The sequence below is a fragment of the Pinus tabuliformis genome, chromosome 3_2 (genome assembly GCF_031772625.1).
Source record: "Pinus tabuliformis cultivar Carrire ecotype Pingquan chromosome 3_2, CPIR1, whole genome shotgun sequence".
NCBI lineage: Eukaryota > Viridiplantae > Streptophyta > Pinopsida > Pinales > Pinaceae > Pinus > Pinus tabuliformis.
This window is the reverse complement of record NC_142302.1, coordinates 15,281,873-15,353,961: the sequence shown is the minus strand read 5'-3', so window position 1 is coordinate 15,353,961 and position 72,089 is coordinate 15,281,873.

Here is a 72,089-nt window from a genome sequence, read left to right as displayed (position 1 = left end):
CTTCTACTGAGGATGGGTTATCTTCCTCACAAAGAATTTGCATAGCGGAATCTTCCCATAATTACTGGTAAAAGGATTCCTGAGTGAGTGGTTTATGGTAAAGTCACACTTGATGACTGTTTGCTTTGAACAAATGTCTAGATCCATCAATGGTAGTCAATGTAATGGTGTCATTGTCATGCACTTTTTGTATCTCATAAGGTCCAAGCCATCATGTCTGGAGTTTTCCTAGGAAATCCTGAAACCTGGAATCGTATAGGAGTGCCCAATCTCCTTCGTGGAAGATTTTCTTTTTGATCAGGGCATCGTGCCATTTTGCTCTCTGCTATTGAATTAATGCAGTATGTTGAAGGGCCGAGAGCCTAATTTCATCTAGCTCATTGATTTGTTGTAGTCTGTTAGTTTGGGCCTCATTTAAATTCAGACCAATCTCATGTGTTGTTCTTAATGTTTGTATTTCGAACTCTATTGGAAAGATGGGTTCTTTTCCAAATACTAGCTGATATGGTGAATAGCCAGTGGTGTTTCTCCACTTTGTTTGGTATGCCCACAAGGCTTCAGGCATTTGTGCGATGCAACTGTTTTTGTAAGTATTGCCTCTATCACCTTATTTGTGCTCTCTACTTGGCCATTTTCCCGTGGGTGATATAGAGTGGTAATTTTGTGTTGAATGTGATAATGTTTTAATGTTGTAGTGATTTTATTACCTACAAACTGCGGCCCTCCATCTGTGATTATGTCCCTCGGGAGGCCATATCGCACAAATATTTGTAACAGGAAATGAATCACAGAGTCCTCTATAGCTCTTGGAAGTGCCTCTGTTTCAACCCATTTGGTAACATACTATGTTGCTACTAGAATATATGTTTTCTGATTTGATGATGGGTTGATCAGACCAACAAAATCGAGTGCCCAACGCTCAAATGGTTTGATTACTAACTGTGGGTTTAAAGGCATTTTGTCGGACTGTCCAGGGCGTCTTGCTCTTTGGCAACTGTCATAGGCTTGAACAAATTTCTTAGCATCTTTAAAGATTGTGGGTGAGTAATAACCTATTTGCAAAACCTTGTGACCAGTCCTATGATCTGCGAAATGTCTGCCACACAATCCGTCATGATAAGCTTTCAGAATGTCAAATATTTCATCTTCACGGACGCATCTTCTGATGTGCATATCTACCCCTGTATGAAATAGGTAGCCCCTAATCCAAGAAAATCGGGTACTACGTTGCACAATATGTTTTCGTTCATTGGGGGTTATATGCTTTGGTAATTTTCCTACTGCTAAATAATTTGCAACATCAGGATACCAGGGTGTCTTGACAGTAACAGCAAACAAATGTTCATCTGGGAATTGATCTTCGATTGTTGCTGTGTCTGCTGGCTTCGGCATTCGTGAGAGAAAATCAGCTACAGGATTCTCTTTTCCAGGTCGATCTTTTATTGTGATGTCAAATTCCTGCAATAAAATCAACCATCTTGTTACTCTACCATTTGTAACAGGTTTATTTGCTAAATATTTTATGGGAGAGTGATCTATATATAAAACAACAAGATATCCAGTGATATAATGCCTAAATTTATTTACAGCTTGTATTACAGCTAAAAACTCTTTTTCGGTTACAGTGTAGTTTAGTTTAGCAGGAGATAAATTCTTGCTAATATAATATATTGCATATGGTTTTTTGTCTTCTTCCTGTCCAAGGACTGCTCCAATAGCTATGTCTGAGGCATTCGATGAAATTTGAAATGGCAGATCCAAATTTGGGCCTCTGAGCACTGGGGTTGTTGACACAAACTTTTTCAGATCCTCAAAAGCACGGTCACATTTATCTGTCCAAATAAAATCAACATTCCCAGTCAGTGCGTATAGAGGTGCAGTTATTTGAGAAAAATCCTCTATGAATCTCCTATAATAACTAGAAAATCCTAGAAAACTGTGTACCTCTGTCTATGTGGTAGGAGTAGGTATTAACAAAATTATTTGAATTTTGGCCAGATCCTGTATTCCAGCTGTTGAGATATAATGACCTAGGATGAGCCCTTCGGTCATCATCATATGGCACTTTTCATGGCTCAAGCAGAGCCTAGTGGCAATACATCGTCGTAGCACCTTTTCCAATGTGCCTAGTTCTGGCTCAAAATCATCTCCATATGGTGTGAAATCATCCATATATACTTCGAGCCCTTCATTTATTAAATCTGAAACGATGCTAAGGATGGCCCTTTGAAATGTGGCAGGGGCATTGCATAGGCCAAAGGGTAGGACTCTGTAAGCAAATGTTCCCCAAGGACAAGTAAAAGTAATTTTATCCTAGTCTTCAGGGGCAATCTGAATATGATTGTATCCATTGAAGCCATCCAAGAAAGAAAAGAATTTCTTTCTTGCTAATGTGTCTAACACCTGATCAATGAATGGAAGGGGAAAGTGGTCTTTTTGGGTTTCTTTGTTTAATTCTCTGTAGTCTACACAAATCCTCCACTTTCCATTCTTCTTTGGCACCACTACTAGTGGAGAGACCCACTTGCTATCAGATATGGGGTAAATAAAGTTTACATCCAAAAGTTTTTGTAATTCAGCTTTCACAATATCCTTAAGATGAGGGTTGAGTCTCCGTTGGGGTTGGCGAATGGGTCTAGCATCCTTTTCTGTATAAATGTGGTGTGTACATAGCTGGGGATCAATTCCTTTCATGTCTGGATAGTCCCATGCAAAAGCTTCCTTGTATTTTCTCAGTAGTTGGACCAACTTTTCTTCTTGTTCAGGAGTCAGGTTTTTGTTAATGTTCAAGGTTTTTCCTGGCTCAATCTCTATAGTTTTGTTGTTTGAAACAGAGGTAGTAGGTATTGATTGATCATGGGTGTCTTTGAGGGGATCTTCTTCTAATTCATTGTCAAATGCTGCCTCTATCATGTGACATTGGAAATGGGATCTGGTTTCTGGTTGGTTAATGAAACTGTTAATGATGTCATCCTCTGTTTGGTCTTTAAAATCGAAGGCATCTTCTATGGTTAATGGTGATCTAATGTTTTCAGTCAAGTATGATACAGGTTGTTTCTTTGTTTTGATGATTGTTAAACTTGGCTGGGCTGGAGGGTATAAGGCTAAATTCTTGATATTACTCCCTCTTGCTATGGTCATGCTGCCTTGTCGGCAGCCAATGTAAGCATCAACAGTTGCTAGCCAAGGTCTACCTAAGATTAAAGGGTGTCCATCGAGTCGGTTTTTGGGGTTGATTATCAGAAAGTCAGTAGGGTATTCCCAGGAATCTATAGATACCATTACATTGTGCAGTGTACCTTATGGCCTAACTACCAATTAGTTAGCTAGTTCCAATAAGGTGGTCGGTGGTTCCACTGATGTAATGCCAAGTTTTTGACAGGTGGTGGTTGTAAAAATATTAATTGCAGCCCCTAAATCAACTAGGGAATTTGAAAAGGTTTGTCCATTGATTTTAACCATCACTATAGGATTCCCTGGGTCCTCATATTTTATGGGTGCCTCTCTTCCTGATAGTAAGTCAGATAGGGTGCCGACTACTTGGATGGTTGGGTTAGTTGTTATTCTCCTCTTTGGCTTCTTTATACACAATTCCTTGATGGTTTTTGCGTAGATTGGGATATCTTGGATTGCCTGGAGGAGTGGGATATTTATACACAAATTTCTTAATTCCCCCAGAAGATCAAAGTCAGGATGTTCTATAGGGCATGGTATGATTAATCATTATGGGAATGGGGGAGAAGATGTGGTTGCTTGGTCGTGAGTTTGTTGTCTGACCACATCCTCTTCTTGTAGTGGTTGTTCTACAGGTAACAGATTTTCAACTTGAGCATTTTTATCTCCCTCAGTTTCTATTATGTGCCCAGACCTTAATTGAAGGTCATTGCACTCCCTTACGTTAGTTTCTAGTTTTGGTGTTTTGATTATTTGAACATATTGAACTGGTCTATTATTAGGGTTTGGGTTGGGTTGGGTTGGGCTGGGAGTTGTGGTCTTAAGTTGGACTGGGGACTCTATTGTAGTGTATATGGCACTAGCAATGTGGGTTGAGGGAGAGGGATGGTTCTAGCTAGCTGATTCATCAGTCTTTTCCAGTTTGACTACCAGGCTTGACTCTACGAAGTGGAAGGGGACCATTGTGTTGGATATGCATTGTTTTGCCAACATGGTGGAGAGTAGGGAAAGTTTGGCCAATTAGTTTGGCTTGTTTGATTTGGCCATGGTGATGAAGGAAATGGTTGTTGTGACCAGCTTGGAAAGGGTGGCTAATTTTTCCACATTGTATTATATTGTTGAGCATGATATTACGGAGGTTGGAAAGAAGAAGATGGATCGGAGGGCATACCTAGTTGTCATGGCTGCCATTGACGATGCTGATTGATTAGGTACACTGGTTCTGATTCTTCTTCCGCTTCTTTGTACACTAATTTCAGACCCGGGAGTGAGAGGCAGTTCTCTATGGAGTAGTCTTTTGTGCAAATAGCACAGACGTGAACTACATCCAATGGGCACTCTTTATGGCTGTGTTTCTTTCTGCATCTAGGGCAGAATATTGCTAAATTTTTCTCTGCTTCTTCTTGCTTTTGTTTCGCCTGCATAATGTCGAGTTGTGTTGTCAAAGTGCCTAGAATATCGATTTTAAAGTCTTCTAGTAGATTCCCAATTTCTACGCGGGTTACACCTCCACCAGAGATCTTGTTGTCCCTTGTGATTATGTCACGTTTTGCCGGTTTTAGCCTTGTACTGCCTCTCGAACTCCTGTTACATAAATCAATAATGTTAGCAAAACTTTCTTGATATATGTCACCTTTTCCCATAATGCTTAATGTTTCAACCCATTGTTCCTTCATCTCTTTAATTAATGTAGTTTTTAACACATTGTCAGGTAAGGGTAAAGATGAATAAGGAGATCTCTGAATATTGTATTGGAAGCATTCTACATATTCCTCCAATGTTTCATTAGGTCTAGCTATCATTTGAAATATTTTATCCTTTAATTCTCTGGACTTGCAATAATCCTAATATTTATTTAGAAAAGCACCTTTCATTTGATCCCAGCCATTTATAACACCTCCACCTAACCCCATAAACCATTGTAAAGCTGCTCCTTTTAATGTGGAGGGAAATAGTTTTAGCTTTTGGGGATCGGTGGTATAGTCATACACCCAGCATAATACATCGAATTCAAACAAAAATGCATCTGGATCTTCCGATATTAGGCCATGGAATGTAGGAATATGCTGGAGAGGAATGGCCTTCATAGGTGCATTAACTGCAGTATCTACAATGGGATATTGCAGTGTGGAGGTTTGAGGTGTTTGTTGGTTCTGGGCCATTTGATCAAATATGTGCCAATATCCTTCTGGGATTTCTAGGGAGTTATTCCTAGGCTGACTAGAAGGAGTAGGAATGGCCTTAACAACACTTCCTTGGTCTGGGATGATGAGAGTTCCTTGATGAACTAATATCTGGGGAGATCTTAGCTCTTTAGGTTCTTTAGCTTTGTTCTAGATGATTTTGATAGCACTTCCCTTATCTGGGCTGCTTAGTGGTTGAACTATTCCAAGAGGAGATCTTGGTTCTTCTGTTTCCCCTGTTTCTCCTCCTCCTTCATAGAGATTACTAAGGTTCCCTTCTTGTAACGATTTTGGGCTAGAATTCTCAATTTCTTAAAAATCTTGCTCCTCTATCTGGCTATGTACCTTAGTAAAGGCTACAGATGGTGATTTTTTGGCCTGAAGGAAGCTAGTAGGTTGTCTAGAAGCAACTTTTCTAGGACCTACTGATGGCAGAGATTCTACTTTTTCAATGATATCGTCTATAAAGGTCGATCGACCAAGGGTCACTGATCCCTTAGCTTTATCAGTTTTGGGTAGTGGTTTTGGATTCTTTTCAGGCTTTTTCTGCTTCATCATGCACACAAACCAAATACTTATTTCTATCCAAAATAATCAAAAAATCTGCAGGAAAGCGGGTGTGGGAGTAGGGCTATTACATGCTCCGTACAGAGGTTCTTACCTTCCATTTTTAAAACCCAACTCTCTCCTAGCAGGCACTTATCAAATGCACACTACTCTTCTTAAAAACAAATGGCTACACTCTCCCCGGCAACGGCGCCAAAATGTTGAGTGATAAAAGGTGTCTTTTTAACCCCTATTTATCCTACATTAATTATCAATCCAGGTACGATTTTTTATCTCAAGAGTGTACTCAGTCTGAGGTGGTCACTTGATTAAAGAGTAATGTCTTCTAGTTTGCAGTACAGTGCTAAATACAAGAGTAAATGGATGCTGGTAATAGAATCTACTTGTAATTAAAAGAAATGCTCTGAAACTTAAATCATTCATTCAGTAAACTACAACAATTTATCAGTCAAGGATGCAGTAGTGATAACTCTTTCCTCTGTCAACTGATATAAATGAAATCAACCATAAACAAGATCTCCAATCTAAGAACTTAGACAGCAATAGTCAATGTTCTTTACAGTTATTGATCTTTCAATCCACTCTAGAGCAAATAACTGGAAATGGTAATTCAATTGGAAATGCTTACTAAAACACACTTGCTACACTATCAATTAAAAGGTGAAAGCAAATCTTTGCAGAAAAGAAACAACGACTAAGTCTATTGGAAACCTGGACAGTAAAGCTTAATCTAACATAAATGAATTGAACAACAAAGCTTTACTCTAAATGAATTGAACAACAATCTAAAATATAACGGAATAGTAAAGCTAATTAAGTGGAAAAACACAGCGACTATGAACTAAATTGAATCAGTAATCTTAGCCTAGCATAATGAACATTAACCATAGGTATAAAGGAACGACAATTGCAGTTATAATTGAACGGTAGTTAAATGAACAACAATCGCAATTGTAAGTGAACCGTAGTTAAATGAACAACAATCACAACTATAAATGAACAACAGAATCCAAATTAGATAGTGCAGTATTGTTTCAGAATGAATAGCATGACATTTTAAGTTGTGAATAATAATCTTGCTATCCAATTACAATTTCGATATAATAGAGAAATTCAGTGAAATGTTCAGAAACAAAAGATTACTGAATAAAGTGAGTTAAGGAAATGCAAAGGAAATCAAACCACACATGACTGTAATTGTAAAATAGTGATACAAGAAGCAAGTGGATCCACTAGGGTCGGGCCCTTAGCCACCAGTGAAGCACCACTGAGTTTACTCCAGGATCAGATAATGGAACAGCAACTGAGTTATATGTTAATCATATACGACAAAGTTTACAACTATCGCTCTTCAAAGAGAGTCGATGATAAAAGTTGAGATTACAACAGTAAGTTCTACAAATTGATAATAATATATCCTAGGTTGCAAGCGTTGTCCCTTTTTATAATGGCCAAGTGGAAGTATCAAGAGTACAGATAAGTCTTGAAGCAGCGATCCCTCAGGATCAACGGATCCTAAGGGATTCGCTATATCTTTGATCTCTAGTTTATTGTTTTGTCTTCTTGTGCTAATGCCGCATTTTCTCTTCCTTTTCCTAGACCATGCGCTCTGATCTTGATCTCCTTGTCTAGATACGGCTTCCTGTCGAAGGGAAAGTAGCTGCTTCTGCTTTGCCTTTTCCTCCCGAATAGTGATTTTCTATTTCCTTCGCTTTCTATATAGAAAAAGACAATACTTAGTTATTTTTTATCAATCACAAATCTCCTTAATTCTATCATAATTCTTTAACATATTACCATCTTAGAATGTAAAGGAGTTATGATTCAAAGGAAAAGATAAAGAAATAAATGGTAAATACATACCTTTTCCATTGCTCAACACTCATCTAGTTTTTGCATGCCCCAAACATCACGGGTTTCCCACAAGTTGTCTGGTATGCCTTTATGGTAGCCAACACCTTCACAACCTATTTTTCCCAAATCAACCTAGCCTTTAGGTACTACTCAAGGTTATTTTCTTTCTCCTTGTATCTCTCCTAGTCCTTTTCAGCCCAGAACTGTTACCCTATGTCATTACCCTTATGGTCAGATACCATTGTTATTTACACCCCTAGAATTTTATTCTACACCTGTCATGGCTACATTGAGTTTGCCTAACATTACCTTGGGGATCCTAGTCTGGTACATTGATCCCCCCCCGCAAACACCCCCCCCATCAAGTCAAACCTTACATTGCTTTGACCCTAGTTCAACCTATTGCTCCTACCCCTTCCTTCACTTCAGTTACACAACAACCTCAATAGAAACCTACTTCTATTGCAAAAGCATATGGTGAGGAGGGGAAAGCCTAGAAAAATGGAACCAAAGACAAGGCACCCCAACCAAATCTATCTCTTCCAAAGCTGCCAAAGCCTATTCCTCCATGTGCTGATTTGTAATGCAAACTTGAAGGTGATGGTAAAATTGAAAGTAAATTTTTAATCTATTGTAGCAATGGATCACTTTGTAAAACACATAAAATTATGGTTTTTAAACTTATTTAACATCATAAAATAGAGACAATAGACCATATCAAAAACACATAATAGCAAAAATGATGAAGGAGTTCACCCCTTTCCTGGGCTACATCTCCTGGTCTAGCTTCCAATGGTGGATCTCTTTCATTAAGTGCTCAAATTTGTGTTTACATGGATTTAAAATGCTCAGAATGTAAATATTATGTCTCCAATGGCTTCAAAACTATCAAAAACCCCCAACTAGGCTCTTTTTGCACCTTATTTGGCCAAAAACTAAGAAAGTCATACTTCTTCCAAGTTTTTCCAATCTTTCCAGCTAACCCTCCTACAATTCACCCCAAACCTAGCTTGAGCACCCCAAACCTAGAAATGACGCATAATTTCCACCCATAGTCACATGCCAACAATGAAAATTGTCAGACACTTTAAATTACCTATAACCCCAATTTTCTGAAAATTACGGTCGTATGGGGGCACATGCTGAGGGGCTAAGGATAACCGTCAACCCCCACTAGAAAACGCCCAAATAATTTCACACCTAGACCCATTGCGGTGCATTGGAGTGAATAGAACCTGGAGCTAGGCCTAAATCCATGTGTGTGGGCCAAACTAGAGTCTACGGTTATGTGATCGACCATGTGGCCTAGGGTTGCCCTCCTCTATGCGCACCTAGGGGTTGGCCACTCCGTTACCTCTCACCATGGTTATGTTGCGTTGGGATGTGACTTGGGGTTGGGGCTAATTCCCAGCCCTTGGTGCCTCCCCATGGTTATGTGGACGCGAGGACCAGGGTTAGGGCTTAGCCCCGATCCAACTCCAAACATAAAACGTGATATATGTTAAATATAAATGGGGAGAATTATATGGTAAGTACCATGTTGTGGTAGATTAGTAATGCGCCTTGTTACTTGGTCATGGTTGTCTGTTAGACCCCAGTGTGGTCCCCTTGGCCCTTAACTAAATATTTCTATGATGTCAGGAGGCTAGGTGGCAGCTAGCCATTGGCCCACGTGGCTCTCCACCATTGGCCCGACCTTCAACCAATCACAAACCACAAAAATTTTACCAATTAGAATGAGACACTTGGTTATAAACCACTAGCCCAAAATACACAATGATCCTATCCAATCCCCTACCTAGTCCGTGTACAGACTATTGACTATGCGTATGTGCAAGCCAATTACAATTTTTTTAGTTATTAAGGAAAATAATAAGAACGTGGTATCGATAGCATATGATATCGGTTTTGAGAGATTCAAGTTGCATTTAATTCAGGTCATCGAGATATATGCATTGGTATATGTTTTGAACACTTTTGACCACTTTGAATTTTGAGCACTTTACTGATCCCTTCATTCACTCCCCACTGGAAGCTTTTGGACCTCCAAAATACTACTTTCATTCAACAAATATATGAGCGTACATTTCCCTCAGCCTTCCAACCTCAATCCATTTGGGTTTGCTTAGATTTGTGCCTTTGATACCAACATGAAGGTACTCCACATTCCCTTGTTTCGAAGTTCTTGTTCTATCAAGGATAGTATCTTGTTGCAATTCTTCAAGAAATTCTAGAGAGAAATATTTTATTGGAGGAATCTGAATGTGCTCTACTCGATCATCAATCAAAGCAGGCTCATATAGTCTCAAACTATCAACATTAACAACTACATACATTTTCATATATGGAGGAAAATTAAACCGGAAGGCATTATTACCAATCTTTTCTAGAATCTTAAAAGGTTCACACCTTATTGGTTTCAGTTTTTTACCTTCTCCTTTAAGCCTCTCCTTGCTAATGTAAAGCCAAAATTCATCTCCAACTTAAAAATTGTGGTTAACACGATACTTTTCATGCCTTGTCTTGTACTTGGCTCGGCTCTTTTCCAACCATTCTTGAACCATTTGATGCACCAATTGAACTTGTTCAATGAAAAAAGTAGCCTTATCAATGTCACTATGACCATCATTAACAACATCTTTCCCAAAGATATAATCTAAAGGAGATTTTGGTAAGTAACCAAAGCATGTCTCAAATGGAGATGTTTGACTTGATGAATGCTTTTCCCGGTTATAAGAATGTTGAATGTAGTTTGAGTGCGTGTAAGTGTTCATCCCAAACAGTAGGATGTTTGCTGCAATAACCATGAAGAAGAAGTACTACCATTTTTTTCACCACTTCTATCTTACCATCAGTTTTTGGATGGAACATTGTACTCTTTTTCAACTTGGTGTCCATGAGCCCTCATAAGCTTAAAAGTTTCCGACAAATCGAGAATATCGATCAGAAATAATAGATTTGGGCAACCTAAAATGTACCCATACATGTTCAAATAACATTTGTGTAGTTTGTTCAACTGTAACCTGCTTCTTACAAGGGGTCAAAATGCACATCTTGCTAAAACGATCCACCACAACATAAATATAATCATGATTTTTTTTAGACAAAGCCTACATTCTCCCTATAAAGTCCATAGGAACACTTTCGCAAGGACAGGAAGTTGGAAGTGGAGTATGTAATCCTAACTTTCTATTGCTAGACTTACTTGTAGCACATACAGAACATCCTCTTACATATCGTGACACACTTTCATTCATTCTATGCCAATAAAAATAATTTTGTAATTGTACCACTGTTTTTCCTACACCAAAATGGCTAACAATAAGATAAGTATGTGCTTCCCTTATGATCTTGACTCTTTCACCTTGTTGAATGCATAGCTTGCTAAGATGATACAAACTTTTATCATGCACATGGTAATCCAATTCCTCTACTTTGTTTCCTTGAAACAATGTTTCATATACATGTTTAAAGTCATCATCTAAAGCACACTGTTCAACATAGCTCTCATGCATGATAGAATTATGCTTAAGAATAACTGAAGCACTAACAATTGGTCTAGAAAGCATGTCAGAAGCTTTGTTATAGATACCTTTCTTATAAATTATCACCAAGTGGAATTTCTGCAAGAAACCCATCCATCATAAATGCCTCACTTGTTGTAGCTTAGTTTGTGATTGCAAGTGTTGCAATGGTTGATGATTAGTGCGAATGATAGTTTCCTTTCCCATCAAATAATGTTTCCACTTTTTCACACTTTACACCAATGCATACGGTTCCTTTTCATATGTAGGATAGTTAACTACTGCACCATTAAAAGTTTTAGAATGGTAACATATGGGCTTACCATGTTGAATCAAGACCACTCCCATGGTATAGTCACTTGCATCTATTTAGATCTCAAATGGTTGTCTTAAATCAGGAAGTGCAAGAACTAGAGCTATGCAGATTCTCTCCTTCAATGCATCAAAGGCTTTTCATTGCTTACCTTCCCATTGAAAAACTTGCTTTATACTTGTCAAGGCATGCATTAGAGATGCAATTGAAGAAAGGTTACAAATGAAATTTCTCCATTATTGGGCTACTCCCAAAAAGCTTCTAATCTTAGTTACATTATTGGGCTTGGGCCAATGTACAATGACTTTGACCTTTGAGGGATATATCTTCAATTCACCACCTCCAACAATATGTCCCAAATACACTAATGGGGTCTTTCCAAACCCATATTTCGACATCTTTAAAAACAACTTTTCTTTCTTCAAGAGATCTAAGACTTGCATAACATGATGACATGTATTTCATAGGTTTTACTGAATATCAATATGTCATCTAAGTAGACAATTACAAAATCATCAAGAAAAGGACTTAATACGTCATCATAACTCTCATGAATGTTGCAAGACAATTACAAAGCCCAAAAGGCATAACTAACCATTCAAACAAACCTTGCTTTGTTTTGAAGGTTTTCTTCCATATGTCTCCTTCAACAATCCTAATATGATGATAGCCACTTCTCAAGTCCAACTTAGTGAAATACAAAACATCTTTCAAATGATCAAGCAAATCATCAATTCGGGGATGAGGGTAACTATTATTTAACGTAATCTTGTTCAAGGCTCTGAAATCTACACACATGTGCCATGTACCATCGTTCTTTGGTACTAAAACAATTGGTGACCCGAATGGCGATGTGCTTGGTCTGATGACTCCTTTATCAAGCAAATCTTGGATTTGTTTCTTGATTTATACATTCTCCATAACTGACATTCTGTACATGCCAATCTTTGGAAGAGGAAAATCTTATTGTAATTGGATCTCATGTTAGATTCCTCTTTTAGGAGGAAATCCTTTGTGTTCTTGAAACATCTCATCATTGGTGTTACAACCTCATAGAAATTAGATTTTAAATTTGCATCACATCCTTGGAAGGCTTCATTTTCAACATTCTCTTTTGGTTTTATCATCAAGAGTACAAAGTTCTTTCTAGCATTAGCAAGCCTATTCATTTGTCCAGCATTCACAAGTGATTAATTTAAATTCTTTTTATGTTCTCTAACAATGTACTCAACCCCATCTTTAAACAAGTGATATTTGTTCTCATGGCGATGAAAGATGACTCTCCTATCATCTAGATATGGGGTTCCTAAAAAAATACCACAAATGTAAAGTGAAATGACATCAAGCTCTGCCTCATCTATAAAATTTGCAGTGATGGAAAATCTCAATTTACACCTTTTTGTCACATGCAATTTTTCATTGTCACATATCCAACATAAAGGATACTGTTTAGGATGTGGAGTGGTTTCTAAATTCAATTTATTAACAATGTCTTCTAAGATAAGGTTTTCTTGTGATCCACTATCAAATAATGTATCTATCTTTGTATGTTCTGAAATGAATCTAATGTTGAAAACCTCTATTCTCTCTTGTTCATGTTGAGTTTCATTGAGGCTACTTGAAGAACTAGTACTTGCAATAGAGTCCTCACCTTTAAATCCCATGGTTGTGATCCTTGTTTCATCCCCGAAATTGGATCCTAAATCATGTTGTGCAGTTGCAAAAGACTTTTGTTTTCCTTTGTTGTTAAACGTTTTAGGTCTCATTTCATGATGAAGTTTCCAACAATGGTATTCATCATGGCCTTCTTTTGAATAATGTTTACATGTGAGTTTTTCTCCCTCCTTTTTGACTAAAGCATTCTTTCTTCCTTTTCCTTTGAATTTCCCCTTTCCTTTGTCTCCACTCTTAAACGGATTTTTTTTGCCCTCTTTAGGAACATTCTTTCCTCTTTCTTCTAAATGAGTTACCTATACAAAAACTTTATCTAGTTTTGTAGGGTTAAACATGAGAATTGTGTGTCTCAAATAACTATGCAATCCTCCAATGTATTTGAGTAGAGTGTCTTGAGAAGATAATCTATACCCAAAATCAAATCTCTCTTTCTAAATTATTGAGTATATATTTTCACATTTTGACCTTTAGCTTTCCTAAAGTTTTTCCAATCCATAATAGATCTTTGCATGTAGGCTAATGGATAAAATTATCTTCTTATTGCAACAAAAAAATCATTCCAATAGGATAAAACCTTACAATGTTTCCTCTTGTCCTCTTGTTTTTTTTCCTCCCACCGAATAAGTGTTGCACCTTCCAATCTAAGAGAAGCAAGCTGAATTTTGGTGTCATCATCCTTGATTCTTTGTATCTTGCAATAAACTTCAATCTGACAAACCCAATTATCTAATTTCTCAGCATTTACCTCTCCATTGTACATAGGCAATTCAAACTTTATATCAAGCTTTAGAAAAGGAGTTTTACCATTTCCCTTTAGAAACTTTGGAGGAGTTCGTGAAAGGGATGAAGAAGTAGGAGAAGATGAGGATGAGGATGAAGGTCAAGGTAGTGGTTTGTCACCATTCCTTCCATTTCCTTTTGGAGTTTTTAATCTCTCTCCATACAACCTTTAACTACTCTCTTCATAAATAACATTTACCATTTCAGACATCTCAAAGAAATATTTTTTGAAAGTTCTTTCATCTTTAGACATCCCTTAAGGACCTTCTTCATGTGCCATGACTATTGAATCTTGAGGTGTGTTTGTTATCGTTGAAATAATTTGAGATATTAGCTCCAAAAGTTTTACTTCTACAATTTTAAGCTTCAACCTTGTAAGAATTAGGAAAACACTTGCAAAAAAAACAAACCTTCACAATAACCTTGAGCTCTGATACCAAAATGATCTGTAATGCAAACTTGAAGGTGATCGTAAAATTACAAGTAAATGTTTTATGTATTGTAGGTAATGGATCACTTTGAAAACCACATAAAATTATTTTTTCTAAACTTAGTTAAAATAATAAAACAAATACAATATACCATATTAGAAACACATAACAAAAAAAATGATAAAGGAGTTCACCCCTCTCGTGTGCTACATCTCCTCGTCCAGCTTCCAATGGTTGTCCTCTTTCATTAAGTGATCAAATTTGTGTTTAAATATATTTAAAGTAATAAGAATGTAAATATTATGTCTCCAATGGCTTCAGAACTATCAAAAACCCCCATCCAGGCTCTTTTTGCACTTCATTCGGCTAAATACTGAGAAAGTTATGCTTCTTCCACGTTTTTCCAATTTTTCCAACTAACCCTCCTACAATTCACCCCAAACCTAGCTTGAGTGCCCCAAAACTAGAACCGATGATCTAGGTGGATATTGGTGGCCACCCACCTATTCCACCTAGACCCTCTAGTTAGTTTCATATGTTTCCTTGCTTATTTCAGCATTTAGTATTTTTAGCAGTTTTTCAGGTCCTGAACTTTCAGAGTTGTTTTGAACCCCTAAACGACGTTTTTTTTTAGGTTTGTTGCATGTCGACGACCATAGGAAAAGGATTGAAGTGAAACCTATAGTAATTAGAGAGACCTTTCCAACAATGTATCATACGTGCCAAACAAAGATAGTATGACAAAGTTATGACCCCGAGAAGTTGGCTGCCCAACTAACCCCAACGGGGTCCACAAACTATTGGGGTTACATCTCCTTGGGTTAGGGTTTTATCATGTTTTTCAATAATAAATAAACCCTTGAGCCTCATTGTAACAGAGTTCAGAGCCATGTAGCCACCACATCTCTTCTCAAAGATAAGCTACCATCATTCGAGCTATCTTATTTCCATTATGTTTGTAAGCATAATTCAATATTTTTCTATTAATGAAGTGAAGTGTTTTTCTACTGCATCTTTGTATTTATGATTATATATGTAATTTGTCACATTCCCATTTAATTTTGGATCAATTGTATTAGAGAAGTCTATTCTTTCTCTATTTTTTTGTGCATGTCACCAACGAGGTCAGGGTATAAGGAGTTAGGGCTTGATCTGTTTGAACCACTGCAAGATCAGACTCACAAACCCTAATGACTTCTCATGGCAGAAGAAAAGAAAGACAAGGGGGCAGGAGATCCTTTAAAAATGTTGCTCGAGGAAGCCCTCAAGTGTCAGAGGAATGTGATTATGGATAAATTTTCCTAGATCCTTCAACAGCTACCCACATGCAATGCATCTTCATCCACCAACCACTCTGGAGGTGCCACTCCTTTTAAGGCACAAGTTAACTTCGATATTCCCATATTTGAGGGCCTGATAGATGTATACACCGTAGATAAATGGTTAAATCTATTGGAAGGATATTTTTCAGTTCATGGCTTTTCCAATTAGAAAAATATTACTTTTGCACTTCTCAAATCCGCCCCACACATCAAGGACTTGTGGGAAACCTACTGTGAACAAAAATATGAGAGTAAACCCTCGTTGTTTTCAGCCAAACCCACTTGGGATTCTTTCTGAGATGCCATCAAGGGATAATATTACCCTATCAGGAGCTATGAAGATAACTACATAAAGTAGACCATGCTACAGTAAGGAAGGGACCAAGATGTGCCGAAGTTCACAAATAATTTCCATACCCTTTGCACAAAGTTAAGTATCAAGGATACTAAGTGGCATTTTGTACTCAAGTACTACGGCTGTCTACAAAAGTAAATCTAGGACGAGATGGAGTACCTGGAAATTTCCTTACTCGGCATGATGTACTGATATGCTGTCAAGATTGAGTAGAAGTTTAAACTGAAGAAGTGGGACTTTCGATCTATGAATCCAAAGCAAGGAAAAGGTTCCCCCAAACCACAAGGAAAAGGACAGAGCCAAGGCGGGTGATGAGCCCAAAATTTAGTAACATTTTTTGGCTCATTTGGCCTAACTACCCTTGCTCAATCCTTCATTTTTCATAACTTAGGCATCATTTTTTAGTATGTTTATGTCATTTGTACGAATAAGGGTAGTCATTATTCCTAGGTGGCTAACACGTGCTCATTTCAGGTTTTTTGACACATGATGGAGCAAAACCGAGCAGACAAGGGCTAGGAGATAGCCAAGATGGGGTTGAGGATTCGTAGGGGGGTTGTCCACGGCATTAAATAGCCTTCCTCGGGATCTTCAACCCCAACTCCGAGCTCCAAAAGCCACCAAAACCGGATCTAGAAGGCAGCCAAACAGATTTTGTGGAAGCAGTTGTTCACTCCCAGTTTGGTCAGCCAAGTCCCATAGATTTAGGAGGCTAGCTTGGGGCCTCGTGATGTATAAATGATAAGGCTTCAGCCTTCGAAAAGGACTTTTTGAAAAACTGTTGCACATTCTGCACTACGAGCTGCCAGCTCTGTTTTGCTCTTTTGTAGCCATCATTGGCATACCTTTTGACTTATGATTATTATTTTTTTAATGAGAAGCAGTCAGATTTAATCTCAGCTCTGAGTTTCTAGAGGAGCCATAGCTCTCGGGGTTGGGCCCAACCTGAGAGCCTAGGGCCTCCTTCTTTGTATTGATATCTTTCCTTTCAGCATTATGATTTTCTTTACATGCATTTGAAACGCAGTTTGTTGAGTTAGATTTCGTTGCGTGGTTAAGTAGGTCATTTTTGAAAGATAGAGTTGCTTCAGATGTCTAGAATAGAGTAGTGAGATAAGAACTGATAAGAGTTCCAGAAAAGGGTTGCTTGCACTCTCATTTTCACCTCTTTCTAGGGGCTGGAATTGCAGACAGTGCTACCCAACAAAAACACTAGTTTGCTTACTCATGCAATCTTTGGTGCAATGTTTTCATTTGTAAGAGTTATTCATGCGTTCAGACCTCTTGGAATGTTTCTTTGCTTCAGTACTATACATGGTTCTCTTTAGAAATAACGTTGCTGTTCATTGGTTTCATTAACAGTTAGGATAGATTAGTTAATATTTTGATTATGTGCAGGACGTGGATGATTTGGTTAAGTTTACACTGTGCGGTGCATCTTCATCACTCTCTCGCCCATCTAAGCTTCGTCCAGGCCAACTTCTCATCCCCAAATTAGATCCCTCATCTCACAACTACTCTTTTGGCCACGTCACCCTACCTTCTTGGCCTTCCATTTCCTCTGCCCTCTTTAAGACAAGCTAGCTTTCCACACCCTCTCATCACCTCATCTCTCTGTCACTAAGTCATTACAAACCCCTATCCTACCTCCCTATCCATCCATGCATCCTCTTCCACTCACCCATCATCCAAAATCCAATCGTAGAACATCCTGTAGGAATTGCTGAACATCCTGTAGAAATTCTGAAACATCTTGTAGAACCCCTGCAGACTTCCTGTAGAAGCTCACAAATGAGGTTTCTTGATATCCAAACTTTGTGAAACTCTCTGGAAGGGTGTCAGGGACTCTTTAGACCCCCTCTGAACCTTCCCAACCTTTTCCAAGCCTTTTTCCTCCTTGATCCACCTCTGCACAGTCAAAAATAGTTAAAAGCACATGCATGATAATCCCAACAACTTAATCAAAAATACAAAAAGACATTTTCTTCAGATAGAGGTAGCCTAGACACATGTATCTTACCTTCATAGAAGTAATGACATCTCTTTCAGTAGTTTGCATGCTCTCCTTTGCGTCAGTAGGACTAGCTGGTAGAATTAGGGTTTGCTAGGGTTTGCGTTTCCTTTTGACTTTCAGTTTCCTTTTTGCAATTAGATTAGCTTCCTTCGAGTTAGCTTTCATCCATCAATTAAAAAGCTTCTTCTAGAGCTCATAGAAGTTGGCTTAAGCTCCTAGTGGACTTGTGCCAGCTGACCAAGTGACCGCTGCGGCAAGAGCTAGTACTTGTGCATACAGCACCGTCGCTTCCAAGTTTGTTACGAACTACCGGGTTGATAAGATTAAAGACAGGAGTCCCAGGAGTTGTAGCATTATTGCTACAATACTGGAGCCCACCAGCGGGGCTACCTAAGATAGCCCACCAATGTCGCAAGAAAATAACAATACCACGAAGACAAAGAAGGACACAAGAAAATGGAGTGAGTTCCATAAGAGCTCCACTTGCAACACAAGTGAGTGTTAGGCCAAGTAGTCATTGGTGGCTAAGATGAAGGCCTCTGAATCAGATGCATGTTCCAACTTTGAATCAGAGCCCGATGAGGCGAATGAAAAATGGATTCAAATCATTGATGCAAAGCCCAGTGCTACTGTGACCACCACCACAATACAAAAGATTGAGATTGAAGATGCAGAGGAGGGGGACTGCCTCTTCCACTCATATACGTGGGTGAATGGTTCTCCACTGCAATTTATTATTGACAACAAGAGATAAAAGAACCTCATTTCAGGAGAGGTCACGAAGCGGCTGGGCCTAAAGACTACAACGCATCCACAACCATACACCATCAGGTGGCTTCACCAAGGATGAGATCTCCACATTAGCCAGTAGTGTCACCTGCCCTACAACATCAAGCCCTTCATGAATGAGGTACTGTGTGATGTTTCTCCTCTTGAAGTTTGTGATGTATTGGTAGGACAACCATATTTGTGGAAGAGACATTCTGTATATGAGTCTAGACCTCGCTCTATGATTATTACTTTGGAAAATAAGTTGTACAAGATACCAGAAGTAACCTTGCCTAATGCCATCTCTTTTATCACTGCAAAACAATGTAGTAAGATCATTTCCCAGACTAGGAAATTTTCTTTCCTTATGATTTGCCCTAAGGGCAAGAAGAAGGTTGTGGCCACCATTTACAGGAATGGCTCCTATACATAGTAGCAGCAGATGGACAAGGTCGTGGAGGAGTACAGGGATATTTTCAACTCACCTATAGGGGTACCTCTCACTGTCAAGTCAAGCACTCCATCGATCTGACCCCGAGCATGCCACTATCGAATGGACTGATCTATCGATGCTATGTTATAGAGAACGATGAGATCAAAAGGTAGATAAAGGAACTATTTTAGAAAGGGCACACGAGGCCAATATTATCACCAAGTGGGAGCTCGATTGTACTGGTACAGAAGAATAATGGGACCTGGAGACTCTGGATTGACTATCAGGAGCTAAACAAGATCACTGTCCAGAATAGGTACCCAATCCCGTCGATTGATGACCTTGTAGACCAACTCAAGGAGGCCAAATATTTCAGCAAGATTGACTTGAAGGCAGGTTATCACCAGGTGCCTATCGAACCCTCCGATGTGTGAAAGGCTACCTTCAAATCCAACGAGGGCCCTTTCGAATGGTTGGTCATGTCATTCAGATTGACGAATGCCCCTACAACCTTCATGAGAATAATGGATGACATCTTGCAACCCTTCAACAATGAATTCATGGTGGTGTATTTAGATGATTTCTTGATGTTCAACGAGACTTGGGAAGAGCACCTCCACCAGATTCGACAAGTCCTTCAAACCCTGCGCCAACACAAGTTCTGTGCTAACTTGGAGAAATGCACTGTTGGATTGACCAAAGTTCAATATCTGGGATACATCATTGATGAGAAGAGTGTACATGTGGACCCAACCAAGATACAAGTCATTCAGGATTGTTTCACCTCGACCACTCTAACAGAGATTCACAACCTTTTGGGTCTTGTCAATTTGTACCACAGGTTCATGTTGGGGTTCTCTCATATCACTTGGCCTTTAAGTGAAGTCACTAAGGGAAAAGCTAAAGAATAGTTTTTTTGTTATGAAACCCAACAACATGCTTTTTCTGAGTTGAAGCATTGCCTCTACTTTGCACTAGTGCTCACATTACCAGACCTACAACAACCATTTGAGATTGAGACAAGCACCTCTGACTATGCTATTGGTGCAGTTCTTACTCAGCATGGGCATCCAGTGGCTTACCACAGTGAGACACTTTCAGAGACAGTCCGAAAGTATCCCACTTAGGACAAAGAAATGTATTCCATTGTGTAGGCTTTCCATCAATGGAAGAATTACATTCTGGGGAAGGAAATTATTATCCACACAGACCATCGACCCCTGCAGTTCATATAGACACAAGGGAAGTTGCAGAATGATCGCCATAAGAAATGGTCCACCTAACTGAAACAGTTCCATTTGAACATTAAGTATACGAAGGGTAGCACCAATAACATTTATGATTGCCTCATTTCACCACTAGTCATGGTGTTGATCACTGTGTTCAACTCCTGTGGGCATGAGACTTCGGGGTGGCTACATCCTTACAAGAGAGATCCAGAATTCGGTAGCCCATACCAGACATTCCTAGAGGGGAAGCAAGTTCCAAATTTTCACCTTCAAGATGTGTTTTTATGCCGCTTAGGACACATATGTGTTCCTTCAAGTGAGTGTGCTAAGATGATTTGGGAGGCACACTATAGTCGGGTCGCTGGGGATTTTGGAGAAGAGAAACTAGTGGTCGTATTATAGAAGTATTTTTATTGCATGAAACTTTGTTAGGATGTTGGGAAGTACATTAGATCTTGCACCGCCCATGCCATTTGCCAAACCAACCATGAAGAAGCAAGGTCTGTATACTCCTCTACCTACTCCTAGTCAGCCTTAGGAATTTATCTCCATGGATTACATGTCAGGCCTTCCTTCTACTAAGCACGACAATGATTGTGTTTTCATAGTTATCAACATATTCTCTATGATGGCCATCTTGGTAGCTTGCAAGAAGAGTATTACAACAAAGGCCACTTCTAAGCTCTTCTTTGAGAAAGTGTGTACACTTTGGGATCCCATAGTCCATTGTATCAGATTGGGACAGTAAATTCCTAATTGCATTTTGGTCTAGTCTCTTGTCAATGCTCAATACAAAACTTACTAAGTCCATGATTTTCCATCCCCAAACTGATGGCCAAATAGAGGTTGTCAATAGGATGATCACACACATTCTATGCAGGTACAACTTGAAGCATCCATGCACATGGGATGAAAGTCTCCCTTATGTCCAACACAACTACAACAGAGCTCTCCACAACTCAACATGCCACAACCCCTTTCAGGTAGGGCTGGGATTTTAGCCATTATGTCCCATTGATGTGGCGATACGATTTGTAGCCACTCAGGCAGTTTCGACTCACGTATAGTTTGAAGACGGAAGGGCTAACAACTTAATTGATCACATTCATCACATTCATCACATCTGACAATAGGTGCATGATATATTGGATAGAGCCAATGCTAAGGACATGCAGCTCCATGATTAACATCGAGTGTCACACAAGTTCTAGGTGGGCGCCAAGGTTTGGCTACATTTACAGAAGGAGCACCTCTCTGGACCCCACCACAATCTTTGCCCGCTTCGATATGGGTCATGCCACCGTTCCTTTGTCTGCACACAGTGTTCAATGTAGACTGCCTTCGGCCATACTTTCCACCATTGTTGGACACATCCTACATTGTAGAACATCTCACACCAATAGAGCTCAACTTGGAAAGCATGGAACATGAAACAACTAATTATATCATGGATACATTGATCAAGAAAACTCCCCAATATAGGATACAACTATATCGAGTTGTCAAAGTAGGCCAACTGCTTCACCAAGGCAGGTGGTTCACCAAGGACCAGGTTCAACATAAATTATGTCACCTCAAGGAGGCTCTGCAAGCAATGGGGACACTTGCTTCCTAAGGGGGGAGGAATGATCCAGGTGGATATTTGCGGCTACCCACCTATTCCACCTAGACTCTCCAGTTGGTTTCATATGTTTTCTTGTTTATTTCAACATTTATTATTTTTAGCAGTTTTTCGGGTCCTGAAATTTTGGAGCAATTCTGATGTCCTAAATTACATTTTTTGAGGTCCACTATCGGCCCCTATCCCCCAACCATAGGCAGGGGCCTATGAAAAATCCTGTAGTACTTAAAGAGACCTTTCCAACAAGGTATTGTACGCACCAAACGAAGATAATATGACCAAGTTACGACCCCGGGAAGTTGGCTACCCAAATAACCCCAACGAGGGCCAAAAACTCTTAGTGTTACATCTCCTGGGGTTAGGTTTTTGGTCGTTTAGGGTTTTCTAATGTCTTTCAATAACAAATAGGCCCTTGAGCCTCATTGTAACATAATTCAGAGGCATGTAACTACCACATCTCTTCTCAGAGATAGGCTACCATCACCCGAGCTATCTTATTTCCATTTTGTTTGTAAGCATGGTTCAATATTTTTCTATTAATTAAATGAAGTGTTTCATTGTTGCATCTCTATATTTATGATTATATTCATGATTTGTTGCATCCTTGTTTACGTTTGGATCAACTGATGCACAATGTATTCCCATAATCACGCCCGACGATGCAAATTGTCGAACACTTTAAATGCCTTATAACCCCAATTTTCCAAATTTCGCGGTCTTATGGGGGGATGTACCCAGGGATTGGGGTTAACCACCCACCCTTATCAACCAAGCCCCAACAGATTGGCACCTAGATTCATTGTGGCACATTGGAGTGCATAGAACTCAAAGCTAGGCCTAAATCCACGTGCGCATGCTAAACTGGAGTTTGTGGTCGTGTGATCATCCATGTGGCTTGGGGCTAACCCCCTTGCACACCTAGTGTATGGCCCCTCTGTTACCTCCTATCGTGGTTATGTTGCATTGGGCTGTGACTTTGGGTTGGGGTTAATGCTTAGCCCTTGGTCCCACCCCATAGTTATATGGGCACATGGACCAGGGCCGGGGCTTAGCCCCAACCCAACTACAAACATAAAATGTGTTATATGTTAAATATAGATGAGGATAATTTTATGGTAGGTCCTATGCTATGGTAGATTGGTAATGTGTCTTACTACTTAGTCATAGGTCATGTGTTTGACCTCGGTGTAGTCCCCTCGGCTTTTAACTAATTTTTTTGATGATGTAAGGAGGTCACGTGGCAGCCAGCCATTGGCCCACGTGGCTCTCCACCGTTGGATCATCCTTCAACCAATCACAAACCGCTAAAATTCGACCAACTAGAATGAGACACATGGTTATAAACCATTGGCCCAAAATACACAATCAACCTATCCAGTCACCTGCCTAATCAACATACAGAGTGTTGACAATGCGTACTTGCAAGCCAACTGAAAAAATTTTAACTGTTTAGGAAAACGATTAGAACGTGATATCGAGAGCATACAATATCAATTTTGAGTGATTCAAGTTGCTTTGGATTCAGGTCGTCAATATGTATGCATTGGTATAGGTTTCAAACACTATTGAACACTTTGAATTTTGAGCACTTTAGTGATCCCTTGGGTCATGTGCTTTGTGTGATGTTGTTGGTCATGCCAAAATTTTTTTTCCTAAACTCCCTCATATCAAGAATGTAGTGTCTCATACCTTTCATGATTCTAACATTCCTGAGGTCTGTTTTATCCTCCTCAAGTCAGCTAAGAAGACTAAATCATTATGCATGAATCACCCCTGTGCTTTCTGTGATAATTATGGCCATTATTCTCGTCACTGTCCCCATCTTGAAGACTTTCGTTATACACTTAAAGTGCTTCACTAATTAGAGGTCGCTCATAGTGATTCCACCTCTCCTCTACCTGCAGGTTCTGGTCCCACTCCTATTCCAAAGCAGGAGGTCTCTCAACCACCCATTGTGATCCATCCCTCTAATTTCAAGATGACAGAGAGTACCACTCCTATTCTCTGCCTGACATCATACAGGAGATTGATATATTGGGACTCCCTTGACATCTCATATTTTGATTCTTTTGAACCTTCTTCAACAAACACTTCGGTCTCAACATCGGGAGATGTCACATCTACTAGCCATCTATCTCCCAACATTTATGAAGTGTATGTGAACCTTGTCTCTCATGAAGATGCCTCGGGTAGCTCCTCTTCATCATGTTGTCTCTCTTCCTCTAGTCCCCCCATATTCCATTCTGATCAAGACATCATGGAAGCCATGACCACCCCTGATTATCCTTGGGATGATATGCACCATCGTGTGTACTTCCTTCCACAACAAACCCATGCTCAATGTGTTGTGGAGTCCAAAGACACCATCCATGGTGAGGTCGATTGGTTCATTAACCCCTTACTTCGAACCCATGAATTCAAACCACATACACCTTGTGGCCATTACATTTCCACCCAATATTTGGGTAAGGGGATATCCATTTCTAAGGCTCTGGGAGAACCAATTCTCCCTAACCCTCCTAGTGCACCTGGTATTGTTGGCTCTAGTACAAATATTCTTCCCCATGACAAAGAGCCTCTAGAGTCCCACATTACTCCATATCACCATGGGGATAGTACAATTAATCATTCCTACATTTTACATCAACAATCTAGTCCCTTAGACATTATTGTTGGTCTAACAAAATGTCATTTAGGTGAGAATTAGTTAATTATATCTTAAGCCACTCTTTGGCATAGTGGCACCATGTATGCGAACCCAAAAATTCAGTCCATTTGACTCCTATATGGAGTGCCAAATGAGATTGGTAATCCACCATTTCCTTTATTTAACTATATCTATCCACTCTTCCCATAAGAAGACATCCATAACATAAATGAATGGCGAATCAAATCATCAAAATATGTTTGGAGTCCACTACTCTAAATACATCCGGTATGCCCATATCATACTACATCTATCCATACAAAGCTGGGGGGCACATATGCCCCTACATCTCCTCATGATCCTCTATAGGATCTTGTGCTAGTAGGGTCGAATGCTTTAATCCATTATTTGAGCACTTGGAGCACAATGACACTCCAAAAACTCATCCATCTAGGGGGAATCATTCTCACCTCATCATTCCCACCACCATCACATGTTGGGGAAGTATCTCATGCGTGGGTTCATGATGGCCTCTGGATACCTTCTCACTTGATTAACATAAGTCTTGGCTTAGACCCCAATGATCTAGGTATGGTTGATTATCCTCTTATTCCTTGGATATTTTGTGCTACGATCTTGTCTGACGAGCCATATACACATCACATATTATAGATCATTGATACCACATATTCAAACATTCTACTCTATGTTATCCTAAACATACCACCCGGTCCCCATGTTTGACTTGGTGGGTGCGGATGACCCTTGTTACCGGGAAAAGTGTCTATTTAGAACTTCTCTATCCCACTAAGGTGTGACAGCTGACTTAGAAACAAACAGAGAAAACTACTTTTGTATTTCCTTTATGAATTAAAGATAGAGGGAGATAGAAAGAACCGACCTGTGTCTTGCGCTAATTCTTCGATCCAATCCCTCTCTTCTTTGACAGCTTCCAGCTACCTACTCCCTTACTCGCCCAGCTTCACCAAGTACCTGTAAGATCACAGAAGAAGAAAACTATACAAAGACATGGATCTATATTCATAAACAGCTTAGGATCAGATTTAAGCTAACCATACAAATGTAACAAGCATCAATGATACACAAGAATGGAGGAAAAACTCAAATAGTTTTATTGATATAATAAGAAGATCCAAGGAGGAGTTACAACCGATGATTCCTGACCCAGCATCAACCTCCCAGCAAAGAATCCCCTCTTCACCTCCAACAAAGCATAAATCACCCAATACTCTGATCTCTATCTCAAAACCAACAGTAATTCCTTACAATGTGAAAAATTCCAGCCTCTGGATCTCTGGGATGAGGGATCCATATATAGATGTATGCAAGGAGGATGAGTTAGCCTGTGATTTGATTAGTGTCTTCTCTCTGTCAGTTCTTGCTTCCACTTGGAGACTGAAAGCCTCTTACTCATCCTTGGTCGAATTCAGTGAGGCAAGTGTCATAGGAGAAGATTCTGGAAGCTTCCATTGTCTTTCCACCTCGCGGAATGGCACTGCCATTTGTCATTTCCCACTCAACGCACCCTCATAGTGCATTTAGGTGCGTTGCAACGCACCTAGCTAGTGTGTTTAGGTGCTATGCAACACAGCTAGCCAATGGAGTAGCTGAAATGATCCTGTTTTGACTTATTCTGAGCAGTTTCTGGTGGAGAACTTCTGGGAGAAGCTGTAATTTGTTGACCTTGTTCCTTTAGGGGTTGGAACAACACTTTTAGGGACTTAGGAGGCCTTGGTTTATGGACATTTCATGCTTGGAGCTGCAAGGCACAAAAATGTCTATAACAGTTGCCCCCTAAAGTATGAGGCTGTTAATCGGGTGAAATGCTTTATTATGAGGATCCGAAGTTCTTTCAATGCTAGGAGGAGACCTGTAATAAGATACAATACAATACATTATCTTCATACTGTTTTTCATGATCTAGCTGAGGTGGGCATTCCCATGCTCAGATTTATAAATTCATTTTCATGTACATAGGACAGACAATCGTCTGAGTGTACACTGATGATTCTGATAGAGCCATCATCCTTTTGGTAGGATGATCATCTGTGCTGCAATGCTGTACATTTAATGTCTTTATTTCCCTGAATATATATCGCAACCCGGATGGATGAAACTAGATCGGGGTCTTCAATCTCGTCCGATCTTCACTCGAAGTACAAGTCGATCCATGTGAGAAATGTTTTGAAGTCGAACATGGAAAGACATCGCTTGATTACCAGTCAATGATGTAAACTGTTAACAAGCGCGAGAGGAATCACCGATAATGATAATGACCCTCAAGGTACTACAGTACAATTCACGTGGTGTGAATAGAGGACTTGGCGTCGAACACCACGCAAAATCTTTCGGTCGAAGGCCATTGATGTAAACCTATCGCTGGAAGTGAGAAACTTGCCATTAAGGCATGCAAGCTTCAAAGTACTGAATGGGGTGTTCCTAGACCAACTTCTTGGATAATGAGTTGATGTCGACAAGAAGTGATCCGTCAAAGGAGGGCCTTAATGAATCCCACATCAATGACACGGAACGGAGCAAATGATTTTGATGGAGGTGAAAACAATCTGATGATATACGGTTCAGGGTGGCGATCATGAAAATATGGAGTATAATGTATGGTAGTGGGTGGGACACAGGTGACTTCTCTGGATGACTTCTCTTGAACATGTCGGCGACACTGATGTGATGGATTGGTAGCATTAACCCCAAATGTGGATGGTATGGCGTGACCATGGTGATGTGACCGGTGAATGAAACAACCCAACCCGACTCGGACATGGAGTGGAAGTGTCATGTTCAAGAGCGACTTGCTACCAATAAAGATTCTTTGAGTTTTCTTCCTAATTTTTCCCCAGTCATTGCTGACCAGTACCTCTTTATTTTTGTCAAGCTTGAGGAGGATAACATATGCTTGTTCTATAATTTTCCCTTCGGGCAAACCCATCGCTATGTTTTAACGAGCCTAGTGATAGTGAAACTCGGTCTCGTCTAAAGACAAGTTTGTCGCTATTAATCTTTTAAATGAGTTTAACGAAAAAGATAACTCGGTCCTTTTCATTTTTAGAGAGTCTGAAAAGGTACGTAAAGATAACTCCAAAATTCCTTTTTTGTCATCTAATCCCTTAAGTCCGAAAAAGTATAAAACAATACAGAAGGGATGAATTTTTGATAGTTTTAACGATCCGAACAAAACAAGCGCTCGATCTTTTTGTGCAATAATCCCTCAGGTCCAAAAAGATTAAAATCTAGATGAGGGATAGCACTTCCTGTCCCTTTAACGACCTGGAGAGGCCAATGGCTCGGCAATCTTTTCATATTTTACGAGTCAGTTGAAAAGAGCTTAAAGGAGACTCGTCTTTTGAGGAACGAGTGATAAAATGGGTAGCAGCTGATTCCAGGTAAGGTTTGGAATTTTCCAATCACGGCAGTGTCACAAGGATGGCTAGTGAAATCACTCTTCGCAGCTGTTCCTCAAAATGGGTAAACAATCAAATGGAGGTGAATGATCGGCCAATGAAAAAGTGGAGGTGACGGCGCAAACACGACCAAGGTTTTAATGGCTCAAGTACTACATTCACGGTGGTTATTTACCGGGGAATAGTTCATTTTTTAACAAGCTTAAACGCGGGTGGAAACACTTGCTCAGTCCGGGTTTATTTTTTTAACGAGCTTCAACCTCGCGGTAACACTGCTTGATTAGATGGTGTCGTGGCGGAAAAAGTCGTTTGTGCGGACACAACTGACCTCCCTAGGAGTCTAAACTCTCTAGCGACAAACAAGACAAAATGGAGTGATCTTTCTCTAAATATACCTTTTAAAACATGAAAACTACAAGTGTTTAGGCTTACCTTATTCCAAAACGCGGTTGTTGTAGTCCGTCCTTGCCGATCCGGATGAGCTCCTCCTTCAAGTCAATTCCTGCAACCACAAACAATCAAACAATTACCAAGCACTTGCATTTCATATAATAAAACATATATTCAACATGCAGACCAAGGAACACATGAAATAACTCATTAACACAAGCTATTGAGAAAAATAAACCAGTTTGTATTAATAACGAAACAAAGAAACTCTTACAACCTGGCCTTGGTGTTGTGCAAGTTCCTCCCAGGGTCCATCAAGGGTTTTCCTCTACTTTGACAAAGCTCACCCACTTCCAAGTAGAATCAAGCAAAGACAATCTCTCCTCACAAGGTTCTAAATGGGAGTCCTAATTCCTGCAGCATTTACCCAAAGAAAATGTATAGCTCCAACCTCCCCTTCCTCTGGCTCAATGTCTTTATTTATAGTGCTGTAAAGAGGTTATTCAGGTCCACCATCAATGGGATAATCCCCCTCTTTGGGTGGGATAGCTCCCTTATTGATGGGATAAGTTCCTCCTTAATAGAGATACATGAACCAACTGGAGGCGCATCCAATTCATCAAACCGACCTCTAGAAAGTTCTAGAAGTAACCACAAGTAACTTTTTTAAGATGAAACTCGCGCATTTTGCCTTTTACAGAAGGACGCACCTGTCCCTTAACATACAGAGCGTCCAAGGACGCACCTTTTGTGAACATTGTGAGCGTCCCCGCAGGTAAGGCTAGAGAGAACCTGCGACCCCAGAGATAAACATATTTTTGACAAGACTTTCTCTCTTCTTTGAGTTTGAGATGGATAGCAGAGGCATAAGACTTGCCTAAGAGGGTAGCATGACTGTTGATTTGAGCCATACTAACTGTAAGTGGTCATGGTGACATTTTTTAGTGTAACAGATTGCCCCCTAAAGTGCGAAGCCTGGAATAGATTTAGGGTTTTGTAATTCTAGGAAGGGTGAAGCGCTTTATCATTTCAAGGATTGTCTTGTGGATGACCTGGTTGGAACCTGCAATTTTCAACACAAAATACATGTATAAGATTATATCATCACTGAGGTAGGCATTCCCATACTCAGATTCAAAACTTTAACTAATGGACTAACTATTCTGATACAGGAATGATCTTGCAGTACATCATTTTTATAGACTTTTGTAGACACAGTATGGACGCAGCCATCTGTTTATGATTAGTCTACATAGATAATGAATACAAAACTCCTCGCAGCCTGGATGGTAGAAACTAGATCCAGGGTCTTCACTTCTACTTCCCGAATTGGTACGATTCTAGCCATGTGATTAAATGATTCGATGTCGAACATGTTAGAAACCACTTGATTACCAGTCGATGATGTAAACTGTTAACAAGCGTGAGAGAAACCACCAGTAATGTCAATGGTTCTCAAAGTACCAAGCACAACCCGTGAAATGTGAATAGATGTTTTGATGTCGAACACTTCACGGAATCCTTTGATCGAAAGTCAATGATGTAAACTGACGTCAAAGGCGAGAAACCTGCCATTGATGCATGCAGACTTCAAGGTGCTGTCGATTCCTAAGTCATCTTTCTAGATAATGTGTCGATGTCGATAGAAAGCGACCCGTTGCAGGCAAGCCCGCAACACGAAATCATTGTTCAAGTTGAAGAAATGTTGCTGTAAGGACTGACTCAGGGATGGTCAAATGGATGACAAGTATTTTGCAGATGAAAGTTTTTGCTTGCAGACCTCTTGAACACATAACGACACGACAGATGGCTTGGTGACGAATAACTCAAAGTTAATCCCCGGAACCCGGTTAAAGACTTTCAAAGTGGTTTGGTCAACTGTGAGGTAAAAGATTTCCCAACCCAGGTGAATGAAAAGTGTCGTGTTCAAGAGTGGTAATAAAGTTTCTTTTGAGACAAAAGGTAACAAACAGGTTCATTCTTCTCTCTTTTCCCCCACCATTTCTGGCAAGTACCTCTTTATTTTTAACAAGCTTGAGGAGGATAACATATGCTTGATTATAAGCTCATCCTTCGGACGAGTCCAACCTAGTTTAAATTCGAACCCTAGGAAGGAGTGGTTCGTTCCTGTTTGTAATTGAACAGGTCCTTTACTGTAAAAGTTTAACGAGCCCAGTATAGGAGAAACTCGGCGTTTTTCATTTTTAGAGAGTCTGAAAAAACAAAAGGAGACTCCACGTTGAACTTTTTCGTATATTTGTGTCCCTCAAGCCCGAAAAAGTATAAAATAATACCTGGGGGAACCGCTTGATCTTGCGACCAAGGAGTACTTTCATAATAGTGTCGTTGACCTGAAAAGTAAAAAGCGATCAAGGACACGTCGTTTTATTTCCTTATCGAGTTCGAAACGACAAAAACCCGGCAATCTTTTCCTGATTTTGCGGTCAGAAAAGAGCTAAAAGGGGACCGTCTTTTAATTCCGTTTTAACGAGTGTAAAAGAAACGCTCGGCGATCTTTTCATGTTTTAGGAGTCAGAAAAGGGCTTAAAAGATGACTCTGATATTTTTGTTTGTGAAAAATTACAATTTCCCTCGAAATCCCTTTGTCCTGCACAAAAGCAACACATTACTCATACCTGTTTAAAATAGGCAAAAATACATCGAAAAACATCTTTTCATGGTAAAAAATGAACTAATTCATCCAAAAAACCTATAAAAAGACCTTTTACCATGTCATTTTTACCGTTTCACTGTTGAGGTTGAAAAAGGAGCTTTTGACAAGAAACTTCCCGTGGTCGCTGCGGAAAATCCGACCGTCGGAATCGAACGCCGTCTTATCCAGGTATTTTACACATCCTACTCTGCATTTCTATCCGTTTAGAATCAATTTTTAGGTCTTAGTTTCATTTTTTGGGGGGTTTTGGTTTTGGAATGCGCCTCTCGGCGGACGCGGGTGCCCTTCGGGTGACCCGCGTCCCCCGACTTTTTCTCATACGGGAAAAAGGTCGGAAGACGCAGCCCGCCTTCAGGCCAGCTGCGTCCGGGCGCCCTGTGCTACAAAGCCGGGGTGCGTCTTCCGAGAAGTGCGCATTTCAAAACCCCAACTCCCTCAAAAAACCACCAAAAATTCCCAAATCAATTTCTAATTGCTATTTTTGATGTGCAGGGCATTAACCATGTTAGATTGGAGAGAAAGAGAGCATGTAGAGGATGATGAAGCTGCAATAAATCATCAACCTTCCCTGGATGCCCTAAGAGCATGCGGATTATACAAATATTGGACCATACCGGGCATGAGGGGCCAGGTAAGATTCTTGGAATGGCTGGTTGAGCGATGGAACGTTCAAGAACAATGCTTTTACATAGGAGGGCACCAGCTCGAGATAGAGCCCTCGGATGTATACTTTCTCACTGGCTTGCCAAACAGAGGTGAGCAACTCAGTCTTGCGGGGACTAGGCCGGGTGGCCAATCCCTTGATAGTCTCCGCGACGAGTGGTGCACACCTGGGGCTCACCATTCAAAAGGCATAGAGATAAAACACATCACTCTGCCGGAACTCAAAGTCATAGCGTTCACGGTTACCAGAATTTGCGGCGCGGCCGCTTTACACATTGCTTCCGGATCCCAAATGCGGATGGCAATTGACTGTTACCAAGGCACCATTTTCAACTGGTGTGAAGCTGTGTCGGCTCATATGAAGAGCCAACTGACCAAGGCAAAGAACGGACGACTAAAGACTTTTGGATATGGGCCTCTAGTCGTGAGCTTTGCCTTGGAGAGAGTTCCAATGCTGATCCCTCAGCAACTCACTGTTGATATCTTGGGTCCTCGGGAGCCAAAGCTGATACGATGGGTTGCGGTGATGGCCCGGCATCCTGACGAGGGTGCGACAGTGGTTCGATTCTCAGATAGTTATTTTCACTGGTTAGAGGACCAGGTTTTTTCGATACAGGACTTTCCGTATGCCGGAGTGGATTTTAGAGGTGATCCGGACATGGTTCTTCCACAGGGAGAACAATGGGATGACAGAGGTACTTTTATTTTCACAAGTTTTCTAATTATGTATTTTTTATTTTTCATATATATCGTCTCAAAACTAACAGTAAAATTTTCAAAATGCAGATGTTGGTCCACAGCGTCCAGCCAACCTCCGGCCTTTTGATAGACTACATCCAGCTGCACCGGTACCGGCCCCACAGGACGCGGCTGCAGAAGTACTAGCTGAGTTGGAGCATGATCTAGAGCGTCTCACGGCAGATATACCTGAGACTACTATGGATGACATTCCTATCAGGCTTCAGCGCTTCGTAGTCGCGGTCCCTGGACCGTTTAGGAGATTTTTGCGTAAGGTAGCCCGCGCAGTGGTGTCATACAGAGAGCACCACCAGTGATTGACTAGTCACTTTTGTAGTCACATGTGACATTTTGACTTTTTGTACTATCATTTTGCCGATCATAAGGTGTTTTCAACCTATGATCGAAGACGATGTATATATTTTTTGACACACTTCTATCTATATATATCACTATTACCGGCTTATCTTGTTTAACATATGTGATGAAATGTTTTTAAATTTACTTGCATGATTATCGTAAATGTCTGTCCAACATTCGAGAAGCAATTGCATCTGCTAATGTATTCAAAGACCTTGGAATATGTTGATATTCAATGTAATCAAATTCACGTTCCAAGAGACGCACTCTCAAAAACAACCTTAATAACACAGGATTCCTAATGGCATAAACTCTATTAAGCTGTAATACAACAAGTTCAGAATCTAACCTCACTATCAAACGTCGAATTCCAAATGAAATAGATTCGGATAATAATTCAATCACTGCACTGTATTCTGCAATGTTGTTCGTTGTTTGACCGAGGCTTACCCCATGCATAGAAACTAACTCGTCAGAGGGCGAATAGATAACCCAAGCTGCGGAAGAGATATTCCGTGTACTACGACAAGCACCATCAGCAAATCCAATGTATGTTTGGAGAGGCGTCGACATCTGCAATATCAAGAGTAAAACCAAGATAAGCCAGAATAACGACGAAAAACCACACTCTCTAAGCTAAGCACACTGACTAAACTAACACACTTGCTAGCTAGAAAGAAAATCTAACCTATCTAAAAATTTCTCCATTCCCATCATTTAAGCATAATACCTCTTTAGGTAAAGTCCATTTCTGGGTTTACCCAAAGAGTCCCCATCAAAGTCAACTAGCTCATAAGCCCCTTTTGCTAGCTTTCGCTTTACAATGTAGGGCCCATGCCACATGGGAACGAATTTTCCGGCACCTAGCTTATCGTTAGCTTGATCATATAATAGTACTAGGTCTCCTTCCGAAAAACTTCGAGGGGTTACATTTCTATCATACTGAGCTTTCATTCGTTTCGCGTGAGTCTCGATTGCCAATGTAGCGTCACGTCGAGTCTCATCTAATTTAGCCAAGTACAATAAACGTTTCTCCTCTTCGGAAGTAGCTGGAAGTAATTCGACAGCCATTTGAAGTGATGGGATTTCGCATTCAATGGGTAACACAGCTTCTAAGCCATAAACTAGCTGGAAAGGAGTGAACCCTGTTGAATTTTTCACTGAGGTTCGGTATGCCCATAGCGCTGAAAATAACATGTTGTGCCAATTCGACCGATGAACACCAATGGTTCGTCGGATCATGATAACTAGAACTTTGTTGATAGACTCAACCAAACCGTTGGCTTGCGGATAATAAGGAGTAGAGCTATCGTGGCGCAAACCAAGCTGGCTTGTAAGCTCAGTCATCATGACATTTCGAAAATGGCTCCCATGGTCAGTAATGATTGCTTGTGGGACACCAAACCTAGTTATGATATGATTGAATACGAAAACTGCAGCTGTTTTGCCGCTTGCGTCGAATGTAGGCATCGCCTCGGCCCACTTAGTAAAATAATCAACCGCAAGGATGATATACGCATGCCCCCCGGCCGAGTGAGGGTTACAAGTAATAAAGTCGATACCCCATTTGGCGAATGGACCAACGGCAATTATAGGGTGGAGAGGAGCAGGTGGAGCGCGCATCTTGCGATCAAACACTTGACAGTTGTGGCACTTCCTGACTGCAATGATACAATCTTTAAACATAGACGGCCAGAAATAGCCAGCGCGCAACACCTTCTGAGCTGTGGCATACCCAGACATATGACCGCCACATGCTCCAGAGTGACAATCATTCAAAACCCTCTCAGCCTCTTCGTGAGTTAAACAACGTCGAAAAACTAAGTCTGCCCCCCGGCGATAAAGTGTATCTCCAATAATTTTGTATGGCTGGGATTGAAACCGAATTTTTCGACGTTCCGCTTTGGAAGCTTCAGGCCGAAAGGTTTGGGTTTGGAGATAAATGATTATATCCCCGTACCACGGATCTACAGTACTGATAAGAAACAAAGATTCGTCCGCAATGGACTCCTCTGCCACAGTCTCTGTGTCAGCACTCGGGAAATCACACATCAATTCCGCAAAAACTAAGGATTTCTTAGACTTGGACTTCTCGAACTCCAAGTCGAACTCTTGCAGGATAACAATCCATTTAGAGTACTTGCCCCCTAGCAGTTGTTTTGTCAAAATATAAATCATAGGGTTGCAATCCGAAATAACTGTAGTTTTGCGGAGAAGAATGTAGTGACGGAAACGCTGGACAGCTTGAACGGCTGCCAGGGCCAATTTCTCCACATGCGAATATTTTAGCTCAGTTGGATTCAAGGTCCTACTAAGATAATATATCACATGCTCCGCTCCGAATTCATCTTCTTGAACTAACACCATTCCAATGGTGGAATGCGAAGCTGCGAGGTATAAGAAGTAGTCTTGGTTGTAGTTGGGAGGATGCAATAACGGTGCATGGGTCAACGCGTGTTTAAGTGCATCAAAAGATTGTTGGGCAATCTCGTCCCAAAAGAATTGTGCGTTCTGTTTCAACAACCGTGTAAAACCTTTAGTGACCTCGGCGTAGTTTGGGATGAATCGGCGTAAAAAGTTCGCTTTCCCTTGCAAACTTTGGAGTTGGCGCAAACTCGAAGGAGGAGGCAATTTGATGATAGCCTCGACTTTCGAGGGATCGACGCGAATGCCGGCTTTTGAAACAACAAATCCCAGCAATCGACCTGTTTCTATACAGAAAACACACTTGTGGGGATTCAACCGAATTCGATAATGCCTACACCTCATAAAGATTGCTCGTAGGTGGACAAGGTGATCAGCTCGATGTAAAGAATGAGCAGGCAAATCATCGAGATAGGGTTGCACAATGTGCTTGATGTCATGAAATGCATAAGACATCGCCCGTTGAAAAGTGGCCCCGGCATTCTTAAGCCCAAAAGGTAATTTGCAATAAGCAAATGTCCCCCATGGACAAATGAATGCCGTTTTTGGTTGGTCGGCAGGTAGAATATTGATTTGATTATAGCCCGAAAAACCATCCATGAAGGAAAACATTTCACTTCCGGCACAATCATCAATAATTTGATCGATATAAGGCGTAGGATAGTTGTCTTTTGGACAAGCTCGATTTATATCCCTATAGTCGATACAGATTCTTATTGTTCCTTGTTTCTTGTTGACCGGAACAATATTCGATACCCAATCCGTTAACGGGATCGGATAAATGAAACCTGCTTTCAACAGCTTTTCGACTTCTGCTTTAATCGCAGCCGCTTTTCGAGGGTGAATTTGACGCAACCGTTGCCGGACGGGTTTAGCATCCGGGTAGGTCTTTATTTCATGAACAACAATGGCAGGATCAATTCCCGGCATTTCCTCGTAAGACCAGGCAAACACGTCGCGGAATTCTTGGAATAGGGCCTTGTAAGTTTGGATTTCTTCTTCAGTACATGCGGCACCTATATGAATGTTTTCCTCGATTCCGGGCTTCACTGAAATATCAATGGGAATAGTACGAGAAATATTCCCTAAATTCAACTCTGAATCAGAATGTTTCGTTGGATCCTGAGCGTCTTTGACATATTCAGCGGTAAAGATAGATGAAAAATCATTTTCAAATGCATCATCCTTAGGTAAAAACGAAGATCTGTGATGGAGATCTTCCCATGGTAGATCGTCTACACTTAGGATTTCGCGAAGTTGTTCGTCAGATGACACGACTTCGGGAAACGTTATCCGTTCTAAGGGTGAGGTGAAAAGTGACTCTTCACTGACCACATTCATTTGGTCGACTTCGGTTGAATGAAAGTCGGTAAAAGACATGAGAGCTTCATAAGCAATTTCATATGGACTCAAAGGCATAACATTACCGAGTGAGTCTATCTCAGAGTCAGATGGGACGAACCAAGGATCATCATAAATAATGTTTTCTGATGTAATCATATGAATTGTTGCAAACGAAGGATCTGCGCTGAGTGGAGGGAGAGGAAAAGTTCCCAGTAAACCGGAATCCTTAACTAAACCTACACCAACGTCCCTATAAGGGATTGTCGTTTTACCAACATGCTGGATACTCTCTGAAGAGGCTGGGTCGGATGAAAAGTATGTCAGCTGATCAATAGTCACGATCTTACCGTTATGTGGAAACTTAATTACTCTGAAGACCGATGAAACGACCGCTGTCATAGCATATGACCAACTTCGACCCAAAAGAAGGTTGTAGTCTAGAGGGGCATCAACCACTTCCACATCCAGACTAACGGTTTTACCTTCAACCCCTATAGGCAATTCTTGTAGAATACCAAACGGACGGAACCCACGGCCATCAAAGGCCTTAAGGATGGTGGGGGATTGGTTCAACGAAGGAGAACCAAGCGATCTCCAACATTGAATCGACATAATACACGTAGAAGCTCCCTCATCAATCACAGTCCGATGAATAGGCCTGTTTTTGACTATCACTGGAATTTGGAAAGCCATTTGATGGGGGAGACGTGGTGTACTATTTTCTAGATCAAAGATCATTAGGTTCGGGTCCTGAACATCGACAGCTCCGATAGCCGACAAAAGCAATTTCCGTTGTGCTGGGCATGATTGCAGCACTTCGAGTGCCGACATTGCTGAAGGTGAAACAGCTAAGTCCTCAACAATGTTGTAATTCTGGGCTGCTCTCGCATGTGGATTGAAAGCAGACCTTCGAAGTACACCCTTGGCGGGCGGCTTAATCACTAAGTCTGGGTTAGGTTTTTCGATCTGTAGTGGATCGGAACCAGGAGCTGAGGTTGATGGGTTAGAGTGAGAAGATTCTGCTTCCTTGCCATCAACAGGAGCCTTACTACCATAATCTTGCGATCGAGTCGCAATCCTCACATGAGACATCATCAAAATGGGTTCTTCACTGGCATTCGAAGAAGAACCTATCATCTTATTCTCCTGCTCTGGAAATGGATTCTTTAACACAGCAGGAGTGGGAGAACCTTTGACTATTTTTACAACCTCGGCCCGATGAGGGCAATCTCTCGTAAAATGATCCTCTTCACAAATAAGACAAGGATATCGAGGTTTGCGTTTTTCGTCATTGGTTTCCGACTTTTCAGTTTTCTCCTTTGGAGCCTTGTCTGCTTTAGCCTTCTTCTTTCCTTTCTTCTTTCCACCGTTTTTTGATTTGGCCGTAGATGACTCTACAGCGTGAATGTCGGCGGTAAGTTCAGGAGAAGACTCTCCTGTCGGAGAATCAGGCAAAGTGATAATTGGAGTAGTTGAAGCCTTGGAAGACTTCTTCTTGCTCTTCGTAGTCACGATACCAATCATACCATCAGCGGCATGAGATCCCGAAGGAGCAGCAGCGATTTGATTCGACTTTGGAAGATCCGGAATTTTCTCGTGTAACGTACCCGACTGAGTGTAAACTAAGTCAAGGTATTGTGCCTGAGCAATGACTTGCTCCTCAGTAACTACTCCGGCCTTAGCTACATCTTCAGTAATCTTCGGTAATAATGATTTGACAAACCATTCAGCTAAGATTTGGTCCGGGATAAAAACTTTCACTAATCTCCTTCGACGTCTCCACTCATGAATGTGATCAGAAATATACGTGGACGTCGATTGTTTTAGTGAAGTTAATAACTCCGTGCCGTTATCGTATCTGACCGGCAACTGAAAGTGAGTTAAGAACGAGGTAGCTAACTGGCTAAAGTTGTAAAAAGAGGCCCGTGGTAACTCAATGTACCACTTGGCCGCGAGACCAATGAGTGTACGCTGGAAAAGACGTAAGCGGATGGAATCATCTGAGATAGAATTCGAAGCACACCAGAGGTGGTAAGTCATCACATGATTGGACGGATCCTCTCCAGACTTACCTTCGAACTTGGGTATATCACTGGGCAACTTATTTGGCATTGGCGGCCAGAACTGAAGATATTGAATTGGATCGTTCGTTAGGCGCGTCAAGTCGGGTAAATCCAAAGTTGCAATAAACGGTAACTGCCGGTTAGGATCTCTAAAACTCTGGGTCACAATACCAGCCCCAGGAGGAGGATATCCAGGATAACTAGGAACAGGAGTCGCATTTGGGATATTATATCCTCCTGGAAAACCAGGATTAACCGGACCGTACTGGGGTTGTTGAGGTTGTTGATAAGTGTACCCAGGATACGGTTGATACTGGTAAACCGGTTGTTGGACAGCTTGCCCAGGTTGGTACTGTCCCTGGTACGGAGGTTGAACAAATTGAGGTTGAGTAGTCACAACCGTACTTATACCAGGCTGACCTACAGGCATCTGGACCGTGGTTTGAATCGTAGATCCAGACAACGGTAAAGATGTCTGAGGTGTGGTAACAGGGACAGTAGAAACTGGAGCCGTCGATACTCCAGAAGTAAGTATGGTAGATGTAGCGGTAGTTGCAGCAGCCGTTTGAGATGGAGTACTAGGTGCAATTGACGGCTGAGTAACTACCGAAGCTACAGAAGTTTGAACATTTGGCTGGACAGGTTGCGGTTGCTGGGTTGGACCAGAAACTACGGGTTGTCCAGCTTGAGGAACCATCTGTACACTTGGCTGCAACACCTGTTGACCCTGTGAGGGATCCCACACTAACATTCCAGGGTACTGACCCGTAACAGGTTGAGGATACTGAGATCCATAACCAGATTGAGGGTAGGATTGATAATTGTAAGGTGCAGTTCCCATACTTGGAACATATGACTGACCTTGAGGCGGTTGATAACCTTGACTTGAGTATTGACCTTGAGGTTGATAACCTTGAGGTAAATACTGATACTGGGGTTGACCTTGACCTTGAGGTTGGTACCCTTGAGGTTGATAACTTTGGGGTTGATACCCTTGAGGTTGCCATCCTTGAGGTTGATATTGATACTGAGGTTGACCTTGGGGTACATATTGAGGCTGAGGTTGACCTTGAGGCAAGTATTGCACCATAGGTACATACTGACTTTGAGGTTGCCCCCCAGACACGATTTGTGTACCTTGAGGTTGCCCCCCAGGCGTTAACTGCGGTTGCCCCCCAGGCGGTAATTGGCCACCTTGAGGTTGGGAAACGGGAACTGAACCTGACATCATGTAAATGTCTCCTACACCCAATGGTATATTACCACTGTTTCCAGCAAATAACCCATGATCAATGGGTTGAGGAGATGCCCCCGCAAAGGTACCAGAAAGTGACTGATACCCAGTGGGAACAGAAGGACCGCCGTGTAAAAAAGATTCAGGACTTTGTGTAAACACGGACGACTGACCAGACATATTTACAGGAGTATGAATACCTCCAGGTGGAAAAGGAGTACGAGGTGTAGAAAAACCGACTGAGTTGTCTAAAAAATTGGTTAACGCAAGGTACCAAGAAGTACTTCTAGGAGGACTGTAAAAGATGGATTCACGCTCCCTTAGATCAATAGTAAGTTGACCTTCAAGGTGAGAGACACCTATATCTTCTTCTGGAGCAAGTTCTTCTATAGCAATCAAACCAGAAGGTAGATTTTCGGTGATAATTCTTTCTATTCTCGGTGAATCAGGGACACTAGAAGTTGGAGTAACAGGTTCGGAAATTTCAGGTTCTTCGCCTGTTTCACTGGCAGATGAAAAACTACCAGCAAGCTCGGAAACTGTAACAGTTTCGGGATTGTAACCTGTTTCTAAACTTTGGTAATCTGGATGGACTACCAAGGAAGATTCTCCTTCTTCAGGTGAACCTACTCTACTGTCACTAGGAGGAGTTACAAGGACCTTTAACCCTTCTAAATTACCCGGGTCGTCTCGAGGAGGGGATCCCCTAAGTCTACGGGATCTTCTCAACAATTCGGCCACAGAAACAACTTCAGGAGACTGGCCCCGAAGTCTACGGGACTGTCTCGGTAATTCCGCCACAATTAAAGATTTTTAACTACAACACACGAAAACAAAGTAAAAATTTCAAATCAAACCACCTAAAGTCTTCTAAAGAAGCAAACAAATTTGAAGCACACGCCTAAATAATCTAGAGCGTCAAACCACACACAAACAGTAGTCTTCCGGACCAAAAGCGCTAGTTGGTGATTAGGCCCAACCTCGCAGGATTCAGTACAGAAATGGCGGGTGGAACAGTTACCCCGGCAACCTGCTTAATGAATAGACCGGCACAAGTTCCTCCACTTTAACCGTCTCGAAGTGAAGTGAACCCCCCGGAAAATCCAAGTGAGTATAACCGACGTCTGCTCCAGGTACAGTGGGACCTTCCCTCCACCGTCACCTCGGTAGAACCCTAAAGATTATGGTCACTAAAGTTACCAATCACAACAATTACACCTGGGGGAACAGTCTAAACTCCGACAGCACGCAAGGGCAGAGTAACAAGCTCAATCCCCTTACCGGCTCCTTGACAATAATCCAAGGTTTACCGATAAGTGACCCCTGGCTCCTCGACAATGGTTAATCCGAGGTTTACCGTTTGTAATACGTACTGTCTGGCGTCGTTCCCAACGAGGGAGGAATGATCCCCTCACTGGTTCGGACACGAGCTCGTGCTTCTCCTTTAAGAGGAGCTTTCCCAGAGTATAACTGAAACAATTGGATTTAATCTACTCAAGATAAACTATCTGTTTGGTTTTGTAGTCTTGGAGAGTTAAGTACTCACCTACTCCAAGACCCTAGCCTAAGCTATGTTGGTGTTTCAGAGCCCTAGAAAAATAAAAATTACTAGATTGATTTTAATTTAAGCGTTACTTTTAAGGTTGTTTCTTAAGTCAAAAGGTGATGGAAGTGAAACCAGTGGTGTGTTGACTCGACTCGAAACCACTACAAAATGCACCTAGGATGATTTACCCACTACTTTACTTTTTCGATGAATTGCTTAACTAAAAAGTTGAGAGAATGCAATCTTTATAAAAGCAACTTCTTAATTGAAGACAATCAAAGAAACAATTCGTTTGTCTTTTCCAAGCATAAAAAACATGACCGCTCTTTACATGCACGAAAAAACTCTTTTTCTCTTTCAAAAACAAAAAGCTACTTGAAACAAGACTTTTAAAGAAGATGTTTTTGTATTTTTCTTTTAATAAAGCAAATAAATCTAATATAACCAAAAATCAATCTTAACAACTATTAAAATCTATGAAAATGCACTCATAAGCAAACTAAAAGGTAAATTTACTCTAAGCAATCTTAACGAGGCCAAAACCAACAATGATTATTCTAAGGTGTTTTACTTGATCACAATCAAATCAAGGACTAGCTTATTGCAGAACCAAAAACTAGTCAAAACAAAACTCTAATCTTTTTGTTCTTTTGTAAAATGGAAATCAACACTTTATAAACAAGTAATTCGAAATTTGACCCAAAACAACTTAAATGGCAAGCTGCTCACACAAGGAGACTTTACGACAGGCCCGACTTCTAAGAAGGCTGACTAACCAGAGAGATCTAAGGCTGGACAACTTTCTACCGTCAAAGTCACTACAGGACCTATTGAAAAATCAAACCCTAGGCCTAAACTTCGTTGAAATCCACTAAAACACTCAAAGCTCACAAAACAAGTTCAGGTGAAAATTCTTGACAGGGTACTAAAGGATCTGGGTAGAAAACACTAAGAAAAATCAAAATCTAAAAGCAATTAAAGCAAAAAATGGAATTTTCCTAAATTTTACAGGAAGACGCAGGCAACCCGTTATAACAGGTGCGGGCCCGCTCTGTGCAAACGGCAACAGCGCGTCCAAAGACGCACTGTGCAGTACTCAGAGGGTGCGTCCTTCTGGAAAAGTTGAGAAAAACCAAATCTAACTAAATCTAAAGCTAAGCCACCCAAATACTAATTCTCACAGTCAAAAACCAGAAAATAAAAGTGATTTTCACAGAGCAAAGTTCACACAAAGGAAAAGACTCTCTCATTAATGGATTCCCCAGCGGAGTCGCCAATTTGTCGTGGCGGAAAAAGTCGTTTGTGCGGACACAACTGACCTCCCTAGGAGTCTAAACTCTCTAGCGACAAACAAGACAAAATGGAGTGATCTTTCTCTAAATATACCTTTTAAAACATGAAAACTACAAGTGTTTAGGCTTACCTTATTCCAAAACGCGGTTGTTGTAGTCCGTCCTTGCCGATCCGGATGAGCTCCTCCTTCAAGTCAATTCCTGCAACCACAAACAATCAAACAATTACCAAGCACTTGCATTTCATATAATAAAACATATATTCAACATGCAGACCAAGGAACACATGAAATAACTCATTAACACAAGCTATTGAGAAAAATAAACCAGTTTGTATTAATAACGAAACAAAGAAACTCTTACAACCTGGCCTTGGTGTTGTGCAAGTTCCTCCCAGGGTCCATCAAGGGTTTTCCTCTACTTTGACAAAGCTCACCCACTTCCAAGTAGAATCAAGCAAAGACAATCTCTCCTCACAAGGTTCTAAATGGGAGTCCTAATTCCTGCAGCATTTACCCAAAGAAAATGTATAGCTCCAACCTCCCCTCCCTCTGGCTCAATGTCTTTATTTATAGTGCTGTAAAGAGGTTATTCAGGTCCACCATCAATGGGATAATCCCCCTCTTTGGGTGGGATAGCTCCCTTATTGATGGGATAAGTTCCTCCTTAATAGAGATACATGAACCAACTGGAGGCGCATCCAATTCATCAAACCGACCTCTAGAAAGTTCTAGAAGTAACCACAAGTAACTTTTTTAAGATGAAACTCGCGCATTTTGCCTTTTACAGAAGGACGCACCTGTCCCTTAACATACAGAGCGTCCAAGGACGCACCTTTTGTGAACATTGTGAGCGTCCCCGCAGGTAAGGCTAGAGAGAACCTGCGACCCCAGAGATAAACATATTTTTGACAAGACTTTCTCTCTTCTTTGAGTTTGAGATGGATAGCAGAGGCATAAGACTTGCCTAAGAGGGTAGCATGACTATTGATTTGAACCATACTAACTGTAAGTGGTCATGGTGACATTTTTTAGTGTAACAGATGGTCTTGTTTTGATTTTACCATAAATAGCTTTGTCCTTTCAAAGATCGTACTGTATTTTCAACTTCTTCATCAAACTAGTCAGAAATGAACAATATTTGCTTGAAAATGAGTTTAAAACGCTAATATTTACTTTGAACTATGTAAAAGTAATGAAAAAGTGTTTTTTACCTCTCATTTTACCATTTCATTTGAACTTGGTTTGTTGGAGCTTTGGAGGTGCTTTCCCCCCTCAATTTTCATCAGTTGATTTCGGGAGATTCTGTGGACGATTCTCGGCGCCGTCTGGACCAGGTAGGAGCTAAACCTGAGCTCTTTCATTTCATGGTTTCCATTTTGCATTTTGAGCTTGATTCCTAGCTTTTCTGAGCCCCTGGGGTTTAAGGAACTCGTTCTGCCATCAACGCACCCTCAGTGTATCGAAACCTGCGCTGAATGTTGGCCTGTCTAAAGGATATCTGACATTCAACGCACCTAGAACACTGTTGCAGGTGCGTTGGGTGCAAAAAGGGAATTTGATGCACAATTTTTGATGGAATTTTTGCCTGTTTCTCACCAAAATCAGGACCTAACTCCTCTCTTGTTTGTTTTTCAGAGGTCTTTGGAGTAAGATGACCATTACATGGCAAGAACGTGAGCATGAAGAAGAGGACCTGCTTGCCCTACATGATCCAGTTACAATGAACGCACTGCGGAACTGTGGCTTGCTGAAGTTCTTCCGCATTTCTAGCATGAGACAGCAGATCAACTTACTACAGTATTTGCTCGATGCTTGGGATCCTACCAATCAGGTTTTCTAGATCAGGGGAAAATCTATCCCCTTGACTGCAGTAGACATTTATTTCTTGACTGGCTTGTCGAGGCGGGGTGCCCCCATCTCTTTGTCAGGTTTGGCCCGAGGAGGCGATTCTGTGAGAGATTACGTCCACCGGTACTGTAGAGAAGGACCTCAGCCGAGTAAAGACGGAAAGATCATCATCTGTGATGTCACTGACAGGTCCCTTAGGACTATTCTGTTTACTTTTGGTAGGATGGCCGGTAGTGCGTCTCTTCATGTAGCCAATCGATCTTATATGCAGCATGCCTTGGAATGCCTCCAACCGAAGGTGTTCAACTGGTGCGACGTAGTACTTCTTGTGATGAAAGAACAGTTGACCAAGATAAAGAACGGGAGGTTGAAGAACTTTGGGTATGGTTCTATTTTGACCGCCTTTGCCTTGGAGAAGATACCACTGATGCAGCCGCAGTATATTGCACTCGATTTACCTTCTCCTACTGAACCACGTATGCAGAGATGGGTTGACCATATGTCTAGGCATGCTGGCCAGTCTCAGATTTCATTTTCTGATACCTTCTTCAGGTGGTTGGATCGTCAGGAGATGGTTTATTCTGAGTATCCATACGTTGGCATGGACTTCCAGGGTGATCCAGATTTAATACTGCCGGATGGCGAGCAGTGGGGTGCCATTGGTAAAATCTTTGACCATATCGCTGTCTATTGTTTTTGCTTATAATGTCCTTGTGCTTTATTCTATCAAGACTTTAATCAAACTCATGTGTACATGCAGATGTTGGTCCCATTCGTCCAGTAGTTCGCCTGAGAGTACCAGCTGCTACCCCAGTAGGAGAGGCCGTCGGAAGAGCTGTTCTTCGTGACCTCGATGTGGCCAAGACTCTCACAGCTTTGCAGGAGCAGGTTGAGGACCTCACTCTTGGTATTCCGGATGCGAGGAACGACGAGCTACCTTTGTGGTTACAGCGGCATACTACTGGTGTGCCCAGACGATGGACTTGTCTCTTACGCATGATCGCACAGGCTGTGACTTGCTATCATGAGCATCATTAGACTAGGGTGCCCCCTAGAATTTTGAGTTTTTGGGTCATTTGACCGATTTTGTCTTGGTTACAGAACATTATGTGTAAACCATAAATAGTTATATATATTTTTTATTTTCGGAGTTTTATTTTGGTTGAGTTATATGATCCACATGTGAAACATTGATGACGTGTTTCTTTTTTATAAATGTTGTGAATGTCTATCTAACACATAGTTTGCTAATGAGTCAGTTAATGTGTTTAAGTTTCTGGAAATATGTTGATATTGAATAAGATCAAATTGTCTTTCCAAAATCTTAACCCTTAGGAACATGCGATAAATAGCTGGGTTTCGGACGGAATATATACCATTGAGTTGTAGTATTACGAGTTGTGAGTCTAGCCTGACAATTAGTTGGCGTATACCATGAGTGATGGCATCAGAGAGAAGCTCTATCAACGCGCTATACTCAGCGATTTTATTCGTTGATCGACCAATACATACACCTCTGAAACTTACTAACTCGCCGCTTGGATCAAAAATGGCCCAGGCTGCAGAGGACAGGTTCCGCGAACTACGACTCGCTCCGTCGGCATATCCAACACATGGCTCCAATAGGTTTGACATCTGCAATAAATGTAAAAAGTGGATTACTTGACCAAAACAAACACTTTAGCGAAAACAAAAACATAACAAAAGCATGCTAGTTACCATTACACATAGTAACGCTTGAGGAACAACCCATTACAGGGTTGCGCCAGTGGAATTCCGTCATAATCCATTAACTCGTAGGCTCCCTTTGCTAACACTCATTTAGCAATGTAGGGGCCCATCCATAAAGACTTAAATTTACCTGCTCCCAATTTATCGGATTCTTGGTCATAAAGCAAGACTAAGTCACCTTCTGAGAAGACACGGGGTTTGACATTTTTGTCGAACTGCGCCTTGACTCGTTTCTTATGGGCTTCGTTAGCCAAAGCGGCGTCACGACGAGTTTCATCCAATTGGATTAATTCCAAGAAACGAGCCTCTTCTTCTGAAGTTCCGGGGAGGAGATCAATTGCGAGTTTGAGAGACGAGATTTCACGCTGGATTGGTAAGACTGCTTCCAGGCCATATACTAGTTGGAAAGGTGTGAACCCGGTTGCATTCCTTACCGACGTTCGGTAAGCCCACAAGGTTGAGTACAGGATTAGGTGCCATCTTCTTTTGTGAACTCCGATCATCCTTTATAGCATGCGTTTCAGGACCTTGTTGATCGCTTCAACTTGTCCGTTGGCTTGCGGATAATACGGAGTAGAGCTGTCGTGAGACAACCCTAGTTTGGCAGCTAATTCGACCATCATATGATTGCGAAAAATGTGATCCATGATCTGTGACTATAGCCTGCGGTACGCTGAATCTGACGATTACATGATTGAAAAAGAAGAGGGTAGTTGTTTCACCAGTATTATCTAATGTAGGCATCGCCTCGGCCCATTTGGTAAAATAGTCAACCGCGACTATGATATACCCATGCCCCCTGGTCGAGGTGGGGTTACATGTCATGAAATCGATGCCCCATTTGGCGAATGGCCCAACATCAACTATTGGCTGTAGAGGTGCGGGTGGTCTTCTGGTTTTGCTATCAAAAATTTGACAAGCATGGTAACTTCTGACTGCGGTTATGCAATCTTTGAACATTGTTGGCCAGAAGTATCCTGCTCGTAAAAAAATTTGTGCTGTAGCATATCCAGATTGATGCCCCCCACATGCGCCTGAATGACACTCATTCAGGACTTTTTCGGCCTCCTCATGGGTGAGGCACCTTCTCAGAACTGTATCTATACCACGACGGTAAAGCGTATCACCGACGATCATGTAGTCTTTTGCTTGGTATCGAATACGTTTTTGTTCAGAGTGGGAGGTGTTTGGCCTAAATTTTTGGGTTTGGAGATAAATGATTATATCTCTATACCACTCATTTCTTGTAGATATCAGAAACAAATTCTCATCCACGATTGATTCTTCGGATGTTTCATCGTTGGACGACGATGGGAGATCGCATAATATTTCTGCGAAAACTAGAGCTTTCTTTGACTTGGATTTTACAAATTCCAGGTCAAACTCTTGTAGGATTGCTATCCATTTTGAGTATTTGCCCCCTAGTAACTGTCGCGACAATATATAAGTCATGGGGTTGTAATCTGACAGAATGGTAGTTTTCCGAAAGAGGACATAGTGTCGAAATCTTTGTATCGCTTGAACAGCTGCAAGTGCTAGCTTTTCAACGTAAGAATATTTGCTTTCTGTATCATTTAAGTTTTTACTTAAATAATATATAGGATGCTCAATTCCATCGACTTCTTGAACTAAAACCATTGCGATGGTCGTATTTGCTGCAGCCAGATACAGGTTAAAGTCTCTTTGATAATCAGGGGCGTACATTAATGATGCTTTCATCAGGGAATCTTTCAAAGCATCAAAGGAAGCTTGCGCAACCTGATCCCAGACAAAGGGTACCTCCTTTTTCAAAAGACGTGTATAACCCTTAGCAAGTTCTGTGTAATTTGGAATGAACCTGCTCAGAAAGTTTGCTTTCCCTTGGAGTTTCTGAATCTGAAGCAAATTCGAAGGTGGAGGCAAATTTATGATTGCCTGGACCTTACAGGGGTCGAGACGAATCCCATCCTTGGAGACTACAAAGCCAAGTAAACGACCAGAACTGACGCAAAACACACATTTGTGCAGATTGAGTCGTATCTTGTAGTGTCGGCAACGTAGAAATATCGCTCTTAAATGCTGCGGATGATCAGTCCGCTTTCGCGAATGAGCCGGAAGGTCATCGAGGTATGGTTGAACGATGTTTTTGATGTCATGGAAGGCATAATTCATTGCCCTCTGAAACATCGCCCCTGCGTTCTTTAAACCAAAGGGTAATTTTCGGTATGCGAATGTGCCCCACGGACAAATAAATGCAGTCTTTGACTGGTCCTGTGGGCGGATATTTATTTGATTATACCCAAAGAATCCATCCATGAATGAAAAGATTTCGCATCCGGCGCATTCATCAATTATCTGGTCGATGAAGGGTGTAGGGTAGTTGTCTTTTGGACAAGCTTGATTTACATCCCTATAATCGACGCACACTCTAATTGTCCCTTGTTTTTTCATAACAGGGACAATATTCGATACCCAATCGGTTAGAGGAACCGGGTAGATGAAACCAGCATGTAGAATTTTTTCAACTTCTGCCTTAATGGCAGCGGCTTTCTTGGGGTGCCCCTGCCTTAGCCGTTGTCGTACTGGTTTGACATCTGGATACATCTTAATTTCGTGTTCAACAATACTCGATTCAATACCTGGAATTTCACTATATGACCAAGCAAAGACATCTCTGAATTCGCAAAAAAGAGCGTTATATATTTCCAGTTCTGAAGGAGAACAACAATTGCCAACATAAATATTCTCTACAACATCTGTTTTGGTCGAGATATTTATGGCTATAGTCTCTTCAATGTTGGATAAGTTTCGCTCAGAATCCACCGTATTTACAGTATTTGACAGAAAATCAAAGACTGAAGGATGACAAAGGTCATTTTGAGTATCTTCTCCACAATCCAGAAGAAGAGAACGATGGTGGGAATCATTCCATGGTGCTCCCTCAATTACCATTGATTGGACAATTCCTTCGTCGGTGACATGCACTCGCGACCAAGGATCTGAAGGAGTACCATATTCTCTAGACCTGTCTATCCAAACGCTTGATGAGCGTTGATTTGGGTTTGCCTCCCATGCTAGGAACATTGATCGCTATAATATTTCCGTTGGGCTTGGGGGCAAAACCACTGCATGATCCATGTCGATATCATTTTCTGAGATCTTTGTAGAAGATATCATGTTGCAGGTTCCTATCGTCGCTACTTCTGCCAGATTGATTGGAGGTCGAAGAGCGAAAGTTCCCATTAGTATAGGATATTTTAGTAGGCCTACTCCGATATTCTGAAGCGAATGAGGGCTTCCATGGATCATGGGAATGCTTCCAGTAACTTGAGAACCATTGGGGAGGAAGTTTTGTTGATCGACGATTGTAATCCCTCCTTGAAAGGGAAATGAAATCTTTCTAAAATATGTCGACACAACCGCTGCCATGGCATAAATCCATGGTCTTCCTAGTAGAATGTTGTAATCAAGATTCCCATCGATGACTTCAACATCTATTTCTACCGTTTTCCCTCCTAGTTCAACTTTCAAGTTATTTAGGATACCATATGGGGTATATGTCCTTCCGTCGAATGCTTTTAATGTCGTCGAAGATCGCGACAAGGTTGGAGATCCTAAAGTTTTCCAGCAACTCATCGACATAATGCATGTAGATACCACCTCATCAATAATTGTTCGATGAACAGTTTTGTTGAGGGCTTTCACTTGAATAAGGAAAGCTAGTTGAGTTGGTAACTGAGGATCGTATCCTTTATGATCGAAGGATACAAGATTGGAATCCTTTGGGTCAATCCCACCAATGGCTGATAATAAAGCCTGCCTTTGGGATGGGCAATTTTGTAGTACTTCAAGAGTCGACATAGCGGATGGCGATTGGGCCAAATCTTCCACTATGTTATAATGTTGTGCCGCTCTAGCGTGGGGATTAAATGTCGACTTGTGTACTACTCCCTTTGGCGGTTTTATCGTTAATTTAGGAATGGTGGGTGGCACAACTTCTGTCGAAGTTGCTGTCGAACTACTTGGTTGATCTTTATCCTTGTTGTTTGACAGCTGTGGATTCCCATAATCTTTGTTCCTTGTCGATATCAAAGCATCATTTTTCTGTTTTGAAACCGACAACATTAGCACTTGAGACGGGGAAGCATTTCCACTTTCAACCAGATTTGTTCCTGGATTTGGAAACGGATCAGTTAACACTGTGGAGGTTTTTGAATTCTTGAAGAATTTTTTAATCTCAGCTCTGTGTGGACAATCTGTGGTCCGATGATCCTCATCGCATATAAAGCATGGATTTTTTGGTTTCCTATTTCTAGGAGGGTTTGAAGAAGATTTTTCAGGGGATGATTCCTCCTGTTTCTTCTTCTTCCCTTTGCCTTTCTTCTTGCTTCCTGGTTGTTTGGTTTCTTTGCCTTTATCTGTCGGTACGGCATTTACTTCTGAAGCAAGAAGTTCGTCTTTTGCATTTTGACCTGAAATCTTACGGGCCTTTTTGGATGTAGCCTTTGTCGATTTCGTGTCTGTCGTGTCAATCACGCCATCGCCGGCATGAGAGTCATTGTTTGATTTAGGAGGAGGAGGAATTGAGAATTCCGGTCTAGGGGTGTCAAGTATTTTGTCGTAGAGCATGCCGGACTGAGTGTAAATCAAGTCCAGATATTGTGCACGAGCGATAACTTGCTCTTCTATTACGACTCCCCCCTTTGCCACATCTTCCGTGATGGAAGGCAGTAATGACTTGATAAACCATTCAGCTAAAAGCTGATCGGGGACGTACGTTTTTACCATCCTACGACGATGTCACCACTCATGTATATGATCAGATATGTGAGTGGCCGTTGTCTGTTTGAAGTTGGTAAGAAGTTATGTTCCTGTTTCGTACCTTATTGGTAATTGAAAATGGGTTAAAAAGGTTGTGGCTAAGGCACTGAAGTTGTCGAACGAAGCTCTAGGCAATTCAATGTACCATTTTGCCACTGGACCCGTTGACGTCCTCTGAAAGAGGCGAAGTCTTATCGAATCATCATTTAGGGTTTTTGATGAACACCATAGATGAAATGTCATCACGTGATTCGATGGATCTTCACTCAGATTTCCATTAAATTTAGGAATATCTGATGGAAGTTTATGCGGAATCGCTAGCCACCAAGGGGCGTAAGCAATTGGATCATTCGTTAACCGATTTAAATCAGGTAACTCTAAGGTTGCCACAAAGGGTAACTGTTGATTCAGGTTAGGTGAAGCATACCTAGGATAAGATGGGATTGCCTGAGCAGTTAGTCTTTGCATACCAGCATAATGCATTTGATGCTGGTATGTTTGGTAAGGTTGGTGGACATGACCATTGTAAAATGGTTGATTTTGACCACTTTGAATGTACGGTTGTCCACTGTTCGCAAAGATTTGCTGCTCAGAACCTTGGTATACTTGTTGGAATTGCGGTTGTTGGTATTGCACCAGCCATGGTTGTGAAGCCATGTGCTGTTGCGCTATACTAACCGTTTGACCAAGGTGAGGGGTAATTGTACCCGTCTGGGCCTGTGTCGCCCCACTAGTCGGCGATTGTGGTTTAGTCGCAGGGTCAAGGGGCTGTTGCATTACAACCTGAGAAACCTAAGGTTGGCATACAACATGCATCATTTGAACTTGTGACACCATCACAATAGCTGGCGTAGTCGGGATATTTGACATAGGTACGCATTGTTGCATCGAATACACAACTCTTGGTTGTTGAGGTAGTATAGGTACCCAACCACTTGAGGTAATTCCAGTGTAACCTGAATGTTGATGTGAACTCCCGTATGGATATCCTCCCGGAGGGGATAATGAAAGGGCATACTGCCCCCCATAAGGTGGTAATCCGGAACTCAAGGGAATTTTTTGCCCTTGGGGACCGGACTGCCCAAATTGACCTCCAAATGGATCAATTTGTTGAGACTCAACATAAGAGTTTCCGGATATTATTCCGGATGAACAAACAGGAACGGACCATACTGTCATAATAGCCCCTGAGTGGGCTCCTTCTAGCCGTTGAGAGCTAGTCAAGATAGATGGTACGCTGGCGAACATTGTAGGAGTGATAGCAAGGAGTTCTTCCGTCGCTGTGTCAGCTGAAACAGTCCTAGATGTTGACGGTTGTTCAGACATTTGTAGTCTATCCAAGAGATTACTTAGTGATTCTACAGGAGCTTCTGCTGGTGGTAGACTAACTTCTGATGAAGAAGGATATAGAGTGATCCCGACTCCAAAGTGCGTTGGAGTACTTGTTTGAGGATCTTCTACAATTTCTTCAATGGCAATCAGACCAGGTGGGAGGGGAAGAGCGTCAGGTCCGTAAAATATTTTTGGTGCCGAAGAAGGTGTGAAATCGACAGCGACAGATGTTTGAAGAGCAAGACTCTCTGAACCGGTTGTAGATGGAACTGGTTCGGTAACACAAGTGTTTACTCTCAGACTAGGATCAGTATCACTATCCCTCTGTGGCTGTTGAACTTCTTCTGTAGAGGCAGGGATTCCAGAAATGTTTGGAGTAACTGGAGTCTCTGATGTCGTTGGAACACTTGTTCTAACTTTAATAGGAGATTTGGAACCGGTTAAACAAGTTCGCTTTGTTCGTACTGGTTTTGATTCTGGAGACAAAGACGGTTGACTCGTAAGCCTCCGCGAACGACGGGGTTTCAATTGAATTTCTTCCATGATTGCGGATTACTCGATCAACTAAAATAAAAAGGGGAAGTATGTTTCCGAATTAAATGAATTTTAGACACTTTTGACACAACTTGTTTTTTCAGTTTTTAAGAGTCGAGAAAAAATAAAAGATGACTCTAGTCTCCTTCGATTTTTAATGAGCCTAAAGTGACAAGTGCTCAGATGGACCTTTTCCGTTAAGGAGTCTGAAAAGGAACGAAAGGGACTGCTATGGAGATCTAGGTAGAGGGAGTACCAAACCAATCACAAAACTGCAGAATACTTTTTACGGTACGGCAGTCAATCTTCCCGAATGTTGTGTTCAGTGCATTGCGATCGATAGGGCGGCAGACATGGCTTCCTATGGATAAAGGATTTAAGCCTATAGGGGTCTCCCAAAATATACTCGACGGTACGTGGGAGCACAAGTCCGTACTGGAACTTATCGTCTCAAAGTGGAGGAATCACCCAACCATCAATGAGGACAACAGTTACCAGGCTTTACGACGCCGGAATACGTCTCTAGCCTAGACCTCTAAATGTTGTGTGTTAAGTTCCAAAGCGTTGTTAGATTCATTGAATTTATTTTAAGTTGATTTTTCTTATGAAGTTTGCCTTTTGGGTTCACCATGAGATGTAGATGTAATTCCTAAAATGAAATCTAAAGATGATAAGCAAACTTTTATCTCTTTTCTGCAATGAAAATCCTAGCTACTAGGGGAAAAGAAAGACACAATCTTTTCACAAAGAGCAAAGAGCACACTGTAAATGCACTTTCCTAAATCAAGCCAAACAGACCGTCAATATGAAAATGCACATGTGCATGTATTTGTTTTCGACTTTCTTAATATTGATGCTAAAAAGAAAGTTGATGTACAAATTTGAATTTGCTTTCAAGCGACAAACACAAACAAGCTTCTTTTCGAAATCAAAAGATAAAGACGATTACGACACTTTAAGATTTTGAAATAAATACTCGTTTTTGACACTAGAAAGTCACAAATTCAGACCAAAGGCAATAGTACAAGTATAATCGACCATCAACAGTAATCAAACTTTCTCCTATGATCGAAATCGACACTTGCGACAGATTTAAATCAAAGGATGACGGTACGACTATTCTACTTTTGCAATGGAAAACTGTAAACGACGCAACAAACACACAAAAACATCTACAGTTCTTTTGTACAAAGGAGGTGGAATAACAGCAAGGAAAAGGGGTTTTTAAACAGGCATATACTGATCACAGGCTGCAAAAATCAGAGACAAAACTGGAAAGAATGAAACACAAAAACCTCAGCTGCACAGGGCTAGTCTGATCAGCGCACCTGCAACACAGAGAAACTGGATTGCAGCGCAGGTTGCCCTTTCGGGAAGTGCACTGAAATGCAGGAACTCTTAACAGTACCTGCGCTGGGCCAGAAACGAGAATCTGTCCGGGTTCTGGGTCACGGTTTGCAGTTTAGTCTTTGGTTTTTGGCCGAGTAAAAGCAATCAGTAATGCACAATCAGGGGTAGATCTATGGAGGGTCTAAGAGCTATCACAGAGGGCAATCAGATCATTTGTGAATCAGCTGTTCAAATCATAAACAGATCCAGTGAATGGATTGAAGCAGAAGATGTCTACTTTGCATTTGTTATGGCAAATGCAATTCGAATGCTACTTATAAGTTTATGAAACAAACAACAAAAAGATACACAAACAAACTAATTAGACAATCGTCCCTAGTGGAGTCGCCATTTTGTTACCGGGAAAAGTGTCTATTTAGAACTGCTCTATCCCACTAAGGTGTGATAGCTGCCTTAGAAACAAACATAGAAAACTACTTTTGTATTTCCTTTATGAATTAAAGATAGAGGGAGATAGAAAGAACTGACCTGTGTCTTGCGCTAATTCTTCGATCCAATCCCTCTCTTCTTTGACAGCTTCCAGCTACCTACTCCCTTACTCGCCCAGCTTCACCAAGTACCTGTAAGATCACAGAAGAAGAAAACTATACAAAGACATGGATCTATATTCATAAACATCTTAGGATCAGATTTAAGCTAACCATACAAATGTAACAAGCATCAATGATACACAAGAATGGAGGAAAAACTCAAATAGTTTTATTGATATAACAAGAAGATCCAGGAGGAGTTACAACCGTTGATTCCTAACCCAGCATCAACCTCCCAGCAAAGAATCCCCTCTTCACCTCCAACAAAGCATAAATCACCCAATCCTCTAATCTCTATCTCAAAACCAACAGCAATTCCTTACAATGTGAAAAATTCCAGCCTCTGGATCTCTGGGATGAGGGATCCATATATAGATGTATGCAAGGAGGATGATTCAACCTGTGATTTGATTAGTGTCTTCTCTCTGTCAGTTCTTGCTTCCACTTGGAGATTGAAAGCCTCTTACTCATCCTTGGTCGAATTCAGTGAGGCAAGTGTCATAGGAGAAGATTCTGGAAGCTTCCATTGTCTTTCCACCTTGCGGAATGGCACTGCCATTTGTCATTTCCCGCTCAACGCACCCTCATAGTGCATTTAGGTGCGTTGCAACGCACCTAGCTAGTGTGTTTAGGTGCTATGCAACGTAGCTAGCCAGTGGAGCAGCTGAAATGATCATGTTTTGACTTATTCTGAGCAGTTTCTGGTGGAGAACTTCTGGGAGAAGTTGTAATTTGTTGACCTTGTTCCTTTAGGGGTTGGAACAACACTTTTAGGGACTTAGGAGCCCTTGGTTTATGGAAATTTAATGCTTGGAGCTGCAAGGGACAAAAATGTCTATAACAACCCTAGACCTTCCCCAGTAGTTCATTCTTGTTTTCTCTCTTCCCTTAATTCTTCATTAGGAACCATCCTTCGAAGAAGAATTAAGGCCATTTTTAGATAAGTAAGGAAAATTACCTGAATGTCTTAGATCCTGATTCCAATGGTCGGTTTTTCTACTATGATATCCACAATATTTAGGGCCTTTTTCTCCTCTCCAAATTCTCCAACAACTCGCTATGAAAATGAATTGGATTTTGGGGCAAGAAGCCTTTTACAAGAAAAACCCTAGTCTTTTCATCACCCATTGCGACCAAATCATAATTCGGTTTGACGAACCGTCAGCACCATTGGAAATCTCTCACCAAGTTTTGTAATGGGTCTCCCTTCATTTTTGGTAATGTGAAACTTCACTAGGAAGCCATTTTTTCTATGAGGTCTCACTTTGCCGCCTATTAAAACCAAATTTCTTCACTTGAGAAAAATATACTCTGGTAACAATTTACCCATGTATTGGTTTATGAACGTGTCGATTTTCGACATGAGTAACCATCATTTACTTATGTTTTTATGGTCCCCTCTGGGCCTCCCCCATGTCGCAACCTTATTAAGTCACCCTTGTTCATAGCATCTAAGATGAGTCACCATTACACCTGTGGAGTCTTTTTCGAGTCCCCTTGAGTCTAGTTACATTGTTCCATACATCTTTGTGTCACATTCATCCCATCGTGTTCATATTTGACCTCCAACTTTATTGATCCATCTTTGAAGAGCCCTTGTCTAATTAATTGACCATCCCCTCTCGAATCGAGTCAGTCGCTGCTAGGTCAACCATAAATATTATTCTCTGACAAGCGAATTCGTCCATCTACCACTCATCTTGTTTCCTTCCATCATAATCCTCGGTGTCAGTCCATCAATCACTCTACTATGATACCTCATGCCCTTGTTAAGGATTCCTCATTTTCTTAATCCTGGCGGGCCCTCTTCTGTCGACTTCAGTACATTTATTCCATAAGAGTGGTCTAGAGGGTAGCGTACCTTGGTTCCAACCTTCATATTTGTTCAGTGCCTCGGATCAAGCAAAGGGAATCATCATTTCCCTTTGTCTTGGTTTTTTCTCACATGCTCGACACTAGCTCATTATCACAGGATTGAGAATCATACACTTGATGGTTCGGTAATTCAAATGATTGTCACGATGATTCCCAGATGTGTGTGAGATGTTTCAGAACTCATGAGGAGGTGGCCCTTCAAGTAGACCCCCACATGCCCGAATGTTCACAGATGTTGATCCAAACTTAGATGTAGTTCCATAGATGTGATGGGTTTGGTTTCCTCCATTTGCATTACTCACAGCATGCATGTCTCCTTCAGATGATCCATTCAAATCTTCAATGCCCTTTCCTGTTCAGCAGGGATTCTTTGGTATGATCCCCCCTCACTGTATCAGCTTAAGGGGCATTATGTCTCAAGTAATCAACTTTTATTGTATGTAGTCCTGGCCTATGTCCTTCTAGGGACATTAGATATATAGGATTCATTGTATTATTTCCTGGCCCATTGATGCCAGCATATCATGTATCATGTAATTTTTAGCTTAGTCCCACATTTCTGAGCTCAACATTATTCTTTGTACTCAGTTATCTCAATGATTATGGGTATGCCTACCCCACCTCATTTGAGATCATGTACTCCAAAATAAAAGGAGACTTATATCAGTTTAGAAGGTCTCGCCCATCCATTTTTGTCCTTCCTTGCATTGCTTCAGATGTATCTCTCTCTCTCTCTGAATCCCCTTTGGTGTCTCAAGGAAGTGTAACCTACAATGTATTTCAGTCATACGATTTTCTCCTAATACTCATACGTTGTGGGGCAATACGTTATCACCAAAAATGATCACCTAGCCATTTATAACTAGGCACATCAAAATACATCATGTAGGATTAATTTTACCATAAAAAAATTGCTTTCACCACGGGAAATAATTTAGCAAACCAATTTTATTAAATTATTCCTTATTAAAATTAAAAACCCCCATGAAAATAATTGAATAATTCATTATTTATTTAAGTTTCTTTAGGAATAACTATTAAATCATTATTTGATAATTATTTCTTGTCATATTTGACTAAATCGCCTAGGAATAATTAAATAAATCACTATTTATTTAGCATTCCTTAATTCTATTATTGGAATAATTGTTAAATCACTATTTAATAATTATTTCAATTTCATACCATTCTTAATCCTTGCAAATAATTAATAAATCATTTTATTTTTAATTATTTCTAAATAAAGATGTTTAACCATTTTGAATATTTTCCCCTCTCCAAAAAATATAATAAAGTATTCCTAACAGTTAGATCTTGATTTGGTCAATATTATTTTATTATTTTCCATTTTCAAGATCAACCCAATACCTTTTTTATAAATAAAAGGGTTTTCCATTCATTCTTCACCACGATCATTATCATCGTCACCACTATTGTATTCTTGCATTTGAGATCCCACTTGAGTTCTACAGATTGTTTTGGGTTTTTCATATCTTCATAGAGAGAATCAATTATTAAAGCATCAAGGACATCAAAGGATCCGTCCCACAGAGGGGGATTTATAGACCCTTTTTGTATATCTCCTTCACTAGGTGTTATAAATTAATATTATTATTCATTCAAAAGTCTTTCCATATTGGGTTATTACATTGGATAAATATTGTTGTTTGTTGTTTTGGATCGCATATGTATTTTTGTTGCAGGTTTTTCTCATTTTATTATTGTAGATCTAAAGCGCGAGAAACCACATATTGTTGTTAGGGTCACTTGTAACCAGTGAATTAAGTGAGATGTTTTTGGCACACCTGCCAATAATTTTCACAATCACATTAGTAGCATCAAGATCTATAAAAATTACAAAACGTACACCATTTATGTTACTTGTATTCTTCATAATAATGGATTAGTGCATAGATGATGGTTATTTATCATCCTATGTGTCAAATAAGAATTGCCTAGGTACCCAATTATATTCAATTGTTGTTACAGGTTATACTTACCTGATCAATTAGGGAATTCCATTTCATATTTTGGACCTCCACAAGACCAACACACCCTCTTAGGATCTAGCTCCCACTACTGGCTAAATCAAAATGTGATCTAGAAATCTAGTTGTATGAACTAGACCGTCATGCCGTTATATCATTATTCAACACTCTTGTAGTTATGATTCTCTTAGGCAATAGCCTTGTGAATCCCTTATAAAAGTGCGTGTACATGTGAGTACCATAATACCAAACCTGTGTATATAATTTAAAATATGAAAAAAAAATCCTATTTCTCGGATGAGGTTTACGGGTTTTACCAAAAGGCCACCTATAGGAGCTCATGGCCTAACTGAATCAACTGATTTCTAGAGGTATTTATACAACTCATGGGAAGGCCTAAAACATAGTAGGACATATGATGTCGAAATTATAGTCCTTTTGTCCCTAGATCAAGTCTGATTTTCCTTGTGCCTCCTGCACTCCCAGTCATAGGAAACCCTTATTTCCTTACAAAGATGTTCATATTCCATTAGATGACATCCTTTTACACATATTGAGAGGTGATCTTTGAGGCTTCGGCTGGATAGGTCCAGAGGAAGGTTCATTGTTTTCGTCGTTAGATCAAGTTGTATTCTTCCACTCCTATTTGCTAATATCAATAAAGAAGCTTTGTCTTGTTCCTGAAATGTTGTGGTCTCATGTTTACATAATTCATGTCTAATATATCATGCTTTATATATTTATACTCGATGATATAACATGTTTAATATGCACATTCTTTGAACTACTTGCTATGTATATGCTTCTCTAGTTTGTGTTGCAGGTCTGAACGCATTGGAGGAGGCAGAGGGCTTGGACCCTATGGAACCAACATCAAACATAGGACCTCCGGGTATTCTTCACAAACCGGACTTTAGTAGTTTTCATAGTTTTTTTGCTTGAATGAATGCTTGTTGTTGTTAGTCTACCTTTCATTTGTTAAGGTTGTCAACCCTTACTTATGGGGTGTTTCTCCTGCCAATAGAATTGGTGACTCTACTAGGGAATATAATCTTGGATTTCCTAGAAGGGTTGTTTTATTCTTGATTTGGGCTCTCTTATCTTGTTTCTTTATTTTTTCAGTCTTATTGATTCATTTGTAGTCTGGTTAGTGAGTTTGATATTTTGGATCAGGCCTATACTTTTTATTTTTCCCTATTTTTCTACATATACATGTTTTTCTTTGTACACAGTCACATACAAACGTGGTTTATTCTAAAGAAATCCATGTGTGTTTCTTCAGACACAGTTGTGTATACACGTGAATTTCCTGATACACAGTCACGTATATCTGGAAAAATTTGAATTTTTAAAATTTTTCCTCCAATTTTAGGAAGTAGCCTAGATCTCTTGCTCTTTTAAAGTCATTTGCAGTCTAGAATGATTTCATTTATTTCTAGTGTTAGTTTCTTTGTCTCTTTTTGTAAAAATATTTTCTCAACCTAGGGTTTTCTATTTTGTGAAGTTTTGTGCTTTTGAGTTTGGATTTCAGACCTTTTCTTAAAGTGTCTAACCGTTCTATAAATCTGGAACAAAGAGTTTTTTTTCAACTTTCCTTAAGATCCAATAGTTTCATTGCTTCATTTGCATTCTTGAAGTTGCTTCTTTTTGTTTCTTCTTGTTGGTTTGATAAAGATTTGCAATTTTGGTTCAGTGAAATATTTTGGTTTTCTGAGATCTTTTCTTTGCTAAATCTTTTGTGTGTCCTTTAGATCAGGTCACTCAAGTGCTTTTTACTTTTTTTGGTCTTATAATTTCGACGATTGATTATGGTCGGTGAACTTTGGTCTCTTTTCACTTGATTTTGATCTTGGGGTAATTAGTTGTTTTTCTTATTGAATCTTTTATTCAAATCACTAAAAAGGAAAAAGTGAAAAAACATTTGTTTTTTGCCTTTATTTTCATTGATTTGATATTTTGTTTATCAGCAAGTGTGTGAATCTTTGTTTGAAGTTGGAATTTTTTTTGCTTGAGAGATCTTTTTCTTGGATGTTTCTTTCTCATTGTTTATTCAAATTTTTACTTTAGGATATTAAACGAGTGCATTTGTTTGTTTAGAGAATTTTATAGAATCTTGCACTTAGGAATTCTAGTATGCATTAAGCAATTTGCATTTAAGGAATTTATTTTTTTAGTCTCTTTAGATCGATGATGAATGTGTGAGCATGTTTAAAAAAGAAAAATAGTTTTTTCTTTCATAAGTTTCTCATAGAACCCCATAGAGATCACTTTTCATTGAAGAAAAAGAAGTTTCATTTTGCATGTAGCCTAGTTTTCTATTGATTTATTTTTATGTTAGAACATCATAAGTTTCACTCCCGCTACCCCTCTCTTAAAAAACCACCAATAAAATCAAGCGCTTAATTTAAAATGAACTATATTTTCCTTTTTGTCATAGATAAATCAACTAATATAGGGAATTTAGGGCCTTGGAATATGTTTATGGAGAGTAAACTCTCCAAGGCCACTCTAAACTAAAACATAGAAGTTGATTAAAGAGTGCAAAAACAAGTCTCATTAAGCTATCCAGGAAAGCTCTTCTAACACATGAATTAAGCATGAGGATGAGTGAAGATAGGGAAAGAGAGATACCCCCTCTCCTACTTGTTGGATCCCGTGCCCATGATTGTTCTGCCCAGCTTCTGATTACGAAATAGTGACCTTAGTTGCCTATCCTAGGGACCACATAGGTGACTGTGGGGGATAATAGCCATGGTACTTGAGACATACTTTGTATCACTTTCGTAGTTCTTTTGGAGGGTGACCTTTCAAATCTTGGGTACTTGCACCAGAAAAGGATATTGTCTAGAGGTTAGTGTAGTTGTTTCTAATACCTTCACTAGTAGGCTTGGGCTGTAATTATCCCAAACTATCTTCGGAAGGTCCTTATCTTTGATTTCTTATATTTTGGTGTCCGATCCTAATCACGCAGAGTGGAAATACCTGGAAGTCGCTTATTTGGTTATATCTTTAGTGATATTTTTAGTGAGTGCTCTCTACTCCTAGATTGTCATAAACTTTTATTTTTTGTTTCTTTAAAAAGTTCTCTTAACATTTAAAATTGGATGATCGACAGGTTTGTCAGTCTAGGAGGCTTAATGGGCTTTCACCTACGAGTGTCGAACCTTCATCTAGAAGACGTAGGAGTAATTCTACTAGTGATTTTCAACTAGTAGTAGCTAACACATCAGAGATTAATCCATCCTTAGGGCTCTTATTTCACAGGGTGAACCTAGTGTAGTTCATAATTTGGATAGAAACGTTATGATCCTTGCTAAGGTGCTATTGCAATCAAAAGATGAGATTGATATTGAAGACACTCTTGAGTCCCCCATGAGTCCTTCGACACCCCTTCATTCTCATCTTCCATACGTTGAATTGTACGTGGGCACCCCGACTCACAGGTTGGAAATCCCTATTCACTCTCATTTTTTCCAGATGGCCAATGTTAGTGGTGTAACCATGGCTACGGATACTTCTAGTGTGTAGACCCCTCTTTCAGTTGCAGGAGGGGGTACTATTGTTATCTCTACTATTACACCTAGTACAATAATTGTTGACTCTAATTCCATTCCAATTCCAAGTGGAGGGACCCAACCTTTCGCTTCTTTCACTGGTACCTATCCTTTTGGGATGCCACCTAGTGGGATTGCCCTAGTTTCCTCAATCTTTCCATATGTTGTTTCCACATCTATGACTTCTATGCTAAGTGGTTCAACATCCTTTCAAGGTTTTGCTTTTAGAAACGGTCATATCCCTCCTTCTAATCCATTATTGAACTTAAGATAGGCTTATAATGTTAATCCTTTCCAACGAGGTCAAGGATGGCCAAATCCTTCTATTAGTGAGTTAGGGTCTGGGAATTCATCCCATTTATTTGGTCAACAGGGGGGTATGCCCTTACCCTCTGTCGGGTCCTCACGAGTCTTTCCTCCGCTAGTTGGTGCATGGAATCCTTATCATGGGTTATCCCCTTCTTTCAATGTTTTGCTAGGAGGAAACTATCCTATGTATGGTAACCCTATGGTAGGAGGTGGGTACCCTTCGAATACTTCCAGGCCATAAGGATATCCTTATGCTTCAGCTTCATCTTTGAGCAATCCATGACAACTTGGTGCCTTTCAAAATTGAGGATACTCTTTTCATAATATCAGAAATTCTGCTCTTAGTGGGTGGAATTCTTTGGCTCCTCCACACTTACCATTCCTAACAACTTTAAACTTGCCACATATTTCAAAGTTGATGAATGTTCTGATATGATACAATTTGGCTTGGCCTTCGGTTTCCACTAAAATTGTGCTTGATATTCTTAAATTTGAAGGGAAGTCTGGGGAGGATCTGGCTGATCATATAACCACGTTCCACTTATGGTGCTCATCGAACTACTTGGTTGATGATTCGATCAGGTTGAGATTATTCCAACGCACCATAACTGGAAACACTGCAAAATGGTATATTGAGCTAAAAGGGGGTACATTTTCTATGTTTGGCATGTTGGATACTATGTTTATAAACCATTTTTAGTTTCCTATCCGATGTGATGCTAGAACTGAGCTTTTAGCAAGTTTCCAACTATTTTCTTGGTTTGGGATGACCTAGGTTCAATCTATATTGCACACCAACAAAAACCTCAATTACTAGCCCTTTCAGTAATGGCCTGGAAGTAGATCACAGTCTCACCAAAAGTGACTATGGGAGGATGCAGAACCAGGTTTCTGTAGCCTTGAAGGATTAGGAGATGTGGTATTATTATGTTATCTTATTCTTAGTACTTATAAATCACTTCATTACATTAGATAAATCACTTAAACATGTCATATAAAACCATAAATCATCACTGTCCTGAAATAAAATGCAACTGTAATAACTACCACTCTACAATAGATAATAATAAAATATGCACATCAAAACACCAATGTACCATGGTTCACTCCAGTGTAGGGTTACGTCCACAAGAATTGTTTCTTAATGTAATAAATCTTGTAACAACAAATAGTTCTTGGCCTACGCACTAAGCTGCAGAGCCTCGCCTTCTCTACCAAATTACATATCAAATTTTTTCTCCCATAACATTGATCTGGCTCAAAAGATTGATGATTATTTTCTTATTATATTACCTTGTATATATTGTTACATCAAAGGGTTATATCATCAAAATACCATGGTCCAAATACCATGGATTCCCTAAAACAAGAAACTATGGTCCCAAAACCATTGATCCCTTACAAAATCATGTGATTTTACAAAAGGAAGGGGCTTCGACCCACCCCGAAGCCCTTACGACACCACAGGGTATATTAAAAATTCATCACTACACAATCCACTTCATGCTCCATTGCGCCCTCCGCCCCAGAAAATGCAACCTTTTCCAAAATCTAGACAAGTTGGGCTACACTCAACACCAAAAAGAGAAAGAAACACATATTTATGACCATATCCAAGAGTGGCGCAGAAGGAAGAGGCTCATTAAGGCATATATCCCTAATTATTTCCTTCTCGAATGGTTTTTGGAATCTTTACAACCATAAATTTCTAAGGATGTGTCATTCTCTGGAGTGTTCACTGCAGAACACACCATCTTTAGAGCTCAACAGTTAGAGCTTATATATTCTCAATCCAAAGTTCTCTATAATATTTTTCTTGATGCTCCTCGATGGAAGATCGATCTAGCCAAACCCAAGTTGGGACCCCATGCCGACAAATTTGTAGGATCGATTGATAGCAGCACGACTAACCTGCTAAATCAATTGTAATAATTGTCTTTACAATTTGCTTCTCCAGTGCAGGCTTCATCGTCAGTGCCTATGCCTTCCAAACCTTAAGTAATTAATACTATCCAATATTTGAACCCTAAAGGAGACCAATAATCTGATGGGAAGAAGAAGGGATGTGGTAAGAAGAAGGATAAGGCTGGGAAAGGGAATTCAAATAGATCTAGTAATGATACTAGAGAGGGAAAGAAGGAATACGAAAGGAAAGTAAAGTTCCCATGCAAGTTATTCAATGGGATCATCTTACCCATCTTTTCCCTAAGATTCAGGATGCCCAACGTCTGTTAGCTCAACAGGGTTAATCAAGTTCCCAAGCTATGTTGAATAACCCTTTTCCCCAAGGGAAACAAATGTTTGCTGGCGATAATGTTGGTAGTGGAACCCCCATAGGGGGAAACTAAGAAGCAAAATCTACATCGAATTTCTATATGGTAACATCCCATGTTGATGTTGCTACAAGAGCACATGATTATGTTGAATTGGAACCTTCTAAGGCTAAGACTGCCTATGTTATTCCAGTGCCATTCCATATTGAGAGGCCCATAATTGAGCCTATAACTCAGATAGTGAAAGGATATAAAAAACATTTGACTATTAATCCCAATGTTAGGGCTACCCATAACTACTCTATTTTGAAGATCTAGAGTGTGATGCCTGGAGGTACTCTAATCATGTCCCATACAAATGAGTTCATGGTCGCTGTTAGGTTCCTATACCAATAGGTTTCATTTTTCATGATTGACAGTGGAAGTGCCAAATATGTTCATCTTTTCATACTGCAAGGTTCCATATTTTGTAAGAGCATTAGAAGAAAATAAAAAAATGTAAAGAGGGTATGCCCTAAAAGAAAAATCAAAGGGCAAGAAAAATCAACTAGTCAGAAAAAATAATAGAAATGAACCCCAAAGAAAGACCAGGAAAGTGGCTAGCCAAAATGCCACTGCTAGCTTGATGGATGGCCCAACAGTTCAATCTGGACCATGCCATGTTTAAATTGTTGTTGTAGAATAGAGAAAGAATGTCTGTCCAAATAGCTCAAACTTGGCAGATGAGTAGCTAGGCAGAGAAATGAAGGAGCCCAACTGCTTAATCTGGGCCCTTGGAAGAAAAAAGGGTAGATTTAGATAGGAGGACAGTCAAAAGAAAAGAAGATAATCAAGGTTTTCTAGTTCAAATGCACCCAATCAAATGGAAGAAAAAATGTTAGGTGTATTAGGCTGGGTAGGTAATTTGAGGTTGCAGAAATAGGTGGGTGCTCATTTCTTGTCTTGTCAATAAACACTAATATCATCAGTGACATAAGCACTAAGGCAATTGTTGGATTTTGGAACAATGGAAGCATGACTAACCTCCCCTTTCCTCCCTCACAACAAATACTCACTAACATCCCTTAAAGAGATTGAGATCTGCTCAAAAGCTCTTAAAACTTCACTCCATGCCCATGAAAAATTTAAGTAAAACTTCTGGTTTGCTTAAAGGCTCAAAGCCACATTTCTTGTGTAAAATCATCATTTCAATCTCCTCTCATGCCTAAGTTCACTTGATAAACTTAGCATTCACCTATACAATTTCAATCCATAAAGTCATATTAACTTATAACTCTATTATTTAACTCCCTAAATCATTTTCCCTACCCCTAGTTCTACAAAAAATTATATAAAAACCCAAAAATGGTAAATATCCCACCCCTTGGCACTATAGCCATATGACCTAAGTTCGTGGAAATCCTAAGTTCATTTGGAGCTTGCATTAACCCCTCCACGTCCACTTACTTTGGGATTAGTTTAACCTTTGGTTAAATTAATAACCATGTTAACCCTCCCTCCTAAACCATACTTTATTCTAACCCTGCGCTCATATTTTATTTTCGATTGATTTAATACAAAGCTTGGACCAATAACCATGCCCACGCTGTATATAACGTATAACCCGTTTTTCCAAAGTTTGAACCCCTGCCATATAAATAAATAATGTTTAATATATGAGCCGGCCACGTACATTATCGTACCCACGACTTCGTGTTCCGTCAACCCTTCGATCCGCCCTCCCAGATCCGACGGCCCTCGCCGATTTCGGAGCCGCCCCAATGTACGAGAGTTAGCACCCGATAGCACGGCGGTTCTCCCGTCGTACAAAATACGCGTGTGCTTTTTTGATTGCGTCAAGCGGGCTTTGACATAGACCGCCCCCGTACCAAAGGCAGTCCGATAAAACCATTTACCGCCTTCTGTCTCTGTGCCCCACGTCATACAGCACGTCGACACCTACGTCAGCTCCCATGTCATGAATTCTATCCAATGTGTCTGCCTCGTCACCCATCCATGTCAGCGCCCACGTCTGCTGCCACATCACCATGCCGTACCCGCTACCCACCAAATGACGCCATGCTGACGTCATTTCGAAAAAGCGCCAAAAGTCCCGAATTTTCATAAAATAGGCCGAGTCGACCATTTTCGTTCATTTTCATTGGTCAATTTGGAAGCTCTGTGCATGTTGTTTTACGTCATTTTTCCGTCCAAGTGCAAATTTGATTATCCAAGCTGCTGCCGCCTGCAATTTCAACTCCATTGTTCGCCATTGAACCAGCTCAACACCCTCGGTGCCATAAAAACTAGGCATTTGCCCAAATTTTACTTGTTTACCCCTGTTTTCGCCATTTTCTCCATTTTACTTGCTTGAAACTCTGCAAATTCCCAAACTAAAGACGCTCATGCACCTAAATGTTGCCTAAATTTACTGAGTAACCCCCTGTTCAAAGGAAACCCTGCGAACCTGCGACCATTTGCAAAATTCACCGTCAAAAAATCGTTTCTAAGATAGTTTGGCCGAGAGAGTCTTCATATTGCCGGGCATTGACCCCTTGTACTAAAATTCCGCTGCAAAATTCTACCTGTTTGGCTCAAAATCATCCTCTTTTCCCTCTGCAAATTTCCCACAATCTCTTAATACAGGGAATTCATTAACAAAAGAGAAGTCTATCTAGACTCTAAACTCTCTAAATTTCCTCTTTTGTCATAAAAACCAGACAGTAAAGACCATTGTCTCATTTAAACTCAGTCTGCAGCTCCTTTGCAAATCCTCAGAAGCTTTTTCATCAGTCCGTTGTTGCATTAATCCTGGTTCCAAGGATAAACATAGATAAACTTCAAAATGGCCGCTCCCACAGATTTAAATATTGCCCCCTTGAATGCACCACATAGGAATTTGGAGTGGCTGCCCCTTGCTGACAGGGATTACCAAATGAAGGAAACAATTGAACTAAGCAACAAATATCACATTGAAACCTTTTGTGAGATAAGGAAAAAGTATAGAAGCAATGCTAATGACCTTGGTATCTGGGAGTCCAACCTACCAATTTATTATCTCCCACAAGTAAATGTATTCCCTGACCTTATCCATCAATGTTGTGAAAATTATGAGCCCAGTCAAAGAGTAGTTTTGGCTCCATCAGGGACTGTTTTGTTTCACACTACCCCTCAAGCCATAAACAAGATGCTAAACTTTGAGCCAACTAAGCCTCTGGCTCCTCTCTCCATGAAAATTCTACTTGACCAAGCTACCAAGCTGCCTACCTCAGAGATTTCAAGAATTGCCCAGCTGTTCACGCAACCAGATTTTCAGCCTCAGCAACCTCCTCCTTATCTACATGTGTGGTTCAATGAAACATGGAGAATGCTGGTAGACATCATATCTTGCATCTTAGGATTCAATACCAGTGAGTATGTTGATGAGACAGTTTTGGTAATGTTGTCCATGTTTGCTCTAGGACAGCCCCCTGCTGTCCAATATGATTATGCCACCTTCATAGCTGACAAGATTCATGAACAATTCATGAACCTGGAGAGAGAAAGAGTGTTCAAACATACCTCCTACATATATCATTTGCTGCTCTACTATCAGCCTGATAGTTTCCCAGTTTTCCTCAAAACATTGAATGTTAAGGGGGAGCGAAGGTCTGTAATATTTTAGTCATCAGTCTGCAACCATGTTTATTACTCTCCATATACCTACTATGAGTTTATTGACCTATTTATACATCCAGATTCTTCCTTACTAGTGAGCACCCCTCTTCCTAGACTCACCGATGAAATGCAAAAGATTCTACAGCTTTCCAAAAGCTACAACATTGGTGATTAGTATTTTTACCAAAACCACACCATGATCAGGATTTATGGCTATGATTTGGCCCCCTACAGGCTACCAAAATATGTCCCCATGAGACTCTTTGCTTTGGAATACTTCCAGCAATTTGGTAATGCAGATATGATTCATTTCTATGGCAAAATAAAAAAGGCACAGCTCAAGATTAGGCATCAATTGGGCCCATTTATTTTCAATAAGAGAGAAGAGGCCTGGGAGGAGGCAGACAAGATGTTGAAAAATTTTCTGTTACTAAAAACAAGCTTTTATTGGGCACCATATGACCCCAATCACTTTATAAGCCTTAGAAGAATCAATTACAGGCTTGCAGCATATTAACACTACAATATCCCTCAAATTGAACAATATGCTAATCAACAAGAATGGGTAGAGGGCACACTTGTGGAAGAAGTTACTGAAGAAGAAATAACAGAAAGAGCAATCAAGAATCTTGAAAAATCAGTTGACTTGGAATATTTTGAACAGGTGTTTTTCACAGCTCCTCGGCACCATGGAGAAGGCACCTTATTTGCCACGGCCTCCCAGCAGCATGCCCAAGTAAGTGCCCCACCAGCAGCAACGGATAAACGTAAAGAAGTGCAGCATTTAGAAGAGAAAGTGCACAACTTGGAATAGCAAGAAACAATAGCAGACCGGCCTGCTTCTACAGATGAACAAAGTCAAGGGCAAGACCCTTCTACACAAGCAAAGGAAACAGAAATCCCAGTGTTACAAACACCTCTTAATGATGAAAGGGCAAAGAAAAGGGATAGACAAGAAGAAACCCCTCCAGGGACATCTACCGAGCAACAAGGGGAAAAGAGACAGAGATTAAATCCTTTTTCAGAAGAGGAAATGCTAGAAGGGCCAACAGAACAGAAAGTTCCCCCATGCATGGAAACATCAGCTAGCTCCTTTCAGTAGGAGCAAGAGAGACAACAAGGGGTAGAAGTAACATCCACCAGGCAATAGGGCCGACAGGGCTCTGATATCAAAAAAGCATTCACTGATATCAAGGCTAGAAATGAGCCAGTGAGATACCAGTTGTACAACCAGTTGCTAAGGATGGCACCCACCAATTAGCAAAGGCTAATGGCAGCCTATGACATCCAGGAAGGCAAAATGACTCTTAGTCATTTCAGACCTACAATGCAACAACCAAAATCAGTTGCTGACTATATTAGAACCAATGTGGAAGTATTCACCAAGGATATCCATCTGATCGACCAGATTGAATTGCACAAGCAGACCGGGGAAATGGTATATTCTACCTTGGCAGATAAAACATTGTTGGCCCATAGATTGCAAAACTCTCTGCACAATACTTCTGCCCAACTAGAATTGGAAAAGGCTTCATCACAGGCCAAGGACAATAGAATCAAGTCCTTGGAGGAGATCATTATAGAGCTGGGTCATGATCCCACTGATCCCAAGGGCGTGCAAGCTTTGATAAAAAAGAAAGAGGAAGACATAGCAGCCCTCAAAAGGCAACTCAAGCTGCCAGCTACAATGCATCCTCAAGCCACCGAGATAGCGCAACAAAAGGAAGAACAGGATGTGGTAACTTTGCTGATGAGCCTGCATAAAAGGTTGAAGAAATAGAGAGTGCCTTGGAGGCATCATTACAAGGAAGACAGGGAGAGTTGGCCTCTCAGCCAATTCATATAGCTCAGATTCTTACAGGTGCTCCTCCTACGGCCACCACAACACTCACCTCCACTGGTCAAACATCAGAAGCAGGTACTTCAAGTTCAGCACCAGTTTCAGCAACTACTACAATAGTAGCAAAGCAAGAGACTAGCCTAAGCATGGACAATATGATGAAAGAAATAAAGGCCCTGGAATTGCAAATGTCAGAATTGAAAGAGGCCAAAGAAAATTTGGCTAAAATTGAGGAAAAATATGATAAGTCAAAGCAGGACATAACTGAGAAGATAAGGGAAGTGAAAGTCCAGGAAAAAAGGATAAAGGAGCTGGAGAAAGAGCTCACTTTTGATAGAACTCTAGCTAATGTTAAGAAAATTTTGTGGGCCAAGATCGGCCAATCCATTACAGACCAATGGCAATCCATTGAAACCATTCATGAGCAAATGGATTTGATAGGCTTGGATCAATTTGAAAACCAAAAGGCTAGAGAATCTTTGGGTAATATGCCTGAGCAAGCTAATAGAATGATCCAATTCCTGAACACTCACACCAAAGAGCAGTTGGCAACAATAGGAATCAGGAATAGGACTGACACTATCTTGCCAATAAAAAGGGTACTGACCCTAAGGAATTTTGTGCGGGCCTTGGAAAGAAAGTGCCAAGAGATGCATGCAGAGGTAGATGAGTTCAGAATAAAAATCACAGTGTTGTAGAGCAAAGGGCTACCAAGTTTAGTGACTAGCGCTAGAAGACTGTTGTCACATGAGCATTATGCCAACAGGGTAAACAACTATGCTTCCAATCAAATCATAGCTTCCTCAAGCACATCAGAAGAAACAGGGCCTCCATTTGGACAGAGTGTCTTTGATAAACTAGAAAATCTATTCTACATTGCACATGAGATAAATCATCTCTTTGAAGTCCAGCCAAACTTTTATAGATACACTGAAGCTGATGAAACACTGAAAAAGATACAAAGGCATTAGTTACCTACGGAGGATGGGTGGAGAGGAATGATGGAAACATTGCTCAAGTGATTTTTATTATTAATTCTTTTTGTAAACTACAGGTCAACACATACAGATGGCACGGTCCACCTGTCAAAAGGGAAGAAAAAGCAGTGCAAGGAAAAAATAGAACGGTCACTACAGCTCGTTAAATGCAAAGAAACCAAGCACCGATGATGAAGACAAAGACAAAGCAGCAACAGACAGCGTACCAGTATCAGGATAGCACATGCAGAATAAATGCGCAACAAGCAGCCGACTCATTTAGCCCAGGAAGTCAAAATTCTTCTGACAAATTGGACAGCTAGCACATTCTTATTTACTACAACATTTATTCCTTCACTTACTACTTCTTAATAGTTGGTAAAGAAAGTTATGAGT